At 47.4% G+C, this 69,738-nt stretch overlaps 1 protein-coding gene across 5 annotated transcripts; it reads left to right on the top strand.

Moving 5' to 3' along the window:
* The first annotated feature begins 13,264 nt into the window (after positions 1-13,264).
* Positions 13,265-57,230, top strand: KCNJ15 (potassium inwardly rectifying channel subfamily J member 15). 5 transcript variants are annotated; one of them, XM_070407193.1, is made up of 3 exons: positions 13,265-13,463; positions 47,410-47,498; positions 49,686-57,230. In XM_070407193.1, exons 2-3 carry the CDS (start codon positions 47,426-47,428, stop codon positions 50,810-50,812), a joined length of 1,200 nt encoding a protein of 399 aa, XP_070263294.1. In that variant the 5' UTR covers positions 13,265-13,463; positions 47,410-47,425; the 3' UTR covers positions 50,813-57,230. The 5 variants fall into 5 exon arrangements, with proteins under 5 accessions (XP_070263294.1, XP_070263295.1, XP_070263293.1 ...); XM_070407194.1 differs by lacking the exon at positions 13,265-13,463 and adding an exon at positions 46,506-46,609; XM_070407192.1 differs by lacking the exon at positions 13,265-13,463 and adding an exon at positions 47,027-47,048.
* The last annotated feature ends 12,508 nt before the right edge of the window (positions 57,231-69,738 follow it).

Below are 69,738 nucleotides of genomic sequence, written 5' to 3'. Positions count from 1 at the left end.
CGACGTTTGGGCATTAAAGGAGTTTTCATTTCGTTTCTATTGTTCTCTATTTGTTGCCTGAATAAAGACTTTGCTCAGCGACTCCAAAGCTTGAGTCCTCACTTCATTTTTAGATCATCGAAAGCTTGACCCACTTTGGCGTGTACTGAGACACTGCCTTTTCTTTTGTCTTCCTTTTTTAAAACATGATATCCCCTCTTCGTGACCATCTTGTTTACGTAAACTGAACCTGAGACAAAGCTTCTAGCGCTGGCTCCCTAAGCTCTTTGTGGTTAAACTAGTTTCTTACCCACTAGATCAGGAGAGAGAAAGAAAGGACCGGCCCAGATGAGGTGTGTTTGGAGGAGGGATCAATATGTAATATAAACCAGACTGTACTTCCCCAGTTCTCCCCAGGCCTAATCCCAAGTAATCCTTGGATCCGAGTTGTCTACAAGGGAGGACAAAGGGATGGACTTTGGTCCCTTAGTTGAGGGTCTAAAATTACCCAGCAAACAGAGAGGACCTCACATTTCAGGGTAGGCACAGAAACCCGACCTGCGCAGGGCCTTAGGGGAGCCTGAGTGTAGAGCCACTGTCCTTCCTCTCTTGGAGGTTACCAAACCAACCTCCGCATGGGCGTGCCTTCCGTTTACCCACGCCCTGCCTACCACCGGTGTCTGACCTGGAGGTGGCCGGAGAACGGGTGACTCCCTGGCAGGAGCCACTCATCACGCTCCGGTCTCAGTCCCAACCAGAAAGATCTCCATCACTGGTCCCGCCCCAGGCCCTGCTCACTCTGAGGTTCACTGTGATGTAGGGAAGTGGGGAAAAGGAGAACATTTTCCTTGGACTCCTGGAAAACTGTGTCTCGTCCCAGGCCCTGGGGGCAAAGCACTGCAGCTAATGAGACAGTGGGGATCCGTCTTGTGGTAATGTTTAAGGTATTTGTTCTGCAGAACTAATGGGAAGCAGTAGGTACTTGGGACTAAGAACAGCCTCTTTTCTTCTTAATAAGAGGTCATCAGAGCAGCCAGCGTTGTGAACTGTGTGTAAGTCCTGAGATCATTTGTGAGCAGACCAAAGGGCCAGCTAAGAGAATTGGACACATCCTGAGGCGGACGACCACATGGACATTGTGGGTCTAAGATGCTCCTTTTGGGGTTGGTGACTCATGGGTGATGTGCAGAGAAAGGCATGGCCCTTCTGTGACCACAGGTTCCTATTGGTGCTGTCATTACAGGGTCTGGAAACAGGAGGAGTTAAGAGGGGAGGCTCAGTGGGTAGAGGTGGGGCCTGGATACCTGGTTTGGAATCCGAGTTTCCCTCATCCTCATTACGTTCCTAACATCCTCTCTCCATGTCCACCTCTGTGATTCTCAGCCTTGCCTTCATTCCAACCATCTCGGGACATTGCTCACTGACCTATTTTGCTTGGCATGATATTCTCAAGACCCATTCATGTTGTCACACTGGCAATATTTCATCCTTTCTTGTGACTGAGTAGTATTCTATTGTGTATATTCACCCCATATTCTTTATCCATTCACCTATTAAAGAACACTTTGGTTGATTCCATGTCTTTGGCCTCCATGAATAATGCTGCAATGAATATAGGGGTACACATATCTTTGTGAATAAATGTTTTCAAGTTTTGGGAGTAAAACAAGACAAATAAGCAAAAACTCATAGACACAGACAACAGTATGGTAGTTACCAGAGGAAAAGAGGGGTTCGAGTCTGGGACAGAAGGAGATTTGACTTTGGGTGGTGGGCACACAGTGCAATATGCAGTTGATGTAGAGTTGTACACTTGAAACCTGTATAACTTAATTAACCAATGTCAGCCCAATCTACACTAATAAAAGAGAAACATGGTAATTGGCGTACGACCGCTACCCTTCCCATTGGCTAATCAGCGTATCCTTATGCAAATTAACTGTCAGCCAAGATGGCGGACGGCAGCCATGCACTGAAGCGAGCAGGGAGGCTTGCTTCCTCCAGGAACTGCAGACTCCAACGTTCCCGGCCTCACTTGCCGGACTCTCAACTGCAACTCTAAGCAACTATTACTATGTTGCAAATAAGAAGCTGAACAAAACCGGCTGTCAGTCAGCCCCGGACTGCAACATTGTATCCATGTTTTCAGCAGCGAGGCCTCAGAGCTAAAGCTGGCCCAGAATAAAAAAAAAAAAAAAGAAAACAAGGAGCTGTTGGAAGCTTTTAGTCAACTGCCAGCGGGAAAACAGCCCTCAGCCCCTCACCCAGACTGGCCAGGCACCCCAGTGGGGACCCCCACCCTGATCCAGGACACCCTTCAGGGCAAACCAGCCGGCCCCCACCCGTGCACCAGGCCTCTATCCTATATAGTAAAAGGGTAATATGCCTCCCGGCACCGGGCTCAGCAGAGCAGCGAGGCTCCCGGCACCGGGATCAGCGTGCCAGGGGGCAGCGCCCAAACCCCCTGATCAGCCCTGCTCTGTGCCTGATAGGGGGGAGCTCCCCAATCCCCCGATTGCCCTGCGGCTCTGTGTGTGACAGGGTGCAGCACACCAACCCCCTGATCGGCCCTGCTCTGTGTGTGACAGGGTGCGGCGCCCCAATTCCACCCCCCCCCCCCCCCACGGGCCCTGCTCTGTGTGTGACAGGGTAGAGCCATAACCTCCCCATTGGCCCTGCCCTGAGTGTGACAGGGTGCAGCGCCCCAACCCCCTGATCTGCCCTGCTCTGTGTGTGACAGGGGGCGGTGCCCCAACTCCCCTATCAGCCCTACTCTGTGAGTGACAGGGGGGAGCTCCTTAACCCCCTGATGGGCCCTGCTCTGTTAGTGACAGGGGGCAGCACCCCAATCCCCTGATCGGCCCTGCTCTGTGAGTGACAGGGAGCAGCGCCCCAACCCCCTGATTGGCCCTGCTCTGTGAGTGACAGGGGGCAGCGCCCCAACCCCCTGATTGGCCCTGCTCTGTGCGTGACGGGGGTGGCACCGCAACCTCCCCGTTGACCCTGCCTTGAGTGTAACAGGGGGCGGTGCCCCAACCCCCCAATCAGTCTACCCTGAGCGTGACTGAGGGTGGCATTGCAACCTCCCGATCCGCCCTGCTCTGTGCATGACGGGGCGGTGCCCCAACTCCCCAATCGGCCCTGCTCTGAGCCTGACCAGGGGCTGCACTTAGGGATTGGGCCTGCCCTCTGCCACCCGGGAGCAGGCCTAAGCCAGCAGGTCGTTATCTCCCGGGGGTCCCAGACTGTGAGAGGGCACAGGCCGGGCTGGGCGACCCCCCCCCCCCCCCCCCGAGTGCACAAATTTTTATGCACCGGGCCTCTAGTATATTTAATAAAAACAAGACAAACAAACCAAAAAACAAATTATCTCAGGACTTAAACACAGCGTTGATGTCCAAGCCTCACCCAGACAAAATACATCAGAATCACTTGATCATTTACAAAGTCTCTCTGGGTGATTCTGTGGTAGGGGTTGGGGTCCACACAGCTCTACTTTATTATTGTCACGAGGCTAAAACATCCTACTGGGAAGCAGTAAGGCTACCAGCTACCTCTGACTCCTTCACGGGGACCCTCCTCAGAAGGCTGCACCTTCTAAATAATTCCCTTCATGTTTTTAAAGACGATGAAAGGTATCTATGGTTGGAAATCCAACAGGTCTCGGTTCTGATGCATGTGGTCATTTTGGGCCATTTCAGCCTTCTTCATGGCGTAGTCCATGAAGGCTCCTCCATTAACCCTGAGATGACCCACCCGGGCTGTGATGTCATGGGTGGCTGTAACACACAGTGATTCTCTGTGTGGACTTTGAAGTGAGACCAAGAGTTGAACCTCTGTGCTTCCAATCACTCACTATTTGAACTTGGACTTCATCAAAAAGCCTAGTTTTCTCACCTATGAAGTAGCAAAAACCAGCCTTATCTCACAGGCGTTGATGTGTTAGCACCATTGTGAATTGAATGCTTCACAATCACTAAACCAGGCAGTGGGCAGAGAACACCTAAATCAAGTCCCCGGTCCACTGTGAGCCTTCAGCAAAGGGCAGCCGTTACTAATAGAACTGCAGTACTAGTAAGTGGTGTGTCTGGGCCAGAGCTCCGACTCCTTGTTGTAGGCTCAAGACAAAGAACCGAGCCCACTAATGAAGTCCTGATTTTTCTCGGAGCAGTGAGCTCACTAGTTTTCTTGTGTTGCCAAGTTCAATCAGACCCAGGAGTATTGGTTACTGCCGGCGGACGATGAAGACAGACATTTGGAGGCACCTCTCGGCAGAACCCGGGCCAACGCAAAACATTCCAGGGCTGCCTTCGATTTGTGTTGGGTTCCCAGCAGCTCCTGTGAGGGATGCGGATATTTCCATGGTCCCCGTTATCTGCTGGGGTCACCAGATGACCTCTGCTGACCCGGAGGGAGTGTTTCTGAAATCTTGGTTGAAATCAAGGTTAACCATTTAGGCAAAGTGTGAATTTCTCTGATGCTCTATTTCAATTTGTTTTTTAAGAGGGAATGTTCTACAAACAAGCAGAATTCCAACCTAATCTTAGGAGGTAAATTATGTTTGAAGTTGCCCTGCATTATGGCTACAGTACTTGCTCCCTGGCAAGCCTGCGTGTGTGTGTGTGTGTGTGTGTGTGTGTGTGTGTCTATGTTAAAGGGACATGTGTTTACCCAGTTATCTACCAGATGGCAGTACCAGGCCCGCTCTGCAAATTTACCATCTGGGATTTACTGTTCACAAGCAGTGTGTTTGAGAGCCAGACTTGAACTTAGCCCTCCTGACAGGAGACTTTTAAAGTTGGAAGTCATCCTGGGCCTGCGTTTTAAGAAAAAGGCAAAGTTACAGAATACAATCAGAAACTGAAGGATGCATGGGTGGGTGAGTGCATGGGTAGATTGATTTAATACAACACAGGCGAGAAAAGAAAATGGTTATTCCCTAGAGTCGCGTTCTTGGTGGCCAACTGCAAAGCTAGCCTTCTGGCTGAAGGCTGGTGTGGCCGTGGTCACTTTTGTCCCAGCTGGTGCTGGGTCCCATGTTTTCCCGTGTCCCTCACACACACACACGCTTCAGCATGCGTAGCTGTGGGAAGATGCTTCCCCTCACCTGCCACCCCCTCGCTGGAAGAAACCCAACACCTAACAAGCACTAGAAAGAACCTTGCTGACGCAGGCTTCCCTCTTAACTAAGATTTCATCTCTTGGGCTCAGTGAACTGACAAATGTCATCGTTTCCACGCTGGGCCCAGGTTGACACAGCCCAAATGGCTGCCACAATTCAGGGTGAGTTTTCCCTGGGTACTGTGGCCAGCGAGAGCCCGTCCCCTGGCAAAACATGGCAAACAGCACATACTCCCACCCTGTCTTTGCACTGCACACCAGCAATTGGTTATGAATGTACCTGATTCAAGGCCGGGCACTGCAAATGAAGAGCAGGAGGGTGTCTGAGCAATGTCGACTGTTTAGGTTCTGTGACCAAGATGGAGGTAGATTCTCCCGCTCGATTGCAGGGAATATGAAAGTCCCATAAAAGTCAAGAAACAAGCTCCCCTCGGTGGCGTTAACCTTGTAGCTTATCGCTGCGACCCCAGGCACTGCTCGGCTTCCCAGGAGCAATCAACTACGTTCTGTTTATTCACGGAACCTAAACTGTTTGACTACTCAAGTGGTTCGTGATAAAAGCAATAGAGGGAGACCCACAGCGGCCTAGACCTACCCTGCTGTCCTTGGGAGGAGCCGTGGGACTGCTGGTGTCTGCAAGCCATGTGGAGCATTTTAAGGCAGCTCAGGTCTCCCTACAAGAGCCAGTGTGAGCCCAGCAGACCTGGAGGGACCCAGGACCCCGCCAGCCCCTCCCACAATTCAAACGCAGAGGGAGAAGGGAGAATCTGTGTATTAGGACGGAGATCGGCACATGACCGTGACCATTCCTGGCTGTGGGTTTAGGCAAAACCAGGAAGGATCCCGTCACAGTGGGCAAGCAGGATGGGCAGGAAGAGTGTCCTGATGCTGGCCACCTGCGCTGTGGAACTCCACTCCAAATGCCCCCTTAACCTCGTGGGGCCGGCCACACCCCACACCCTCCCTCAGCCACACTGCACAGGAGCCCCGAGAGGTAGAGTTCTCCTCGTCCACCCGTGCAAACACCAGTTCAGAGAAGACAGGGATTGGCCAGGTCGTGCAGCCGGTACACGGCCACTCTCGAAGTGAAGCCAGGCCTATCTGGGATGAAACATGCACACCCCCCACCCCTTATACTGTCCCCCTCACCAGAAAGAAATAATGAAATGCTTCATTGTTTTGAGGCAAGGGTTCCCTTTCAGGTTCATACTTCCTGTGGGTCTGCACACTGTGAAGTGGGAGTTGACTCACTAAGAAAAACCATTCAGCAACTCGAGAGCAAAACAACGTTTGCCCAGGAGATCGGCATGGATCTGAACCCATCATCATGGCACTCGGTGGGGGCGCATGCTTGCCTGGTGACCACTGTTCACTACTAACTGACCAACCGCAATGCTGCCTCTTCAGAATCACGGATGCCCGAGTCCACACAGATTTCCGAAGGGAGGCGCGTGAAGGCGGTTGTCAATGACTGCCAGAAATTCCCTGGTGCAAGCAGTTTGGAGAAGAGCAAGTCCGAAGTTCACACTCACTCTGGGTCAGGGTGACTGCAATGGCAAACCAAAGCTAGTGGGACAGAGCAGGGGCCAGAGACAGAAATGTTCTCCAGCATGTGGTGGCGAAAAAATGCACATGCCCCGGGTGACATGGCCCCAGGGCTGCTCTCAAGGGGGAGAAGGAAAATCTGGTGGCTCCATTCCCAGCCTTCCAGGTGGCGTCAAGCATCAGGGCCGTCAAGGGTTGTATGACTTTGGTTGCAGGAGCCCAGACTTGCTTGCCTCCTAATCACCCTGCTTTTGTTCTTCAGGCTGGACCATCAAGGAGGAGAACAACAACAAAAAAATGTACCCTTCCGCTGGCATTCTTTACCTTTTCTTAGTTCTGCTCGAGGCCCAGCAGCCTGGACAGCTGTACTTGACAAGGTGATAGGCGATGACAGGACAAGAGTGACCGTGCATAGCTTTCCCTTTTTTAAAAACATATTTTATTGATTTTTTTACAGAGAGGAAGGGAGAGGGATAGAAAGAGAGAAACATCCATGAGAGAAAAACATTGATCAGCTGCCTCCTGCACACACCCTACTGGGGATGTGCCCGCAACCAAGGTACATGCCCTTGACTGGAATCGAACCTGAGACCCTTCAGTCTGCAGGCCGACGCTCTATCCACCGAGCCAAACCAGTTAGGGCAGCTTTCCTTCTTTTATAATAAATTTGTGTTGCTTTGGGTTCACAGATGACCACTTTTGCAACATCTCCAAGCAGGGCTGCCAATTAGCCCCTCCCCTTTGCTAAGGTATTACTAGTAAAGAGTACAGTAGATGGGTGTATAGCTGAGGTTTTGAGTGCCCAGCACCCTCTTTCTTTTTTAAAATATATATATTTTATATATTTCTTTCTTTTTTTAAAATATATTTTTAAATATATATATATACACATATATATATATTTTAAATGTATTATTGATTTCAGAGAGGACAGTAGAGGGAGAGAGAGATAGAAACATCAATGATGAGAGAGAATCATTGATCAGCTGCCTCCTGCATACCCCTACTGGGGATCGAGCCAGCAACCCAGGCATGTGCCCCTGACTGGAATCGAACCTGGGACCCTTGAGTCTGTAGGCTGACACTCTATCCACTGAGACAAACCAGCTAGGGCCCAGCACCCTCTTCCTATGGTTACACTGCGTTCAGCATGAAGGTCTTGAGAATTTATCACGACTCAGCCAAGATCTTTCCTTCACATAATTGAGCCAATTTTGAATTGCTCAGTTTTTCCACACTAACTAGGATATTTGGCAAAAGGTACAACTTTGCAATGGAAATGATCCCAAAGTAAAAAACCTAGTTGTTTACCCAGTTCTGCTAATAACAAGTCCTGAGAAGTCTCCAAGGCTCTCCTTCTGTGTAGAAATGGGGTGCTAATGCAGAATCGGGGTTTTGATGACATGTTTCTTTGTGGTTCTGAGGTAGAAATGACATGGATTCACAAAGAAGTTATTGAGATCATTACAAAGAAGGAAGTCCCAGCGTAATAATACCATTAAACACTAAAACAAATAAAGGGCAGGAAAACATACAATGTGCGTTCAATGGGTTGTGCCCAAGGCCAGGTTTTGAACTTGGGAAAAGTGGGACAGAGACAGTACCTGTGCTCAGAGACCAAACTCTCACCGCAAAAAAAGGTCAGGACAAGTGAGGCTTGTGGGGTGGGGACACTTAGAGGGAACTGGGTGATGAAGGGGGGAGCTGCACCCGCAGATAGAATCAGACATGTTGCCTGTCCATTGAGATCACCAACCCAAAAAGGAAGATGCCCCATGGACTCTGATTTTTTTAAAGCTGAAATATGTGCTTCACCACTAAGACCCAATCGCTAAAGTATGAAAACAGGGCATATTGTAGAATAATTCACTACGCTTGTCTTCCCCATAGGTCATTGGAATTATTCAGGGTGATAACAGCATTTTCCGTACTATTCCATTTCAAATATTCTAAATGTGGCTTTTGTATGATATGCAGAGAAATTGTCGAGAAAGTGAATCCTGAGAGTTCTCATCACAAACAGATGTTTTTTCTTTTCTTTTTCTTGTATCTATACAAGAAGATGGCTGATACTGTGGTAATCATCTCACAGTACATGTAAATCAACCCATCACGCTGTGCACCTTAAACTGATACAATGGTGTTTGTCAATCATTTCTCAATAAAACTGGAAACATAAAAATGATTACATATATAATATGAAGTACAAAAATAATTACATAAATAAAATAATTGCAGAGGTGCTTAAAAATAAATCAAATAAACGTGGCTTTTGGAGTTTGGACTCCAGCTCAACCTACTGTGTGTGAAATAGTGAGTTTGGCCATCTGGTGGGGACCGGGTCCCTGGCCACAGGTGTTACCCATAAAGCTCATTCAGAGTTGACAGCAGTAAGACTGAACTATTGCCACATCATTGAGATGGTTGGGCTCAGAACAGAGAGTGGGATCCTTCTGTTTGCTGTGGCCTGGCAGTGGCGCCTGTCCCCTTTAGATGCTGCTTTTCTATTCACTGTCCCAGGCTGTCATCTCCCTGTCACTGATGGGAATTTCCACAGAACAGCCCATTTAGTAAAAGTGGGTCTGCGTGTGCTTAACATACGGTGTAAGGTTGTACAAACCACCAAGTCCCACCTGAATAAGGCAGAAGACCTGAGCCATTTTGAAATTATCAACAACAATAAAAAATTTTGAAGAAGAGCTTAAGAAGCCAACTACTCTAGTCATAGGGGTAGCAGTGAACAAATAAGGCCAAGAAAAGGTCTTCCCAGAAACCTAATGGAAAAGCTGGCCTTGTGGGTGAGCTGGCTTTTCAAAGTTTCCTAGACCTTGTGACAAGTCCAGTTCCTCCTGTTTGGCTAACAGAAAGCCTCTTGTTATGGGCCCTGGCCAGGTAGCTCAGCTGGTGAGAGAATCATCCTGATATGCCCATCACCCCTTCTACTCTTAGCAAAGCTGACTGGGCCAAGGGCACGGAAGCCCAGTTCCCTTGCCCAAGATGCTGTTTTCACTCCAGAACTCCCTCCAGAGTCAGGCAGGGAATGGCCTTGGCCTACAATTGCACTCTTACTTGACTTCCTCCCTCCTCTGACTTGCTTCCCCTACTTTCCTTCCAATTCCTCCAGGAGCACTTCTTTTATTAATTGCACATGAATGTTTGTCTCAACATCTGCTTCTAGAATATCTATTCCTGGAGGAGATTTCAACTCCATGGCTTCCTAACATAAGGTTCTCTCTGGACAGGCCAGAGGCAGGCAGGTCCCCACCTCAAATGGACAACCTTCATTCTCATGGTTCACCTACCTTCCAGGGCGACATTTACACACCTCCAGGACGGGGATGGTGGGAGCAAACTGAAGGCAAATGACCAAATCCGGCCTGGCCTGTGGAGGACTCTTTGAGCTGGTGGGGATCATAGGAAGCTTTAATGACATTTTAAAAACTGACATACCCGCCCCTCCACACCCACCCAATAGTTCTATCTCTAACCCAACCTAAGTAGATCTATTCAAAGGTAAAAATGTATTTTTATTCCCTCTCATCACACTTCAAAGCTTTTCATGTCTCGACTGAAGCCAAGATGAGATTGGACGCGCTACAGCATTTTCTTTTTTGGAAATGGTTCTTGGGAAATGGCTCCCTTGAAAAAGCTAGTTCTTGTCATCTTCTCTGCCCAGTTTTTAGACATCTTTTTAGAACTTTGGGTAAAAATCCAGACTTTGGATGTATGTTCTATTTAAATTGGACACATGCAAGAACTTTGCTTGCAATTAATTGGGAGGAATGAAAGAAGGAAAGAAGGAAAGAAAGAAAGAAAGAAAGAAAGAAAGAAAGAAAGAAAGAAAGAAAGAAAGAAAGAAGAAAGAAACAAAAGGAAGGAAGAACAGGAAGGAAGAAAGGTGATTTACTGAATAGCCATTCATGTTTGTTTTTTATTTTAGGCCACAAGACCAATAACATTGACCATCTTCAGTTACAAAATGATTAACTGTGTATTTGAAGTAATATTGTGTGGTGGATCCCAGACCCTACTCCTTAGACTCAGGTTGTGAAGTAAATGAGTTCAAGATTGAGAAACACAATATTTTTTGTTAAGATTGATTATTGTCTTATTTCCCTTATTAGCCCCGAAATTTCCAGAAATACTTAGGTCATTCAATTATTAAAACATGTAAAATAAATTCTGTCTTCAGTGACTGAAATCTCATAGATGTGTAGATGCTTATTCTAGAACTTTCCCACTCACCTCTCCACATTTTAATCACACATTTATATGCCTCTCCTTTTGTGAATTCTGTCAGATTGGCAACCTCAATGTCTAATTTTTTAATATCTCCAAATGAAAAAGAATGAAAACAGGCACACATCACCAAACTGAAGAATATTGGCTTAACATTTAAATTATTTCATGGATTCATATTCCTTTGGACTCATTTTCTTCTTTCATCACTTTTAAGACTGTTATGAATGGATGCAAGCTCTACTATGCACGGTCCTGCAAGAAATAAAACTTTCCAGCATATTAGAGCATGATTATAATTCATGTCGTGTATTACTTGATACTCAAAGGAATCTACACATGCATATGTATGCCCACAATAGACTAATTTGAGAAAAATGTGGCCTAATGAAAAGTGCATGGCCTACGAGTGAGAAAAGCTGTGTGGAGCCTCCATCCACCTCTTTCCAGCTTTGTAACTTTGAGCAAATCACTTGCCCTCTCTGGTTTTCACTTTCATTCCCTTAAAATGCAGCTAATCATGCCTTCTGGGCCTGAGCATAAAATTAAAAACATTATTGAAAGAGCTTTATAGATGGAGAGAGAGTACTCAAGTGTTAGTTTACTAATTAAAGGAGGGACTGCAAATACGAATTAAAACTAAGAAGATAAGAATGAAAATTCAACCGTAATAACAAATTATACCCTCCATTTATAACCTTTTATCAATCTACTTGACAAGTATATTTTTGGGGGGACTGTGCAATGTCAGATGTCCCTTGAGGGTCACAGAGTGAGGTGCGGTGGTGCTCTGAAGTGGAACACAGAGTCAAGTTGGCACAATTTAGACAGCGCTAAGTGGCATCCAGAGTAGAGGGGAATGTTGAGACACAGAGTTGGATTGGGATGATATGAAGGGAGGACCTTAAGAATGATGTCCTGGGCGGGGGGTGGGGGGGTACCATTTGGGCTAAGACCTGAGCAGTGATAACGGACCAGGCGGATGAATGAAAACCTGAGGATATTCCAGGCAGAGGGAAGAGCCTGTGCAAATCCTCTGAGGTAGGACATGCTCAGAGTTTGAGTTCTGGGTTTTCCCTTTTCATTTTGCGTGGCTTCTTCAGTCTCTCCAGCCCTGACATTGCTGGTGGGTCACCATTTTCTCTCCGGCTGAAGAGGAAACCCTTGCTTCATGGGAAAGAGAAGAACCAAAAGGAAGGACGCTGGCTCGCGTTCCCACTGGGGAAGCGGGAAAAGGAATGACCTCGGTCAGGGCTTTGAGTCAAGGGAGAGGGGAGGAGAAATGAGGAGGCCTCACACCTTGCCCCCCAGACCCCAGAACTCAGGGGAGGAGATATCTCCTCTGATTCCAATAAAGCATGTCACTCACTGTTCTCTCCAACTTAAAGCAGCCTTGTCCACCTGGCCCAGGTGCCTGTGTAGGGGACATGTGAGCGTCCACTCGGAGTTAACCTTGCACCAGGGCAGGAATCTCGTGGCGAAAGCGCCCGCAGGAAAGTCATCCTCTTTCAGAATCTACCAGGGTCTCCACATGCTCTGGCCCTGGGAAGTGGTTGCCCACATGGGCCTGGCCTCCCTCCTTCAGCAGGAAGAAGACACACATCTGCGTCCAAGGAGGAAGCTCCCTGCCTCCGCTCCCAGAGACTGGGAGACGCCCCCTCAGCCTCCTGCTTCGAGGGTGGACTTCTGCCCATTTCTCACGAATGTGCCAGACTCTCTGCATAGATGCTGGACACGAGATTCCAACCCGGGTGCCCAAACCCAGTTTCTAAGCTCCAGAAGAACCCATCTTGGCCCACATCTATCCAACTTCTTGACACTTTCCCATCAAGGAAAACAGCCTACAGGAAAAATCAACATGGCCATGGAGGATTGCGCTAAGAAACACCGAGTTTCCCCCTGTGCCATTGTGTAGATTCATATTTGGTGTGTGTATTATCTCCATGGGTTTGTCCTGACTTTTCCTGGGGGCAGGGTTCATTGTCACTCTTCATTTGGAGTGGGGAGAGCAGGAAGGGAGAGAGAGCTTGGGGAAAAGGAGAGTTAGTTAGAAAAAATAATCTGCTTATTTACTTATAGTTTATTTAGGCAAAGGGACCTTAAAAAGGCTTTGAGAAGAGTGGCTGAAACTTCTTCAAAGAGTAACTGGCGTTCTTTAAAAGGGCAGAGTGCTCTTTTACACAGGTGTCTGCAAAGCTGAAGCAGGGTGTCCATTAGCATTCTCTCCTGGTCTGTAGATTTCCTTAAGACACACTGCTGACATCATGGTCTCTCTCTCTCTCTCTCTCTCTCTCTCTCTCCCCCTCACTTTCTTTCCTTCCCTCCCTCCCTCCCTCCTTGGCCCTCCCTCCCTCCGCCCAGTCTCTTCCAATCTCTTTCTTTCTCTCTTCAGCTCCTCCAGGTAAACCCTACTCAAGCTTGTACCAACTTGTTTTTGACTGACAGGGAGCAAGGAGAGCTGTCTTCATTCCGAGGGAACCCGAACACCTATGCTCCCAAGGCGACTTGCTGGGCTGATCCTCTCCCTGCCCAGACAGCAGCTCACCTCCCGTCAGGAGGGTGCCTTGCAGCCCTTGCAGGTAAGGGGCAGGCGGGGGTCAGACCTGGAGCCCGCAGCCTGTGGGAGCGAGCTCTGGAACACGGCTCTTCTCAAGGTAATGGAAGAGTGGGATTCTTTTCAAACTCCCTGGAATCATTCAAGACGGCCAAGCTTATCTGCGGGAATTTACAAGTGCTGTTTGCATGTGGAAAACGGGTTCTTACTTAACGATGGGGCAAAAAGAGTGCTTCATTCTTGCCTGTGAAACAGTATCCAGATGTTGTCTTGTTTTTTGCGGGTGTAAGTGAGCTAGATGAGGGGGAAGAACTGCTCAGACTTCTCTGTCCCTGTGGGTCTCTCCTGCTGTCTGTCAGGTCAGGGCGAGTGTGTTACTGATTCTCAGCGATTAGAGAGCTCTTGGGGTCGTTCCCCGGCTCTGATTTCTCCTTGGTAGGTAGAGAAATCAGTTGAGGTTGCCGTAAGGCGAGAAACCTCACTGGACTAGTTAAAAGTCTGCTACCTATCCTTACGAGAAAGAGTTATGTAAGTTTTCCGTGGTAGGTATAAGGAATGTAAACAGTTCTGACTTTGCAAACTTTCGGAGCCTTGCCCACGACCGACCCCTACATAATGCACTTTATCGTCTGGGTATGATTTCACGTGCCTCTGACCCTGCTCGGCTAATCAGTGTTACACGGGGGTGAAATTTCCACATTCCTCCCGAGAAACTAGTTTGTTTTAATCTCCTCCCTGCACTTCCGCGTTTAGCTGCCTGGAGGAAATAAGAATTTGTTGTTCAATGGATGTTTCTTGACCTCACAATTGCTTCTCAGTCCCAGGTTCAGACACTTACAACACACGCAGTATTTCACTTGGGAAAATAAAAGACCCAAGTTGGTTCTACTCCATTCAAACACTAAGATTTATTTCTTCTGATCAGAAAATACCTTAACCTTTTTTTCCCCTCTTGACCTAAAGGAAGGACTTTGAAAAACATTACAAGTGATGCTTAAAAGTTCTTTTTTTTGAAAACTGAAAATCACGCTCACACACAGAACCAGCTGCTACCCCAGGTCCTGTCCCAGGCTGTCTACTCTGGTAAATGTTTAAGCAAATATGTAATGATCAACACTAGCCTTGGGTGGAAACCTCTCTGCATTGAAAATTGTCCTGGGCATCCAAAGAAAAGAATCACATTCAACGACAATGCCTTTGCAATGTCAACCTTTCATGAAAACGAGACACCAGGAGACTTCCATGTGAACAACAGAGCACTTACCTCGCCCTCAGCTCCCCGGCTGCGCTTTCCTGGGCTTTATTTTAGCAGACTTCCTCCCTCCTAGCTGCGAATATAATAAATTACCCGAGGGAGAGGCGACCCAGAGGTCATGTGGCCCGTCTTCACCAAAGGTTAGGCGGTGGAGGAGTTTCACCAAATTGCCAGTAGCCACATCTGAGACGTGCTCATGGAATCACGGAGCTGACGTTTCTTCTCCGAGTTAAATAAACGCATACACCGTTGGGGATTTTATAGGCATAGACCCCGTTGAATTCTGTGATTCTGGTTACTTAAGGAAAACACATTTTTAAAAAGTCCTCCCACCCTCTTACCACTCCTGCCTCCCTCCAACACTTGTGGTCATCTTAGAGAAAGTGCTATTTCCCCAATTTCCTCCTTTCACACTTCTAACCAGTGTGGACAGCCCTGCTTGAGGGGGGAGGGGAGGGGGGGGCGAGCGAGACCCCAGCCTTCCCACTTCACCGTTCTGGAGAGCCAACAAAAGCAAGTCGCTGGCTGCATTGCATGGGGCTCAGCACACGCCTGTGAGGAGGAGGCTGGAAAGGCTGCACAGTCTCGTCTTGGTGCATGTGTGCATTTGTGTGTGTGTGTGTGTGTGTGTGCATGTGTGTGTGTGATTATATACCTAAATGACAACAACATGCTTGGTGCAAGGAAAACCACCAAGGTGTGGCTCTAGGCGCTGCCCAGAGGCCAGCGTTTCAGACTTAATCAGTAAATGACAAGCGGTTGACATCTCCTTTCCTGCCGCACCCCCTCCCCTCTGTTCGACCAAGCAGCTGGCTTCCTCTCACACGTGGCTTCAGAAGCCAGGGCCGTGTGTAGACTTGCCCGGTGAACCCGTCAGAGTCTCAGGACCCCGCAGAACGAGCCCCGGGCCCCGCACAGCTGTGACGGACCCTGGGAACCCTGGGTCGAGGCAGAGCAACCTCCCCAATGGCTTCCCTCAGCCGCTCATTTAGAAGTAACTCAGCTCTTGTCTTTTCTCCACAACTCGAGTACTTCCCAGCAGAGTACATTGGTGTCTCCAAATGTGTTGTTTCAATTCTTCTTTGAAGTGCTAATAACTCTGCTCTGGAGAGAGTCAGGAAGCTCTGGCAGGTTAACACTGCTGCTGCTGTGTGTGTGTGTGTGTGTGTGTGTGTGCGCGCTGGCGCGCGCGCGTGCGCGCGCGCGCGCGCGCGCGCGTGCAGAGGGTAGTGTGCTGCTTACGGAGGGAAGTGCAGGATGAGGGTCAGGCTGGGGTTCTTTGCCCCCCTCCCTCCTGCCTGCCTTTCCCCTCCAGGTGGACCAGGACCTTGGGGTGGGGCTTCTAGTGCCCTTGGAGGGTGGGCTGTGTAGCAGGGCTGGGCACCGGGACAGCAAAGGAGCACAGGAGGCCAAGGGGGGTTCACTGGGTATGTGCCCCTCAAGGATGCTGTGCTGTGGGAGGACACAGATCTGACCCAGCACCCCTGGCTCTCTGTTGCCACTCAGGCTGCTTCCTGGAGCAGGTTATCCAGACCTGGAGGGGCTTGTGGCCTGAAGGGCCAGGCTTCCCCCAAGGACAGGAGCACAGGGAAGACTGCCCCCTACTTGGAAAGGGAGAGCAGAGGGTGTAGAGGGAGAGAAGACAGCATATCATCTTTTTATAAATATGCTAGAGGCCCAGTGCACGAATTTATGCACAGGAAGGGTTGGCCGGCCCGCCCTGATAGGGGCCCATCGGGCCTGGCTGACGGGGGGGGGGGGGGGGGGGGGGGCGGGGGGGGGGGAGCACAGGCAGTTGGCCGGCCAGCCCTGCCCCCAATCGGGGTGTTGGGGGCCAGTCAGGAGCAGGGACAGCTGGGAGAAGAGGCCGAGGCCGGCCGGGGGTGGGGAGCTGATGGGGCCCAGATTAGGCTGACGCTCTATCCACTGAGCCAAACCAACCAGGGCTAGTATATAATCTTAAAAATCAGGGTCTGGGGTAGAAGTTTTATTTGCTAAGTGTTATTTGGTTGAGTTGAAAGAGAAAAAAAAGAGCAGACAGACATCCTGATAAAGACAAGGCAAGAAGCAGTTGTGGAGGAGGTGCTGTCCGCTCTGCAAAGCGCGCTTGGGCTCACCCAGATGGCAGCGTGACGCAGCCGGAGTCCACACAGAACCCCTCACCACGTCCCAGGGCTTTTTAGCCAAAACAGACTCTGCTCATTTCATGAAGAAAGCTTCGTGCTCCGGAGGACTCTGTGCCTCATCGCTTCCCCAAGCATCGTGCCTCCCCTGGGGGGTCGGGAAACCCAAGGTCGCTCCAGTCCCTCGAGCCTCTCATTTGCATGCAGCCTAGTTCCCGAATGCGGTCTGTGCTTCCAGACTTAAAAGCCTCCAGTACAAAATTCTATGGATTTTTGTCATGGGATGAGATGAACCAGGGTTGCCTGCTCATGCTCACTGCACCAGAAGGTGAGCAGGAAGAAGAGCGAGGTGCATGATTTTTTGGTGCAAAAACATGCGTGGTAGGAAGCAATGAAGAGTGAGTCTGTGCTGCCTCCGGACGGAGGGCCTAGAGCAGCCGTGGCAAACTACGGCCCGCGGGCTGGATCCGGCCCATTTGAAATGAATAAAACTAAAAAAAAAAAAAAAAAGACCGTACCCTTTTATGTAATGATGTTTACTTTGAATTTATATTAGTTCACACAAACACTCCATCCATGCTTTTGTTCCGGCCCTCCGGTCCAGTTTAAGAACCCATTGTGGCCCTCGAGTCAAAAAGTTTGCCCACCCCTGGCCTAGAGGGAACGTGGGAATGAATTAGCCACAGAGTAAGTTCTGTTCAGTTCTCCCTGCAGGTCAAACTCAGAGCAATCCACAGGTGCATGGTCCACATTGAACAGGGCCAGCAGCTCCTCCACAGAGCTGCCCTGGCCCCTCACACCCCCATCCAGGGCTCCGAGTTCAGGGAAATGACATCCTGGAACTGACCATGTCCCTGAGATGACAGATCACATTAGTCCTCAGAGTCAGACGGGGTCATCGGAGGACAAAGGAGCTGGCTTGAAGGGCACACACCACAGTCAGGATCCGATTCCCAGGGGCTGCTGAGGACCCAGGAGTGGGGTTTGGGTTGCGACCCACATCCTGTTTCAGGAGAAGTTGCCTGGGTTCCGGCTGAAATTCTCGTGTGCTTCTCCAGTGCCAACAGCACCAGAGGCTGATCAAGGTTTGATGAAGCTTGCCCTGGCTGGTTTGGCTTAGTGGATAGAGCATCGGCCTGTGGTCCAAAGAGTCCCAGGTTCAATTCTGGTCAAGGGCACCGACCTCAGTTGCAGGCTCCTTCCCAGCCCGGGCCCTGGTTGAGGCATGTGTAGGAGGCAACCGATCGATGTGTTTCTCTCACATCGATGTTCCTCTCGGCCTTTCCCTCTCTCTTCCACTCTCCCTAAAAATCAATAAAAACATAGCCTCCGGTGAGGATTTAAAAAACAACATCACACATTTGATGGAGCTTGAAGGTTATCCTGTTACAGAAAAACCGGAGAAGAACCAAGCAACGCTTAGAGCAGTGGTTCTCAACCTGTGGGTCGCGACCCCTTTGGTGGTTGAACGATCCTTTCACAAGGGGTCACCTAAGACCATCCTGCATATCAGATATTTACATGACGATTCATAACAGTAGCAACATTACAGTTATGAAGTAGCAATGAAAATAATTTTATGGTTGGGTCACAACATGAGGAACTGTATTTAAAGGGCCAGAAGGTTGAGAACCACTGGGCTTAGAGAGATGGAGTTACATTTATTATTACTCGCGGCCCAGAGGAAAATGTCTCTCAAATTCTGGGCGAAATCACACAGGAAGTTTCCCGTATTTATACCATTTTACCCTCTTTGTCTCCCAAACATGGAGTTTTTCTGGTTCCCTTTGCAAGTTCTTAAAGGGCCCTATGTGCTGGGGCTTTGAGACCTCGACCAAAGGCTTGGCCTGGTGCCAGCACTGATAACTTTGTCTGGAGAAGGTTTAATGGCCTCTCTGAAATGGGAGTAGTCTTATTTTCCTTATTATTTAAGCCAGCAAGCATTTACAGAAGCCAGAAATAGCAGTGTTAAAATTTCAAACAGCAGTTTTTATATCAGATGGATGCTTCAATCCAACTTGGGGTCCCTCTTCAAGAAAAATTGTGGCTATGAAATGAGGTACAAAGCTGTGGAGAGGGTGGGAGCAAGTGCAGCATGAGTTTCATCGACCTCATGACAAGCCCACACTGAGTCATACATCGTAAAGGCCCGTACTTGTCTCTTGAAGCGATGGTTGAACTAATGGATATAAATTTTAGCTGCTCACTGCCCTCTGAGTAACTGAGAAATGATCAGCGAAGATACCAAATAATCATGCTGCTACATATCTAGTGACCAGCGAGGCTATATGGGAAATCGATCTGGTCCCGATGGCCGCCGAGGGTGTCCTTTCCCGGAAGGAATGTTTGCTAACCTCGTGCCTGCCGTGCACATCGTGCTCTCACACAGCCATGTTTACGGCTTCAAATATTTGCCGACTGATAGCGTGCTCCCTCCACGTCCTGTTTGCCAAAGAGCACAGCCGGCTCCCGCCTCTGGCTTCTCACTTCCCCAGTTGCCCTCTGTGTCTATTCCTGCCCCTTGAGGACACATTTGAAGTTTGCCTTCTGCTTAGAAACATCATGGAATTCGGCATCATCCATTGTCTTCCTAACAACCCCATCCCCACACACCTGCTGGGAGTTAAGGAAACTTCGAGAACACCTTGCTCTTTTGTCTCGAATTCTCTAAATACCAAGGAATGAGGACCCACCCTGACTGCTTCACATTTTTAAAAGTCCAGGAAAGAATTTGTATATAAACAGACACATATTTACAAGTGCGGCATGGGTGGGTATTCAGCCAGGCTAGCCATCATGAAACCGACTGTGTGTGTGTGTGTAGCGAGAATATCTCAGTGTCAACAATGGCACAACACAATGATGCTTTATTTGTTTAATACATTTAATATTTTGTTTAATACATTTTAAATCTGCAGTTTCCACCTACGATTCATATTAAAGATTGTGTCCTCCAAAATTCTCCTCTAAACAGTGTTTTTTTAAAAAGTTCTGTCACAGTGACATTGATCTTACCATCGCTCTTTAATCAAGGAGCTGGGTGTCAGGTGACATGACTGGCTCCTGGCAATAGGAACGCTGTGATAATCTGACCGAGACACACTCAGGGTTCCAGTTCCTGGCACCACACCCTGCATGTCCCTTAGGGGCAGGAGAAAGACTGGCGTCTCCCAGGCAGGTCAAAGCTGCTTGAGGAAGAGGAGGGCAGGGGAGGGCTCCAGCCTTCATGACTCAATTTCCTGGGAAAAGGGGGGAGACCCCTTAGATGCTGGGCCTCTGCTTCCTGTCTCAGGGGCTTGGGGGCAGGAGCGGTTCCCCTGGACGGAAGGCAGGAGGGGAGTTCTGAAACACTATGACGTTGGACAGTAAGCACCGTCTATTCTTGGAGGTTCTATTGGCAAGCAGAGTCCTGAGGAGCGTGTTGTGTCATTCTGGCTCCACAAGAAAGAAGAAGGTCTGTGCTCAGATAGATTGGGGAAGCCCGTCTCGTTGTCACACTGGGTAGTTCCCTCTTGGAACTTCACAGCTGTCATTACCACATTAATGCTGCAGCAAAGGCGTCCTGAACCTTGCATGCCAAGGTGTCCAACCATGTGGGACTACAGAACTGACTCCACTGCCACCTACCTCCTTACAACTGCCAGTCACTCCTCTGATTAGCATTTCATGCAACCCCATTGGGGGCACTTCTGCAGACTGTGGTTGGTGTGGGGTGCAAGGTGTCATGTGCTCCAAGAAAGAGCAGGTCATGAACTCCATGCTCCCCTGGACTGTGAGCTGTACCTTGGGGACCCTAGCTGCCCCACAGGTGACTGGCCAGCCTTTGGGATTGCAACATGGCCATGGGCAGGTAGCTCCCCAAATTGATTTACCTTTAGTTTCGTTAAATCCATCTTATTCCAGAAAGGATTTAGGTGAGTTTACAAAGACACATCCAATACTGTCACTCATATGTAATGCGAGTTAAAAGAACTACTAGTATAAAAGGGAAAAGAAAGTCAGGGTATGCTTCAAAGAGGTAATTTGATAGAATAATGGACTTACATGATTTTTATCTATTTTTAAAGGAACTAGGAATGAAATGCATACAGAGCGCCTCTCATCTGCGACTTCAGAACTGAATGTAGGGTTTAAAGATGCTTCATGTTTGAACCTGGGGATCTTTTAGGCCCTCATTGAATCTAGTTTTACATGCACCATATTTTAGAATTCTGTTGAAAGACTATGTCTTATTGTTTTCTTTCCATTACTATGTGTATAATGCATTTGTCTATAAGTGAGATTATAAACTTTCTCCTTTGGCTTAGCCTTGTTCTAGCATCACCGCCAGAACAACATCAATGACCTGCCAGGCCTGAGCTAGGAACCTTCTCTAGCCCTCCCTCCAAATCCCGGACACCGCTGGTGCATCCCACCTGGCCCTCCTTCCTATGGCCTGTCCACTTCTCTCTCTCCCCTGTGGGTTGCAAGCTCAGTGGCAATGGAGGTTCTACCTGATTCTTCTTCCCTGTTCCCAGAGCTTGGGCCGAGTGTTTCCTCAGACAATGCCTGTTGAATCTGCATACATCAATGTGGAGGCACAATTTTTCTTATAACTCCCTCTCCCGTTGAGTCATGACCTATGTCCATCCCATCCTGCAAACACACAACATAGACCTTTTCAACTGAAGTGTTTTGAAAATTACTTAGATCTGAAAACTCCTGACCAGCACCTTTTCTCCCTTGATGAACATGACACAGGGATAGATTGGCTGCTGGAATGGCGTACACAGGATGATTAAGGAGGGAGACGCGTGCTTATGAATGACAAGAAACAGGGCACCACGTACCTATAATATAGTGCTTGTGTAAAGCCCATGGAGGGAAGATAGGAAACATGCAGAGTATTCCGGAAAGAGGGAAATTGAAATAAAACAGAAGTAAGCGCCAAGCTGGCAGGGTTCGGTGTCGAGCATGCATTCAACATTGGATCCTGGGGAAGAAAAGAAAGGAGGAATGTGCTGCAGTCCAGGGCGGGAAAGGTGATTTGATCCATGGTGTGGCCCATCCAGGAGACAAGGGAATTCACATGATTTCAGTCTCCCTTGAATGCTATGTTTAAACACGGTCTATGTTAGCATACCTGTGGCAATAAGGGTATTTGGCTCTCAATGTGTTTTAAATTGTAAGCTGAAGAGAATTTTCTAAGATTTGCCCATTTTAAAGATGAAATATTATAGGACTAACACTTACAAGAGCCACTTTTCCGTGATTACAATCGCATGCATTTCATCCCGCCTGGGAGCAGCCTGCACCAGTACGTGGGGTTTCAGAGCCGAAGGCTGCGTGAGGGTATGTATATCTAAGCATAAAACTCATAATGATGGATATTAACATGTCTAGCCCAATATCCTGGGAGTGTTCTCTAAACTGTGCTTTTGTACAGCGCTTTGCTTAGCTTTCAGTATCTGAAAAAGCAGCTTATGACTTACTTGCCCCATAGTTGGTAGAAATGTATGTTTAATGAGGTTTTTTCATCAACTCCCATCAGGATTTGGGTAGCTGCATTCTAACCCTCAGGAATTTCCAGGAGACACACATGGAGAAGGCCAGTCCTGGATCTCAGGAGCCTCCGTCTGCTGCTGGGAGGAGGGGGTGGGAATGGGGCAGGACACACAGTGAAAACTTCCCTAGCACAGGAATGGCTCTGATGCAGAAAAACACGAGGACAGTGACACGAGGGCTTCACAAAGGGCTGGGGACTGTCAAGAAGGAAAGCCCAGTCCTGGCCCGGTGGCTCAGGGGGTTGGAATGTCGTCCCATGCATCAAAAGGTTTTGGGTTCAATTCCTGGTCAGGGCACATACCCAGGTTTTGGGTTTGATCCCTGGTTGGGGCGCATACAGAGACAACTGATCAATGAAACAGATCAATGTCTCTCTCTCTCTCTCTCTCTCTCTCTCTAAAAATCACTAAAAGCATATCCTTGGGCGAGGATTTAAAAAAAATAAAATTAAAAAGAAGGAAAGACCAGATCCATTCGGGACAGTCGAGAAGGGCATAGGGCATTTGCGAGTGTCTTGAAAAGTGAGCAGGACTGCACAGTCACCCTGGGGCGGAGAAGCTGTCAGAGGCCTGGGGAACGCAGGCACAGGGTGCACCAGAGGACACACACAGGGAGGCCCATGTGTGCCGAGGGCTGTCTGCTGCAGGGATGGAGAGGGAGAGAGATGGCAATGATCATGATGATACTGATGGCCACACTGCTGAGTGCTCACTAAAGGCTGCATTGTTCTAGGTACGCCTTGATCCACACAGTAACCACCCATCCTGTAGGCATTCCTATTGGCCTTGGCTTAGAGATGAGGGAAGCAGGGAACAGAGGCAAAGTAACTTGCTTGGGTCACGGACTTCAGGAGGGGTGAAGCTGGACTTTGAAGCGAAGTCATTGGCCACTAAGTGCCACACCCTTGTGTGTTATGCCTTGGGATGTGGGACTCAAGGGCAGGCTGCCTGGGAAGGACTTTTGGGGTTCATCGAAGGTTGCAGGTGTCCGGGGTTCTGAGCTGCACAGTAGACTATCAGTCTGGCTGTGGTGGCCAAGGGACTGGGGGAAGGACACTTTGAGAGGCTGGGTCAAAGAACTGGAGCCCTGGAGCAGAGCAGAGGCCGTGGGAAGAGGAGGGAGACACCATGCAAGCAGCATGGAGAAGGCAAACCTCGGGGCTGGCACTGGATCAGGCAGGAGAGCAGGGTAAAGGTAGGCAGGTGGGACCTGCAGGAGGCCAGCATTTGGAACCAAAACTTCGGAGAAGCGACTGGACTTAGGGAGAACAGTACGAGCCCCATTTGGACAAGTCACTTCTGGGCAGTTTTCCAGGAGAGGCGTCCCAGAGGGTGTCGGAGACACAGATTGGATCTCAGAGCAGGTGCTCCTGGTGAGCTACCATGAAGTGATGGGCTAGGCATGGGCAAGAGGGTCAGGTGGGGTGTAGGATGCTGAGAGAGCACGAAGAGAACTAGGAGGAAGAGCAAAGACTTTGGGGAACATAACTGCGAGGGGCAGGAAGGAGGAAGAGGAAACATCCACCAAGCAGAGAGAAAACGAACCATCAGGGAAGCAGATAGGAGACTGAAGAGTCTTCTGACCCAGTCGCAGCCGAGAGTGGGCATTTTCTGAGTAAAACCTGGTTACCACGAGTACCACCTTGTCTCGTGAGTCGGAGAAGGGGAGAAGCACACTTGGGATGTGAAGGAACGTAGCCGTGGAGAGTCTGAAAGTGCCAACAGGGAAGATGGTAGCCCCCTCCCAACTCCCTCTCCCAAGGGAAAGTCAGAGGGATTGAGAGATTATTGTTTGGCTGGTAGACCAGAGTCCCCGGATGTCTGGGGGAAGGCTCGTTCTACGCCTGGTAGTGGTGAATGTCTTTTCCTCTATTTCCTGTTCTAAGTGTGGCTAGTACATTCCTTCCCTCCTTGAAGGCAATCAAGTTATTCAATAGATGAACATTTATCATGATTTTGAAAGTGTGTGCTTAGCATGGAGGGACAGTTACATGTGTTCCTGAAGGAAGATTCCAGCAACTTAGAACTGGGAAAGAAAACTCCTGGATTTGACAAATTACGTGCTTGGGTGTTCTGAGTCGCTCTGGATTAACTACAAACCCATTCTTGAACGTGTTTCCAATAAAAGGGGGAAGATAATGCAGTGTCCAAATTTGCTAATTACTGTGATGATTAAAGCAAGACTTTCAAGTGCAGCCTTTCATAAACTTGGCGACCTTTTGAACACAAACAGGATCTGACAAAGGTAGTCATACCGTGGCGCACAAATGAGGGAACGATGCCAGTTCCCTTGGGACAGTGCATGGCTGCTGGCCTTGTCCCCCCAGGGTGGGGGGAGGGGGGGGAGGTGTGCTGTGCTGAGACTTTTTTCTGGTTTCCCAGTGCCGTCCTGGAACTAAGTTAAATTTCAGCAAAGCTAAAGTGCTATGGTCTAGGTCAGGGGTGGGCAAACTTTTTGACTCGAGGGCCACAATGGATTCTTAAACTGGACCGGAGGGCCAGAACAAAAGCATGGATGGAGTGTTTGTGTGAACTAATATAAATTCAAAGTAAACATCATTACATAAAAGGGTACGGTCTTTTTTTTTTTTTAGTTTTATTCATTTCAAACGGGCCGGATCCGGTCCGTGGGCCGTAGCTTGCCCACGGATGGTCTAGTCATTTGGAAAACCCTGGAGGTGGGTTAAAAGATTTGCAGCCTTCATTCTCTTACCAAAACGTCAAATAATTAATATTTTGAAAACTTCTGGAGAGGAGACTATAAATACCCGATAAGAGTTCTTGAAGTCCTACAGAAAAAAGAAAAGAAAAGAAAAAGATGCCCGAGCTGGTTTGGCTCAGTGGATAGAGCGTCGGCCTGTGGACTGAAGGGTCCCGGGTTTGATTCCAATCAATGGCACATCCCTGGGTTGTGGGCTCGGTCCGTAGTGTGGGGTGTGCAGAAGGCAGCAGGTCAATGATTCTCATCATTGATATTTCTATCTATCTTTCCCTCTCCCTTCCTCTCTGAAATCAATAAAATATATTTTTAAATAAAAAGATGAGAAGGCAGTGAGCAAAAGCCCTGACGTTCCTGGGGGTGAAGTCCAGGTGTGTGAACTCCTGGCCGTAGCACCCTTGGGTGGGGAGCTGAGCCTCAGGGCCGTAGCGCTCTGCAGGGCAGGTGGGGAAAGATCAGCAGCGGTCGGCTCCTTCTTTCCCACTGCAGGCCTCCACCCTCCCACACTGAGTCCTCACCATTTCCCCCCACCCCAGCTCAACACAGGCTTTCCTCAACGCAGCTGGTGAAAAACTAAAATAGAAAAGCTACACTTAGAAGTGAAAGCCCTGGCTTGTGATACTCCCCCAGGTCACCTAACTTCTCAGTTTCTCTTCTGTAAACTTGGAGCAACTCCACCCCCGGGGACAACAGCGGAGTCAAATGAGATGATTTCGGGGAAAGTGTTGGGAAGCTACTTCTGTCTTCTATGAATCAACAGGCAACAAGAATTCTCAAAATCACCCCAAATGATCCTACTTTCCCTTGTACAGTTTCGTGTGTGTGGTTGTGTTTTTGTTGTTGTTGTTGTTGTTTTAATTTTACTATAAAGAAACTCAGGATTCAGAATCTAAGTCACCACCCTTACAAAAACCTTAAAGCATTGTTTTAATTCTTTTTAACTTATAAAAGGGATCATGCCCCGATAGCTACTCAAACTTTCATGAACAAAAGTTGAGATTTGGACGAACTCATTCTCTGACTTTGCCTCTAGACATGACTGCCGTTCTCCACGGAAACTGAAGCAGAAACCACCCTTGTAATTATCTTTTTGAGGTCCATTCTCTTCTGTTAAAAACCTGTAGCAGCATTACAATGGTAACTTTCTCCTCAGCTTTATAAGGAGAGGAGAGTGACCGAGAGAAAGACTAGGAACTTGGCATACAAGTGAACCATGCTCTGGAATTCGGGTGGGTCTAGGAAAAAGTACAGACTCCAGTGGAAAACATATATGGGTGTGTGAGAAATCCCTGTAAACTAGAAATTGAGTGCATACTGTGCAGGCTGGTATGGAAAGAAACCACACACTCTCTGAAATCAGAGAGTAAGTTTGGCACCAAGAGAGCACCAGGTGTCCTGGGACTTGGGGACGTTTGCAATTAGTAGCAGGCTTCTCTGGGTCTGAGGACCCTCGGTAGTATGTGCATCCACCAGGTCTCCTGGAGCTCTGTGTTAGATCTGCGGACCGCCAAGGTTCTCCATCACTTGACCTCGATTCCCCACCTCCGTCCTCTCTTCCCTATCAGCCCCCCCCCCCCCCCCCCCCCCCGGTCACTTGGTCTGGATTCGTCCCCACCTTGTTGCCTTTGCCTGTGTGGTCTCATTCCTGGAAGCCATCATTTCTTTCCTTTCCCTCTCAGAGTCTCATTCTCCCCTTAAGACCCTTTCAGGCCCGTTAAGCTTGGCTTTCCCTTCCCCACGGAGCCAGACCACATCCTCCCTGACTTTCATCTCTCTAGGCTGAACCAAACCCAGCCCCTGTCTGTGCCATGAAGTACGTATCTATCATGTCCCGATGTGAGCAGTGCGGGCCCCACCGCTTTCCCCAATCAGGTTACAGGGCCCTGGACAGCCGAGGGCACAGGGCACGGGGCTGAGCAAGAACCAGCCACCCCTCGCTGAGTCCTGCCTTGCACCTTGAGTTGGGGGCACGGCTCACTGTTTGTAACCTCAGTCTAACGCCAGGCGAGCTTTTCCCAAAGGAGGAAACTGAAAATCAGGGCGATGAAATCACCTGTCCAAAGTCACCGGCCCAGTTCCCTGCGTCGGCCTGGCCACAGCGCTCTGACGTTAAGTACCTTGCCCCACTGTTGCAACCAGAAGACCAGAGAATTGAACCCAAGTCTGCGTATCTGGCTCCAACCTCTATTTCCACTATATCGCGTTGCTTCCCTATCAACAATATGCTCAGGACGAAGTTGAGCATGGGGCAATATTAGATGAATATGTGATGATTCGTCCCATGTTGTCAGAACCAAGGGAATAGGACAACAAGCTGCAAATCTGACCAGAGCCACACATAGTCTTAATATATATAAAAATCCTAGATATGCATATGCATTACTTCTCAATACTTTATTTTCAGAGCAATTTTGGGTTTACAACTAAATTAATAGGAAGATACAGGGATTTCCATATCCCCCCGCCCCACACAGGCACTGCCTCCCCCATTATCACCATCACTCACCAGAGTGGTACCTTTCTGACCAAGGGTGAACCTTCATGGACACATTGTCATCACCAAGAGTCCGTGGTTGACAATCGGGATCACTCTTGCTGGTGTACATTCTATGGGTATAATGACGCGCATCCACCAATATGGTATCACATAGGGTGGTTTCCCTGCCCTAAAATCCTCTGGGCTTCCCTTACTCATCCCTTCCTCCCTCAATTCCTGGCAACCACTAGTGTTTTCCTATCACCCCAGTTTTGTCTTTCCCACGGTGTCACATGGCTGGAGTCATGCAGTAGGCCTCTCAGATCGGCTTGTTTTACTTACTGATCGGCATTGATGCTTCCTTCATGTCTTTCCACGCCCGTGGCTCGCTCTCCCCGGGTAGTTATGATGGGACCAAGGCAACACTTGACCTTTCCTCTTCTTTGATTTATAGTAACAGGCTCTAAAGATTTATAAGCACGTTCATGTTATTGTCACCTGGGTCACATATAATTCCATACATGCCTCATAAAAATTTTAAGTGTAGTAGGTATGTTTACAGCTCCATTTCTCCAATAGTCAAGGACATTTCTGAGGGACAGCCCTGCTCTCATCCATGGAGCCGCCTCCATATGGGCACCAGAAAACCCTCAAAGCAGTGGGGTCTGAGCTGAATGAGCTCTTACCTTTCCATCTCCTCTTAGTGGCAAAACCAGCCGGGGCAATGCCCAGGAAAGGTGTTTTTATAAAACTTCCCTACCTGCTTCCATGAGCTCAAGTTTGGAGTCCAGTCTCTCTGAGCTTTTACTTGAAATTTTACTTTATAGAAAGTTAAAGCTTAAGGGCTTTCTGAGAACTGCTAACATGTGAGGCTCGACGCCCTCCTTCCCACCAGAGAGAATGGGGGGTGGGAGGGGGAGAGAATTCCTCATGTCCCCAGGAACCTCTGAAAAGGGACAGAACACTGCTTCCTTCAGGCCTGGGTGGTGGCTCTGCTAGCAGGTTTAGTTGTCAAATAACTTTACAAAAAACTGGAGTTATATCGGATATAAACACCTTTCGATGCAAGAGAGCTGCCTTTCACCCATTAAGACCAAAGGCCGTGCTGGGAGCCCGGTGCCCAGGACCTCTGCCCTGGAGGTGGGTGAGGCTGCTCACTGCCCGGCTCCCGCCTCCTGGGGTGGAGGGGTGTTCCACCCACTCCCTCAGCTGTCACCTAAGCAGTAGCCCATAGGTCTGGTTTGCACACAGGTCCTCCCAACTTCCTCCCTAGAGAGCCAGGCCCTTCCTCACTTCCCCAGGTCTCTGGGATCTTCAGCTGAGCTGGACCCCAACACCTGGACTCAAGGTAAGACCCCTTGAGTGGAGCGCTGCCCACTTATCAACTAGGAAAGGGAAAATAAAGCACTCAAACCTCAGAAGAATGGGCTTTCTGGAAGGTTCGACCAAAGTGAGGCATCTTGACCTCAGGCGTAACATTTTTCCTACTCTCCACTCTTTAATTTCAACCAGTGTCTATCTTACAGATTTGAAGCTGCGACTTGTGAAACTGCTAAAAAAAAAAAAAAAAAAAATGATCAAGCAGTACCACATGAGATTGCCAATATGGCATTAACTGTGTAAGGAAAACAAGTGATTAACACTGTACCATAAACAAAGCCTTTGGGTGTGAAGCTAATAATAAAGACTCAAACACACTTCTAAAAGTAGCAATTAGCTATTCGTTCAGATTACATTTACAAATAAGTAACTGGCAGAGTGAGTGCAGAGCTTTTGGTCTTAAAGACCCGGATTCCAATGAGAAGATGTCTAACAAGTCTAGCTGTCTGAAAAGGCACAGCTACTTAGGTGTATTTCTCTCAAGATTTTGTGTTATTCACGAGTCTCATTGCATGTGAGAAGTGACACCATTCTTAAATTGTTAAACAATAGCAGCTGGCCAGTTACCTCTACACTCTGTCCAGTCCACCACATTTTACCTTAGGTTTTCAGGATCTACCCAAGGCCTGGTTAGCTCTTATTCACAATTGTTGAGAGTGATAAGAGAGATTCCACTTATATTACTCTAAATTAATCCCAGCTCTGTGAGGTGAGTCACATTTGTATAACTTTCTTCAATATCCCTAATATTTGAAAAGCTCCTTTTCGCCTTTCTTCTCCCCGCCCCTCCTCCTCCTTCTCCTCCTCCTTCTTCAATATCCTTTAACCAATATCTCTCCCTTTCTCCCAATATTCACAAAGCAACTTCCCCAGCTTGCAAATATAAGAACCTATTCATCTCTAATCACTTTAGCCAATCTGTTTTAATGTTGTATCCACTATCTTATTCAATTACCCATAGCACTAGAGATTTCTGCCACCAAAATTTAGGTTGTGTATTTTCACAGGGCAATTCATTTGAAATCCAGGATGGCTCATAGAACAAAGGGCTTTGTATGCACTAACCTCACAGAGCAGCATTACCTCTGCAGCTGAATGCTGGACACTGATAGTTAAGCATTCGATGAGAATGTTAAACAAGTAAATTAACTCTCAGACTCTCACGTGCGCTCAAATATTCGCCATGGGCCATCCTGGAAGAGAAATTTGAGGTCATTCTGCCCAACCCTCTCATTTTACAGATGAGGAAAACAGGACTAATGGATACCTAGCGATACTAAATTATAGCTCTTCTAAAACTAGATAGCAGAGCTAGTAGGCTTCTTAATGTGCTCAATCACTATACGGACTCCATGAGCTGATGAGTGTGCTGCGACCTTGAGCATTTACATTCTGTGGTTTTTCAAATGTTTATGTTTCTAATGTGGTATTTGTAAGCCCCAGTCCCGGTAACCTATTACCACAGAGGCCTTGCCAATCCTCAGCTCTGGGCAGCCCACCTCTTCCATACCCCAGCAGTGTTCCCAGGCTGCCCAGCCATGGCAAGGACACCATAGGTGTAACCGAAGATACCAGTTCCTGCCTGGGAGCTGTTAGGGGCCCTTGCAGTTGGCTGAATTCCTTTCTTCATCTCTTATTACCATCCCTACATGGTACTCCCGAGTTAACCCACCTTTGTTTCCCATCCTTCAGCCTGTTCCTCTTACACCAAGGACCATCATTCCCTGGACTAAGAGCTCAGTTCCTCCATTTTCATCCTCTACTGCTCATTTTTTCTGTACCTTTTCTTCTCCTTCTCCACAATTGGAACCTAAGCTGCATGAGAGCAAGAATCTTGATTGTACTGTTGTATGCCCAGTGTCTAGAACAGTCTGTGTTCAATACACACATTTGCAATTGTGTTCAATATACACATGTGTTCAATACATACCTATGCAATGGACATATCACTTCTATTTCCCTCCTGTCTTGGGGAAATAGGTGTCCCTTTCCTTTCTAAGATTTACCCCACCCCTGGAAAACCAGTGCCTCCTTGTCCACTCTCAAATCTTGGACCTCTAGGTCACGTCCCCTTTTTTAAATATTGCCTCCCTAGTTGCCTCTCTGAGGCACTGACATAGCTGTTCAGCCACTGGCTGCTCTTTCTCCAGCTTCTTTGCTGGGAAGTCCTCTCTCCTCTTCAATCCAGGCAGTCTACAAGAATCTGCTCTCAGCTGCCTTCTGCTCTTCATATTTTTCTTTTTTGCAAATCTCATTGACTCTTATTTGGTCAACTTCTACTTCTTGGGCAATGACTCCCAAATCTTCACTACTAGCCCCAGATTTACTTCCTAGAGACGGGCACCTCAATGCAAGCAAGCTCAGAATCAACGTCATCATGATGCCTTCAATACCCTCTCCTTATCATTCAAGGTTTCCTCTTCATCCAGGCACCAAACCCCATAGTTCTCCCAGCTCCAGTTCCCCCATCACCACTTCACATCTCATAGGGGCACAAATTCCACCTGGTGATAACCCAAAGCAGTGATGCTCCCAAGTTCATGCATTGTTTGGTTGAATGCAGAAGACTCCTAAGTCATCTCTTTATAGCTACTGTCTCAACCTACCTGGCTAGCTGGACCTGGCTGCTTCTGACCTGTTGGAAGATCAAACTTTTCAGTTTAACCTCCATGGTCTTTTAAAATCTATCACCAGTGTAGCTTCCAATCTGGCCTCATACTAACTTTCTTGAGGTACCACAGTGATTTTCAACCATGGATACACATTAGAAAAAAATGGGGAGCTTTAAAAAGTAGAAAACTCAGGCTCCTACTCATATATCCTTCTCCTTGCCTCCACAAGAGATTCTGATTCAATTGACCTATGGTGGAGCCATAGTATTTGGGCATTTGAAAATCTCCCTAGGTGTTTCTATTATGTAGCCACTAGAGGCCCAGTGCACGAAATTCGTGCACTCAGGGCGGGGGAGGGGGGGTGTCCCCCAGCCTGGCCTGTGCCCTCTCACAGGGCGGGAGCTCTATGATTGATTGCCCCAAAGAGGTAGGCCCCGCCCACCCATCCGGGGCTCCTCGATAGATTAACCCAAAGAGGTAGTTTGGAGCCAGGGGTCCCGCCTCCATGCCACACGGAGCAGAGGGCCCCCAGGCCTTGCCGCTTGGAGCAGTGGGACCCACCTCTGCACTGCATATGCAGCGTCAAGCCCCCACCCACCCGTGCGCTCATGCAGCCCTGCCCACCCACGCGCGCCCGCTGTGCACGCAGCCTCCTGGTGACTGCTCGTTGCGGTGTGAGGGCGTCACAGCATGAGGGCGTCATGACCACATAGGCTTTTATTTCAGTGGTTCTCAACCTTCCTAATGCCAAGACCCTTTAATACAGTTCCTCATGTTGTGGTGACCCCCAACCATAAAATTATTTTCATTGCTACTTCATAACTGTAATTTTGCTACTGTTATGAATTGTCATGTAAATATCTGATATGCAGGATGTATTTTCATTATTACAAATGGAACATAATTAAAGCATAGTGATTAATCACAAAAACAATATGTAATTATATATTTGTTTTCCGAAGGTCTTAGGCGACCCCTGTGAAAGGGTCGTTTGACCCCCAAAGGGGTCTCGACCCACAGGTTGAGAATCACTGGTATAGATGGCTGAGAATCATTGGTGTACTCCATGACTGCATCAAATGAGTACTCAGGAAAGTACTTTACCACCACCCCATACATCTTTGTGGGAAATTCCCCATGCAATCAATCCTCCTCCCCCTATTTCTTCTTCCCAACAGAATGCTTGAAAACTTCTGCGATTCTTTCAGTTGGAAAGAATACCCCCTTCTCCTGGAAATCCTTAGTATGTTTCTATATATCTCATTCATGCATGTGAGTCGAGAAGACTGTTATATACAGCAATATAGAATAGAATGAGACAAGGTCCCTGCCTTAGTACTCCTATAGTATTTAGAATGAGAGAAAAATATGAACCAATGAATAATGTAAGTTTTATGGTAGAAGTATAGAAGTGTTCATGAGACAGGGCTTAGACATGAAGGATTCTATTCTGCTTGGTGTAATAACAATTTATGTATATGTCATCTCTTCTATTGGATGGTATATTTTTGAGGGCCAGAACCATGCATCATTCACTCACTTTTATGTATTTCAAAGACCATATCTTTCATATAATAGTATTACATGTTTGCTGAATAATTGAGTCAGTGAATGGTATGTTGGAGATTAGTGGTCATTGGAGAAGAGTGGCACCTCCAAGAAAATAGTGTCATAGTCCAGTGCCTGGCCAGGGCAGAGGGGTATCCTTGCATTGAGGTGCCCGTCTCTAGGAAGTTCAAAGACCCATGTCATCATTTACAGTTCTAAGCTGTGTGTGTGTTTTAAAATTACCCTCTAACATTGTTCCATTTTTTTTAATGGTGATAAGAATAGCATATTAGAAACTACGTCCACTTCCTCCTGATGGAGAAGGTGGTAAATAAACTTAGCCCTTTGATTTTAATAAACAAATCCTAGAGATCAATGGGCTGGTTTGCTGTCTAATGGGAAGAACTAGGGGGCTGGAAGGAGGATAAGTAGAAACATCTGTACACCCAACAGATCCATGGCTTCCCTCTTTCCTTCATGAGTGTGCCATGATCTTCAAATTAAGCCCTTGGGCCTCTTAAAGATGTGGTCAAGAAAGCTGCTAAAGTGGCACCCAAATGAATGGATATCAACAGGACCAAGGAGCCAGTGTACCTGTGAAAGTATCTGTGCTTCTCCATTGGAAACCTTCAATCCTCCCCGCAACTCCAGGTCTGATTCATCACCCCATAAGAAATACACTGTCCTCGGTGGGGGAAAGCCAGATCTGGACATGCACTCTGGGAGGACACTCGTGAACCACAGCAGACGCCATTGACTGAGTGACAGGGTTAGTCCAGCTTCTGGGAGTGCCTGCATCAGGACAGATGAAAGAAGTGTTTCTTAGCCCAGGGGTTTTCAACACTATGGAAACTCCTTTCCCACAGAGATAGAACAATGTGTAAATATTATAAATCACTCCAAAGAAGCAATTTAGAAAACTTCACATGTAATGATAAATGTGTTGAAACCACTCACATATTTTAATTTATGGATTGATTACTAGTCCATTTTTTATTATCCTGTTGACTTAGAGTGATGAGTATGAGTCATTACAACTTTTTTGGGGGGGTACCTATTGAATGCCAGGAACAGTGTTACTGTGGGTACAGAGATGAACATGGCCCCAACCCTGCCCTCAAAGGACTTGCCACGTGGAGGGAAAAGCAGGTACATTGAGAGAAAATCATGATGCTGCTCTAAGGGTGGTGATGCTACATTTTAGTGGTAAAGGAGAGTTGGGGAGGGGGGTCTTAAAAGAACCTGCAGTGGGAAGAGATTGCTATGGGAAGAAACACAGACTTTTGAAAGGTTATATTTGCATTTAGAGATATTGGCTTTAAAAGGGAGTCAGTTGGGAAGGAGGTCAAGAAAAAGCCGGAGATGAGCAGGGTGAAGCTATGAAAGGGCAGGGGAGCAGGGGGCGGAAATGAGAATTCTCTAGGTGATAAGATTGAAGACCATGTGGCTGTGGTCAAGGGTTGCAAGCGGTGTGGCACAATGCTGACTCCCTGTCAGGGAACACTGACTTCGCACCTGGGGAACAGAATCAATGGTTGTGGATAAGACCTTTAAGGAGGAAAGAAACGCCACTTTCCTCCATTTCCTCATTGGCTGTGTGATGACTCTTCAGCCCACAGGAGTATGTCTTCACACATTCCACCAGAATCACTAGCAGCTCAGCCGGTGGGCACACTGTATTCCTCATTTTATTCAACACTTCATAGTATTTCATACTATTGCTATGGTCTCCTCGTGATGACTTTTCTGGCTCCTTCTCAGCACCATTTCAGACACTTCTTCTTCTTCTTCTAGTCCTTTACATGGCACTTTTCCAAATCCCTATGTTCCAAACTATTCTCCTCACTAGACACACTCCTTCCCCACTCCCACAGCTTGAGATGCCACCTTCAGGAAGCCTAGACTCTGGGTCCCCAACCTCTCCATTGTGTGTGTTAAACAGGAATGTGTGGTCTTGCTTGGATGTCAAGTTGGTTAGAGACCAAGTCCTGCTTGGCTGCATTATGTGTGTGTGGTTGTGGACCCAGATTCAGGGGACGCATCTTTATAATTCTGTCATATGTCACTATTCACTGACAACAGTTACACAGCATAGATGATGTAGATATTTGAAAATGCATTTGCAACCACTATTGCATAGCACATACTGGCTCCGAAATTAGGCTGAGGCATATGGTTCCACCTAGACCAGCCGTGGGCAAATTATGGCCCGCGGGCCGGATCTGGCCCATTTGAAATGAATAAAACTAAAAAAACAGAAAAAGACCGTACCCTTTTATGTAATGATGTTTACTTTGAATTTATATTAGTTCACACAAACACTCCATCCATGCTTTTGTTCTGGCCCTCCGGTCCAGTTTAAGAACCCATTGCGGCCCTCGAGTCAAAAAGTTTGCCCACCCCTGACCTAGACCAAGGTAGTCTTTGGGAAGTTGTACTAGGACACAAACTTGACTCAGTGGGTAGACTTTGTGAATTAAGAGAATTTTATTTGTCAATAATGAGTGTATGTGTGTATGTGTGTGTTCACTCACATTTATTGAGGACTATGTGTATGTGTGTTTCATTTTTCTCCTCTTCTTTGGTCAAGGAGCATTTGAAAACCATTGACTCCCAACCTCAGTGGCCCATCAGGGTGAGAGTGTGTGGAGGTAGCTCTTATTAGTCAGAAACTCCAGATTTAGCCCCCTTCCCCCTAACATTAGCATCACAGGACCTTTGACAATCGGGAGTGGCCAAGACCTTGGTTTCCAGCTATGCTTCTCATAAAGGAACTTTCCAGATAGAAGCCAAACACTGGAAAAGAACTGCTGACTACGGGACTGTTTGTAATACTGTACGGTGATTTATAAATAGTCCTTTAAAAACCATCATAAATTCCGCTAGTGACCTTGAACTTTCTCCCATAGTTAAAGCCGTATGCCCAGCAAGCTTCTGAGAGGCCCCTTCTCGGCCAAGTTCTATGAGAGAAACCAGCCTTCCTGGCCTCCACCTGAATGAGGTGCCTTCTCCCAGCATCTGCAGTGGTGTTTTTCCATGGCCACTGTGGGAGAGATGAGGACCGTCACGGACCCTGTCTTCTGTGTTCTGTCTATAGTTCAGATGAGCATCCCTGGTTGCAAAAAGCTGATGCCACTCATAGAGCAGCCTCCTCCAGCCTCAGCCTCCCATCACCTGGGAGCCTGTTGGAAGTGACATTCTCAGAACTCAGCCCAGACCCTCTGAATCCGAATTTTCATTCTAATAGGATCCCCATGGAATCTGCACATTAAAGTTTAATAACCACTAGCCTAAAGCAATGGCTTCGAAATTTCACAATCCCCCTACACACACACACACACACACACACACACACACACACACGGAGACATACATGAACGATACATACATTTTTTGTGCTGTCCTAACATAGGATGTACATTTTTAAATATGCACAAAATATAAACATTTAAAAGGATGCAGTAGAGTCTACATTTGAACGATTCTATTGCTATTACCTCCTTGCTGCCCGCTCTTGGATCCCCGTGGCTCAACACATCAGAGATGCCTGCTCTAAGAAAGCAAATAGAAGCAAGGGGCACCTGAGGCGCATGCTGGTCAGCGTGTGGAAGGCCACGTGGGATAGGAAACACACATGGAGAGTGAAGTGTTGGACCAAATGGGATATATGACACCCCAAGTGCTTATGAACTTGGTCAGCTTGAGAAATGTAAAACCCACTTTCTCTTCAAGGCAGAACGTTGAAGGATAGTCTGTGTGCTCTAGATCCAAATCGAGTCTAAGTCTGTATTTCTAGCTTGGTCATTCAAGTCAGTGACATATATGTGCCCTTCCCCCACCCCACCCCCCAACCCTACTTAGTTTTGAACTGGTTCCCCTCTGACCCAGAACATCATATCCCATATCTTCATATGAGCCCCGCCAGTTACTAAACCTGGACAGCTCTGAGTTCGCTGGGATGGCCTCTCTGCCCGTACTTCTCCCTCCAACAATAAGTCCCTACCATTCAGCAGGCCTCGTGCTGGCATTAGGGTTGAAAGACAAATTAAATACCCACCAGAGCTTCATTTAAAGAGAAAGAAGTTTCTAAACAGATCATTACATCAACACCTTGAGTTTGGTCATGAGGTGTGGACCGTTTGCAAAAGGCAGAGGAGAGGAACAAGAGGAACTCTCTCCCTGGGACTGGGAGGAGGGGACATTTGAATGGGGCCTTCAGGGGTGAATAGGAGTTTTCCAGACCCAGAGCACAGAGCAGGAATTTAGGGTGAAGGGACCTGTCTGAGCAAAGGCCCTGGGCAGGAAGCTGCTTTGTCAGCGTTCCTCTTCGGTGAAGCGCAAACTCTTCTAACCGAGTCAGTGAGAAGGAGCCTTGTGTTAACAGGAACAGTCGCCCCTCACTCACTGGACACCCAGTCCCTGGATCTGCACAGTCGCAGTGTGTCTGAGAGTCACTTCTTCCTTATGGTTTGGCCACGACAGCGGGTGGGAAGCTTCTCGGGAGGAGCACAGTCAGTGCTGCCCATTGACCATATGATCCGGGACATTTGGGGATGGTCTGTGCTAGGGAAATTGACTTTTCAGATTAACTTCATAAAACTGGAAAATCTGATTGAAAACCTTCCTAATTTTGCTTTCCTTTGAAGAGATAACCGCGGTGAACATTTAGAGGCATTGCTTTTTAATTCCGCCTAGAGAGACCATGAGAGCGATCGCACCGTGCACTCAGCTTTACCTACGCCTTCCTCTAACTTCACCTGTCTAGCTTTGCCATGATTTTTAAAGACTACCTAATATTTCAGTGTATCAATATTTATAAATGTAAAATCCATCTTGTATTATGGGCGACCCAGGTGGGCTTGAATATTTTAATAGTATAACTAATGCAGAGAACATGCTTACATATAATCCTGATATTTCTTATTCATTCTTAGACATACACTTACTGGGTCAAAGAGTAGAAATCGTTGTGAACTTTGAGTATGCCTTGTCAAATCGCAGCCAGAAAAAGCGACGCCAAATCACTCTATTGGAAGCCATGTACAGAGCCATTCATCTCCATAGGCTTGTCCGTGAGGAATGCTGACATGGTTTTTAAAACCTGTGATCAGTGACTAGCTGTGTTTCTTGGACTCGTGGCCCTGCTCCGCCAGCCCCGGAGCTGCCCGGCTCAGTGGACTGCTTCTCCCACACTCTCTGTCTAGGAGAATTCACCTGTTTACACACCTCAAACTCCATTTGTAGACTTAGACACGAAAGGCAGTCCTCCTGGCCGGCCCTTCCTTGAACATCAGACACATAGGCTCCAGTCTCATCTCTGCTTAGGTGTCCCAGGCAACCCCGTGCGTCCCCTCAAACCTCACCCCAGGCTGATCCTCCTGTAGTGACATTAAGTACTGAGTGAGACCCGGCTGGTGTGGCTGAGTGGTTGAGCATTGACCTATGAACCAGGAGGTCACAGTTCAATTCCAGTCAGAGCACATGCCTGGGTTGCGGGCTCCATCCCCAGTGTGGGGAGTGCAGGAGGCAGCCGACGATGGTTCTCTCTCATCACTGATGGTTCTTTCTCTCTCCCTCTCCCTTCCTCTCTGAAATCAATAAAAATATTTTTTTTAAAAAGTAAGTACCGAGTGAGCTCCAATCCCATAGGATAGCAAACCATTGGGACGACCGGCTACCTGATAACATAGGAATGCTTTTTGAATTACAGAGGAAGGTCTAGCATCATTGGAGCCAGTAAACTCCCACCATCCCGGTCACCTCATTTCCATGCAAGGATTTCAGGACTCAGCTTTGGGACCTGGTCTGCCTGTCCACCCTCACCCCAACCCCCACCTGTTAGAGTTGCCCTTTGAGTCCACCTGGAATGGGGTCCTCACTTCTCTCGATCTGCTGGCACTGCCCTTGTCCAGGCAGCAGCATTTTAGGCTTGGGTTCCTGAAAGCACCAGTTCACCAGACTCTCAGCATCCATGCTTGTGTCTTTCCACTCCCCATGCTGGGTCAAAGTGATGACTTTAAAAAGCAAGTCTGGCTTGGCCGGTGTGGCCCAGTGGATAGCACTGGCCTATGGACTGATGGGTCTTGGGTTTGATTCCAATCAAGGGCATATACCTTGGTTGCAGGCTCAATCCCCAACCCTGGTTGGGGTGCATGCAGGAGGCAACCAATCGATGTGTCTCTTTCATATCAATGTTTCTCTCTGTCTTTCCGTCTCCCTTCCACTCTTTAAAAATCAATGGAAAATACCCTCAGGTGAGGATGAACAAAACAAACAATAAAAGCAAGTCTGAGCCTCTCTCTTCTGTGACTGAAACCCTGAGATGCTTCTTTTCCTAGGATCAATGGTCCTCAGGGAGCCCACTGAGCCTTTCCCGGCATGGCTCTGGCCTAAGCTCCTTTGCACTGTATCTAGAGAGAACCTATAGATGGATTTCAGACAGACAATGCATAATGTTTAGTATACGTTTATACCCCATATTGCACAGGGCTTACTGGTACTAAACAATTAGTTGTTGTCCATCTGAAATTTAGTTTTAACTGGACATCTTGTATTTTACCTGATGACCCTAAAAACACCAAAATTGAACCAACAGTACTCAAGCTGATTAACCACCGATGGTTAGAACATGTTTTCTCACACTATTAACTGATGGGTATTGCTTTACTCGGAGGGCTCAGGCTCTGATGGAATGTGAAGGGAAGTATGTTGACATGTGAAATTTCCTTATTATCATTCACTGCTTACAGCGTCTATGTTTTCAACTTTGGGACAAGCAGATGATTCGGAAATACTGCCAGTTCCTAAAGTAAATGGACCACAATCCAAGAATGTTGGTGTTAGCTGTGTTCCCGGGAGACCCTGTGCTATCCAGTTTCCATATCAGAGCAATGCGGTCAAAGATTAGACTGACAGTGAGTGAATTTCAGAACCTTCAAAACACTCCTCCCTTTGTTAAGTAACTCGGTTCCAAATCAAGCAAAAGTCACACTTGCCTTTTTCCCGGACGAGATTCCAATCACGATAATAATGAGCATAGAAATCACCAAGGAGAAGAATTCCACCCTCGTAGGCAGGTGAGTCACATCCACGTCCATTAATCATCCGTCAGAGACCAGCAGTTCCAAAGTCATGTTAAACAGAAGGAAAAGCGGTCAGAATGAAGCCAGTAAACCAAGCCGGCCTGAAGCCAGTGTGTGCATTCGTAATGTGATTCTCTTTCTATATCTCCATGCCTTCATGTCGTGAAAATATTATAAATGCGAGACAGAGACAGACCTGAGTGGCTAAAGGTGGTGCATTCACTGCCGTAGTGAGTGAGAGGCTCATTTAGGGGAAAATCACCTTGAGACACTGCAAGTTCTACAATGACGCCTCATAAATGCTCCGGAATCTGTCCTGAGCCACTTCCCAGGACAACCATGAGGGTGAGAGGAAGTGGCACCCGTGCCTGCTCCCCGTTCTTTTCTCCCTTTTCTCATGCTCCCACTGAGACCAGTTTGAGGTTTCCTGAAGTGGAATACACTGAGTGAAATCCTTCTCTACCAGGCCCGGCCGGTGTGACTCAGTGGTTGAGCGTCGACCTATGAACCAGGAGGTCATGGTTCCATTCCCAGTCGGGGCACATGCCTAGGTTGTGGGCTCCATCCCCAGTGTGGAGCGTGCAGCAGACAGCCAATCCATGATTCTCTCTCATCATTGATGTTTCTCTCTCTCCCTCTCCCTTCCTCTCTGAAATCAATAAAAATATATTTTTAAAAAAATATTTTCCACCAGTACTGACTGACAAAGCAGATGCCTTCCACTCTCACTTACTTCAGGTCGCACCAGAAGGACTCCAACACTCTGCGTAACGCTCAATGTACTCCTCATGGGAACATGGGAATGGGGCTGTCTTGTCTGTGCTGCCTTTGAACTAATTCGGACAAGATCCCAGGAGCCTCTTCTCTGCCAGGAAGATGGGGCAGCGGCTCCGGAAGGCTAACGCCGTCGGTCTGCCTTGGGCTTCCTTCCCCGCCCCCTCAGACATAGGTTTCCCTGTTTCCCCAGTCATCTCACAACAATGCACATCCAAGCCCTGCTGTGATTACAGGGAGACTGTGCTGATTACCAAGCTCTTCACATGTCAGAGCATGGCGAGGCCAGGGTGGTAGACCAAAGGAAATTTCCATTCTCCCTTCAGCTGCTGCGCAGGCTTGCTCTATATAGGAAAGTTAGCTGCTATTAAGTAATAACGTGCAGCTGAAGTTGGTCACTCGTAACAGCAGACAGATGGATAATGTTTTATTTGGGTTAGCCAGCTCTCTTGCAAATAAAGGGCCTGAAATTAAACTGTCTTTACAAACACATTCGGCAAATGATACCTCTGACTTATTCCGGTGCTCGGATTCTTTGCCATGGAAAATGGAAAATGCGTCTCCCGTTGAACCCAGTATCTGTTGAAACTTGTCTTTGCCGAGTGGAGAAAGGTTGATGTTCTATGGAATGAAAAAAAAAAAAAAAACTAAAAAAAGACTCTGCGTTGAGGAGGAAAGGGTATAACTATGCAAACCGCATTTAGAGATGGAAAGGGACTTTTTAGGACTTATGGAATTCAAAACAATAATAATGGAATGGAAACACAGGGAAAAGGCTAAATATTTGACCACAGAGGCAAATTGGATCATTAGACGCTCCCATGCAATGCAAAATGTGGGGTTTGTTTTGAAAGGCGCACTTGTTGATTTTCCAGTGGATAATAGGACAAAAGAAAGAGCTGGCCAAGTCACAGGCCATCATCACAGGCGAACCAGCCACGGGAGCCTCTGGGGGGCGGGGGGGGCGGGTGCTGTGTTCCTTGTAAGACATGTTCCTGGGCAGCACTGAGAGATTGTGATTCATAAGGTCAAGTGTGGGCTGAGAACTGGCATTTATAATGAACCCCAAGTGATGCCATGCTGCCCTTGGGTGTCCCCCTACTCTATGCTGACCTACCTTCAGTGTCCAGTGAGATGGACCACTCATCTTAGGCAGTGGTCGGCAAACTCATTAGTCAACAGAGCCAAATATCAACAGCACAACGATTGAAATTTCTTTCGAGAGCCAAATTTTTTAAACTTAAACTATATAGGTAGGTACATTGTTATTACCTTAATTAGGGTACTCCTAAGGCTTAGGAAGAGCCACACTCAAGGGGCCAAAAGGCCGGATGTGGCTCTCGAGCCGAAGTTTGCTGACCACGGATCTTAGGATATTCCATGACAACCAAGAGAGGTGTCTGCCTATAGAATGGATTAGCCTTGCCATTGGCTCAGTGACCTTGAACAAATCACTCTCTTTTTTATTCTCTCCCCTCCCCCCCAGACATAAAGTACAGTTTAGACCAGATTGGAACTCTTTAAAGTCCTGGAAATGTCAGATAAACGCCAGTTAGGCAGGTGTCTTTGCTGTAGGACTTCTCAGAGCCTGTACTGTACAAACACGTGGTATGACTCTCCAATGGGTGCAGACAGTGTTGTGTTTAGAGGTTTGCTAGGTAAAGCGTCCGGGTCATCTGATCACCTCACTTTCTTTGGGAACACCTGTAATCACCACGCACAGGAGGAGGCTGAGCAGGAGGCCGGCTAAGGTCCTTCTGGCTGCAGCTCTCATGGCCCCAGAATCCAGGCTCCCTCCTCAGGCCTCCCATGTTCTCTGGGATGGTACCCACCGTCCTAGAATAAGCCAGTGTGCCTGAACTTCTGTCCCCTGGGACACTTTTCCTGGCTCCCCAGGGACTCCGCCCGGCAGTTACCATATTTGTTTATTTCACCCCATGGACTTTCTGTTTCTGCTCTTTTGTTTCAAGGTAGTGAGTCTGAACTTGCAGACAACCCAGTGTATGTGCTTGTGAATTTCCCATGCTGTCTACATAATTCATTGAGTGGCGAACAGTGTAGCGCCTACTCTCACAGTGCAGTCTCAGAACTGGGGAGCTCCAGGGATTTATTAGAAATGCAGATCCCAGGCCCCTCTCTAGACCTGCTGGGTCACAAACTCATGGTGGTGCCCGGCCAAGTATGAGTCAAGACCTCCAGGTCATCCAAATGCTTCTGAACTTGGAGAACCAGGGGTGCAGAGGTGAGGAGCATGGACTCAGGCCCAGACCCTGTGCTCTACACCAGTTGCCTCACCTGGAATACAGGAATGGTTACAGTCTGTCTTTCAGAAGTGACGTGAGAACTCAATTACTACATGGCGTCTCTGTAAAAACGGGCACAGGATGAGCCACTAGTCAATCACAGCTCTTTATCTAGAACAGATACTAACTCGGAATGAGCAGGAACAAAGGTACACGGTGTTGCAGTGCATGTGCGAAGAGGTGCCCTATTCGAGTGAATCTGAGGACAGTGGGTAGATGGGAGCACAGCTGTGGAGACAGACAGATCTGGTTTGCCAACATGGCCCTCCATGGATTAACTTTATGAACCAGTGCGAATTATTTAATTTCTCTAAGCTTAGCATCCTCATTTAGAACATTGAGAAAATACTTTGTTTCCAGGTAGAGAGTAGGGTTAGCTAGAACACTGTCTGAAGCTGCTTTGAGAAGTGTCTGGTGCCCTCTTCTCAGCAAAAGCCAGCAGCGACCTAATGATGATGGCCCCGCACTGCCCAGTGTGTCTGTCCTCACAGACCGCCAGGCCACCACGTCCCCAACCAAGGGCTTCCTGCTCCACAGAACATTTGAGTCATGGTATCTAAGGCCCTATTCCTTGCCCTGAAAAGTTGTCTGGTCAAGATACAGATACATTTAAATATTGATTGAGAAGTATTTAATGAGAAAAGGTATTCAACTTTTCACTCCTTTCCTCCATTCTCCTTCTTCCAGTTGGAATCTTGTTCATTTGGATTTTTTCTATTCCATGTTTTGTCACAGACCGAGATTTAGAGTTCACATTAAGGATAGCCAGTGGCTTTACATGTTTCTTTAAGCACAGCACCTTGTAGGTCAAGCCCATCACCCTTCAGCACAAAATCTGTAGAAAGGGTGTCTGTGGTCAGGCATTCACTGGGTTTTGTCTTGGTGACAATTCCAAGAATTCAATGGCTTGTGGCAACAGAAGTTTTTCTCACCATCTTATGAGTCAGCTTTGGTTCAGCTATAGCTTGGCTCCAAGTGTCCCCTCCTCCTGGTCCCCATAGAAGGTACAGCCCAACCCGAGCCTCATCCAAGATCGTGCTACTTCCCTCTGTCCAGTCACCCCGCCTCACACTCCATTGGCCAAAACCGTCACATGACCACATGGGACACATGGGTGAAAACATACTCCCCTGCAGTGACAAGCCCAGGGAGGGATTCTATGGACAAATGCTGGTGGCCAATAACTGGCAGCAACAAACAAAGAGCAATGACAGCAATGACCGCAGCTCTGCGGGTTAGATCCCAGTTCATATCTTTAAGACCAAGGTCATTAGGACAGAGGAAATGGGGTCGTGAATGTACCATAATCTCAGCTAGTTCTTCCCCCAATGGCAGTGTGATTCTCTGAGGAACCATGGCCAATTCCCCAGCTTCCCAGGAGCTGCCACCCTTCCAGCCGGCCATCCTCAGTCCTCCAGGCCCGAGGGAGGGAATGGGGCTCCAGGAGGAAAGAGCCATTTCCCTGCAGACAAGGACCAGAGGCCGCCCTTGGGAATCCGCTGAGAGTCAACTTGGGCCACCTCATCCTTTTTTACTGAGTATGTTCATTTCCAAGGCCACCTGAGCACAGCCATCCGTGTCCTCGGCGGAGATGGGCGGAATCAAGAAGTAGACTGAGAACAGTCAGACCAGCCACTGAAGCACGTCGTGGTAGGCGGGGAGGAACAGGGGACCATGGCAGGAGGCCAGTGCCAGAGGTCCTGTGTGCCGTGCGGCCATGGTCCCAGGATCCAAAGGGAGGATAGCTAAGCCTCACTGATTTTATTGTCAATTACTTTTAAACCTCCTGAGTCCAGAGAACCCCTTGTCAAGCATTTCTTTGCCTACTTAATATTTAAGCCTGTGTGCCTTTAAAGCGAAATTTAATCCAGGTATTTTGGATTCATAGCCAAAAAAAAAAAAAAAAAGGAAAAAGAAAGAGATCACCAAAAAATTGTTTTGTCAATAATATTCAACATCCAAGAAAGTTTTTTGAGTTTTGGAGCAACTTTTCTTACAAACAGGAAGCTGTTTTGCTAAAGCTTTAAAGTCAAATTCCCATCAAATTTTGATTAAAGCCAAAGTTACAGTTCGAGCTGGGTTCACCCCTCCATACCCACCACCTCACTGAAGGGACAGAGAAGGACTCCCTGAGGTGGGAGAAAGTCCAGATTTGGGAACCTGCTGCCTCCCCAACTTTCATTTGGTCATGTTTCTGCAGGATCAAAGGCCTTGTTGCCCCCCCCCCCCCCCGCCCCCCGGAACATGGAAAGAAGTTACCCAACACGGGCAAATGGAAAACTTCCAAACTTGGACTCAACAGGGCTCTAGGTTTTTAGAAGGTCTCAGTATTGCACTAACTAGGAAAAAAAAAACACACATTAATACTCTAAAAAGTTAATACCTAGCACTGGTCCACTGAGTAGCTGGCATTTACCTAGAAAGATGGTATAGATTGGACATTCTGGAAACTAATCAACAGGTGTGTGCCTTGCCTGCGTGCGATAGTCTTATCCGAGAATGCTAAGAGGTGGTGGGGGTGGGGGGAGCGGAGGGTAGCACTTACCTGTATGTCACGGCCTGGTGGTTCTCCACCTGTGTTCCCGGAGCCACGAGTCAGACATGCAAATTCTTGGGCTCCACCCAGACCTACTGAATCAGAAACTCCGAGCCTTGCAGGCGGTTCTGAGGCCGCGAAGCTTGAGCACCTGTGTCAGGTGGTGGCCAGCATGGGCGCAGGTGCCTCCGAGGGGCTGCTGTCGCCTGCCAGCTGCGGAGAATTTGGGTGATTCACTTAGCCTGCCTGTGCCTCAGTTCCCTCCTCCTGAGAAGGAATAAAATACAGTGGGGCCTTGACTTACGAGTTTAATTCGTTCAGAGACCGAGCTCGTTAAGGAGCTCGTTAAGGAGCTCATTAACTCAAATTACTCTATCAACTCAATGCAAAAATTTGGCCGAGAGACCGCTGGTATCTCAAAAAACTCATTAGTTGGGACACTTGTAAGTCAAGGCCCCACTGTACTGTAAATTAAGAGCATATGATGCCCAGCTGGCATGGCTCAGTGGTTGAGTGTTGACCTTTGAACCAGGAGGTCACGGCTCGATCCCCATCAGGACACATGCCTGGGTTGCAGGCTCGATTCCCAGCAGGGGGCATGCAGGAGGCAGCTGTTTCTATCTCTCCCTCTTCTTTTCTCTCTGAAATCAATAAAAATCTATTTTTCTTTAAAAAAAAAAGCATCTGATAAAGTGTAAGTGATAAAGCAGGCATGCGAGTGAGGTTGCTGCTGGACTCCCACAGAGGGATGACGGAGAAAGAGGTCATTTGCCAAACTCACAAACACCCGGGAGAGCTGCGGGTAGAAGGGGCTACACAGGTTGGTAGCTGGGACCTCTTAATGATAAAAGAGTAACTATTGCAATTATTTACAATAATTGGTGGATTAGAAAGGAAGCATGAAGTGTATGTACCCTTCTTTGTGTAAGACGGATAAGAAGTGTGTGCGAGTGTGTGTGTGTGCGAGTGTGTGTGTGTGTGTGTGTGTGTGTGGCTCAGGAAGAGGCATTTCAGAAAAGCAGGAGGTAACAGAACCTGTTGAATTGAAACCGATCACATTCAATGCTGGCGGCTGAGGCTTAAGAACTCTGGCCTCATTCTTCCTGCCGTGAACCGTCTGTGTGAGGAAGGCGGGTGTGTGCCACCTCCCAGGTCTCAGCCACCTCGCTTGCAAAATGGGTGTCAGATGCCTAGGTTTTGACAGTCCTTTCAACTCTGATGGCCTGTGACTCAACAATAAGAATGCGTTTCCACAGGCGGTAAAAATATTCTAGACTCTTCCCTTCAGTCCGCAGTGTTTACTTCCTCCGCACTTCCCCTTCCTGCCTCCTGCCCGCGGGCCAGTGGACAGTGGGCCTCAATGGGGGCCAGTTCACCCTCTTTCCAGGGGGCTTTACGGTGGAACTCCCTCCGGAGGGTGAGAATTCCCTCCTGAGGGCTGGGCTTGGGGCTGCACTTTAATCCTTAAACACTCCTGAGCCTGTGCCCTGGCACCATGCCAGACGGCCAGGGGTTGGAGATGAATGCTAGGCCCCAGCCCTTGGGGAGGGGGGAGGGAGGTATTAAGGGTCAGTTTCTTTGTAAACACCTGTGAACCCCATGTGTCCCTCTCTCTTCCAGGCAGGAGCAGCACCCCATGGTAGCCAGGTGGGCGAAGGGGAGCCAGGACGGTGCGCCCGCCTTGAAGAAGACGGCTTCTGACCTGCTGAGTAAGTGACCAGGCAGCAAGCAGCGCTGGGGGCATGGGGTGCAGCGAGGGAGGCAGAAGGCGCCTCCCTTTGAGTGCTGTCCACCAGCTGCTCTTTTCCATGGAGAGATGCTAAAGCCAAGACCCAGAGGCTCCGGGTCTTCCTCCCCAGGCCACGCTCCCCGGCTCTGCTAGGAGGCGCTGCTGGGGTCATTAGCGCTGACCCAGGCCTGCAGGAACAGGGCTGAGGAAGCGGATGCGGCTCTTCCCAGACTGGCCCGCTGCCCCTGTGGGAGAGGTTAAGGCAGGAGCTCTGCGGCACAGCCTTCACACACCCAGCCAAGTTTTCCAGCAGCTGCTTGTGCCCGCAGGACCCTGTGTATCACTCACGCTCCAAAACTGCAGCCTCCGTTTTGATTGCAGTGGCTGGGATGGCATGCACTTTCCTGGGCAGGTTTTTTTTTGTTTTGTTTTTTTTAAGTGCATGCAGTTACTTGTCTCTGCGAAGCGGGAGTTCTGAGCTTGTGCGCTTGGGCACGCCAGCACAGCCTCACTTCCAAACGTTCCCCCTGGTCCCGTTCCCGGTGGCCACAGAGACGTGAAGCTGGCAGGCCCCCTAGACCCAGGCTCACCCATTAGACCTTGTGCGTTTCTTTTAGATGGATCCCCAGTAAGTGGAATAGGCTTCGGTGGGTAAAATAACTTCTGAATAGCTCCTGGCCCTTCTTTGCAATGGAAAAAAGAGAAAATGACTTTCCTTTCCAAGAAAAAAGTAAGATCATTCCAGGGGACATTCAGTAAATGACACCCTCTCGCTAAAGGAACAGGAACATTAAGAGCCCGCAGTCCCCTGCATCCCCACGTGTCCGCCCGGGATGGATACAGTTTCACTTTCCTTGGAGGGATTTGCTGAGGATTATTTTCAAACCCCCTATCGAGGCCCTGCTGCTCTAAAGCGAGATCATTGCCTGAATCACAGACCGCTGCATACCAGTTCCTTTTCATCACGGGGATTTTTAGAATTTTTTTAAAGATGCCATTTGGGGTGGGAAAAATAAACATGCCGACCAGGTAGAGTTCCCCCTAATCGCTCCCATTATCTTTTCAAGGAATGTAGGGGTGACTCATCTCAGTCACCAGGCAGGTACTATAAGACGCTGGGTGGCCTCACACCCAGTGTGTCCCTGTCTGTGAACCAGCAAGCAGCGTGGGAGCCCAGCTTTCTTCCCGGTAGGTCTGCTGGCCCCGCTGTTCCACCCTGCGCGTGTTTACTTGTTCTTTAACTCTTCAAAGTGCGTCCCTGCGCTGGCTCTGCTGAGTTCTGAAGAAGTAGGGCAGAATGTGCGTGCCACACCGGAATGCCGTACCTGCTATGGGGTATTGATAGCACTGCTAAGATTAACCAGCATATCGATTAAGCTATTCGTCAAGCTTAATTATTCACTACGTGTTTGTTTGGGGTTGGTGATAACTTAGTCTTTTCCGATGTAATCAAGACTAGGGGAGGTCATGGATTCTAAAGCATTCATTAGATTGGGGAGGGGGGAATAAATAGCTATTATAGGGAATATCATGCAAAAGGGTAAGTTTTAAATATTTTTATTACAAGTTTTAAAAACGTGTATTCGTATTCTCCATCGCTTATCAAGAACTACCTGTGGATGGTAAATTTTAGTTATATCTATACTGATCCTATGCTTAGTCAACTTATTTTTAAATTCTCTACAATTGGATATTATGGCAGCTGGATATACATACACATTCCTAACACTCTGTGGGGTAGATGCATGTAAGTATGGTATTGCAAAGGGAAAATTAGCATCATATTTTAAACGGGTGGGAGGGGGGCTCGGTTTTGGTTCTTTATAGCACTATCTCATTTAACCATCACAAAACCTTAAAGACTAGGCTTTATTCTCATTTTACAGATCAGAGAGCTGAGGTCCAGAGAGGTTAGTAGCTTGTCCCGGCTCACACAGCGGATAACTGGGAGAGTCCGCATTTAACCCAGGTTTGCTTGTCTCCAGGGCTCCTCACCTCACCCCACTGCCTTCCTCAAGTCCAAGTGGGTTAGCCTTGCCTGCAGAAGTCTCCTTTCTTCTGCCCATCCACATGCTTTCATACTCACGTCACATGTTTACCCTGGTTCTATCTTCTAGGCAGTCTGCCACTGTGACAGTGATAAAATATCTCTTTGTCGCTTCCTCAGGTGGTCCCAAGAGGCTGAGCATGGACCCAGTGCACCTCAGCATGTCCAGCGCGCCCTTGGTGAGGCACTCGGACAGGCCCCGCGTCATGTCCAAGAGCGGGCACAGCAACGTGAGAATCGACAAGGTGGATGGCATATACTTACTCTACCTTCAAGACCTGTGGACGACCGTGATCGACATGAAGTGGAGATACAAACTCACCCTGTTCGCGGCCACGTTCGTCATGACCTGGTTCCTTTTTGGGGTGATCTACTACGCCATCGCGTTCATTCATGGGGACCTAGAACCCGGCGAGCCCATTTCTAACCACACCCCCTGCATCATGAAGGTGGACTCCCTCACGGGGGCGTTTCTCTTCTCCCTGGAGTCCCAGACCACCATCGGCTACGGCGTCCGCTCCATCACGGAGGAGTGCCCTCACGCCATCTTCCTGCTGGTCGCTCAGCTGGTCATCACCACCTTGATCGAGATCTTCATCACGGGCACCTTCCTGGCCAAAATCGCCAGGCCCAAGAAGCGGGCGGAGACCATCAAGTTCAGCCACTGCGCGGTCATCACCAAGCAGAACGGGAAGCTGTGCCTGGTGATCCAGGTGGCCAACATGCGCAAGAGCCTCCTGATCCAGTGCCAGCTCTCCGGCAAGCTCCTGCAGACCCACGTCACCAAGGAGGGCGAGAGGATCCTCCTCAACCAGGCCTCCGTCAAATTCCACGTGGACTCCTCTTCCGAGAGCCCCTTCCTCATTTTGCCCTTGACCTTCTACCACGTGCTGGATGAGACCAGCCCCCTGAGAGATCTCACACCCCAGAACCTGAAGGAGAAGGACTTTGAGCTCGTGGTGCTCCTCAATGCCACCGTGGAGTCCACCAGCGCCGTCTGCCAGAGCCGCACGTCTTACATCCCAGAAGAGATCTACTGGGGCTTTGAGTTCGTGCCCGTGGTTTCTCTCTCCAAGAACGGGAAGTACGTGGCTGACTTCAGTCAGTTCGAGCAGATCCGGAAGAGCTCCGATAGCACGTTTTACTGTGCGGATTCCGAGAAGCAGAAACTGGAGGAGAAGTACAGGCAGGAGGACCAGCGGGAGAGAGAACTTCGGACTCTCCTGTTACAACAGAGCAATGTTTGATGGCGGTGCCCTGGCCTCAGTTGCCTCTGCGGCCATTTCCACATCCAAGCTCCTTCGAACAAAAATGTGTGGATGCATTTCTAAAAACACTGCACAGATGTGCTAAATCCATCTTCTCCTTTGATCTGGTGGCTCAACAAGAATCTCCACCTTCGAGAGGGTTCCTTGTTTAAATGCTTTGTCTGAAGCGAATTCCCAAAGTTCAGATTTTCTAAGATGGGGCTACATTTGGCAGGACTTGGTGTAGGGCGATTGCAAACATGTCCTGCAGGATGGACAGACAGTCAGCATGCTGAGAGTGAAGGGAAGGCATTTCTCTAGAAGGCTATCAGCTGTAATATAAGGTATTTATGCAATCCGATATCAAAGGCATGTGGCCTTGAAATGTGGTTCAGTGTTCACTCACATCATGGTTTAAACTCTTTTCGAGCAGAGAAAATGGTATATGTTCTGGAGGCTATCTGTTAATACAACAAATGGAGCAGGGGGAGTCTGTATTCACAAAATATAATAATTCCATTTCTGCCTTTTCCCAGTGGATTTAATTGTGCAGCATGAAATTGGTCCCTCAGGAATTAACAGTTGTGAAACATGTACAAATGGAATTGAGGCTGTTGTCCGCACTAATTTTTGCTGGAATGTACTAGCCCCTTCTTGTTCAACATGTGGCTCCCAGGCCAGCAGCATCAGCCCCTTGAGAACTTATTAGCCACATAGAGGCCCAGGCCCTGCCCCACTTAGAGAACCAGAGTCTGTATGGTCCCCACACCCCCATGGGACTCACACACACTTGAGTTTGAAAAGCTCCTCTCTGGGCAGTGCATTCAGAGTGACCTTGGAAGCTGCGGGCCAGTGAGGGTCCCCTGTCCACGTGGCCTCCAGATCTGTCCTTCCTTCGGTTCTTCATTGTGCACCAAGCTTCCTTTCAGCCACTTCTTTCCTGATCTAGTAAAACACCTTGTCCACAGGGGAAGGGTCACTGACAGTCCAAGAGCAAAATCAAACTCTTGCAGGTAATGGTCGCCTCATTCACGCTCAGTACCTGGTTGTCAATGGTGGTTAGAACCAGAGGAAAATTAAGCTGTGCCATGGTCAGAACTTTGCTCAGATGTTGAAATCTAGTGGGTCAGATGGAGCCATGGGGAAGGAGAGTGGCTGAGGATAAATAATTCATACACAGGCCACTCCTTGAAGCATGAACAACATCTGATAATTTGATAACATGTCAAGAATGTCCTCAGCATTTAAACAAAGCTTGTGCAACTCAGTGTTACAGAGGTAACATTTGCCTTTGGCAGAATTTAGGGACCAGGCGCCCTGCATTTCTTTGGGGTAGAGAAAATATGGGCTACGATTGGCTAAATGTGTGCAAGGTGAATTCTCACTTCATTCGAAATGCGGTGGATTTGCATATTCCCTCAAGAAAAATGTCACTATAAGTGTGTAGGTGGACCTACATGTAAGCCACATATGTATACACACATGCATACATAGGCACAGGCATGCAAACAACACAGACACAGGCACACACATGCACGAGATACACCACACACACACACACACACACACACACACACACGGACGCACACCCTAGCTCTTGAAGCATGATGGTGGAAATTATCAATGAAAGACATTTGCAGTTAAAATTTTGTTCTCTAAGATGGGGAACACTGGGACTTGGAGGAAATGGGGAAAGTGGTGGGATTCAGATGGTCGGTGAAATGGTGATGTGGACCACAGCAAGTGTGGTCGTCTCTTGATGTGACCAGATTTCAAATGTCCTTTAATAGAAAGTGTGGCTAACGCCACTGACCTGGAGCAGCCCATCGAATGCAGGGCCAGAATAATGGGGGTAAAGTCGTAAAGGTTCAAAGAACAATCTCAATGCACAAGAGCTTTTGTCTTATTATTCAGGAAGTTTTCTTCTATTTCTGTTATAATTTTATGGCAGATTGTCTTAGATCTTAAAAACATTACATGTAGTCAGATAACCCCTTTTAGTTGTGATGTGTGATTTTTTATTGTATATTGTGGTCTAATTGGCAGAAGAATAATGTCAGGGGCATGTTTACAGATTTTCCGTCGCACAAGTAAATTCTTCTCACAGTATTGCCATCAATGTCACTTGGAATGTGATCAAGGTTAGGAATCTTACCTGCTTATATTGTATATGGTACAATGATGTAGCACAAGATTGAAAAATCTCTTTTATGTTCACTTAGCAATCTACTTCAGCCAAATGTGGAAGACTTGATCATCTGATCTTTCGCACTATATGCAAAATAAATATGCAGTGTCTTAAAAGCCAATACTCGTGGAAGTCAATAAGTGATATTACAGTGTAGTTTTTCATACGTAGGTCTAAAGTCATGGCTGGTTTGAAACTTAGCATTTTCCAGTAATATTATTACTTTCTACGAAACACTCTAATGTTGACATGCTAACAAAAAAGGATTCGGATGGCAAACTGATTCTATGTGAACAGTCTTCTGACTGAAAGAGATTCACGCTTGACCCTCCAATTAAGAAGAAGTCAAACTAATGGAGTGTTTTTGATCCAAAAAGTCTTTTGCATTTTGAAGGATTTCCAATGCACCAGGCCTTCTCAGTGAGACCATTCAAAAATGCCGTGTTCCATCAGAGAAACCACGAATCCATGTCTTATTTCAGAAATAAGATGTGTTATACTTACATGGTACCCAGCAGCCAGTGGTCCCAGAAGCATAGCAAAGTGTCATTCATTGGCCCTCACAGTGGGTCGCCGTTGGGATGGGGGTGGAGGCACCCAGGGGTGCCCTTCCCCACTCATGGGGATGTTACAGCTCAGAGAGGAGACCAGAAATTGAAATAGCTGGTCCAAAGGGGGGAGTTGCCATCAGTGAGTGGACCAGATGTTTAGTTGCATTTACACAACCCATTGAATTAAATTTTCAATTTTTAATTGACTGTGATTTTGCTATCACTGAAATGTAAAGTAAGGTGTAGAGACATGTGACGCTTCTATTACAGGATGATCCTTTCTCCCTTGCTTAGATCCTCAGTCCTCTTATATCACCTGGAGGAAGGAGGAAATAGAAAAGCAAGGCAAAGAAGGCGCAGGGCCTTTGCACTGGTAGCTCAGTAAAGATCATCTCATCCTTGGCCTTCATTCACTACCTTGTCACCAAGGTCTAAGCGTCAGACATTTTGATCACGTGACATAAGGGAGACTTCCAGTCTCTCAATCTCTGCTCTTCTTTGAAACAACTAGTTTTGAATCCAGGTTATCTCATCATAGCTCCGTGGGACAGGACTCTTTAGTGAGAGGCATCAATATTCACAGTCTTGGTTTCCAAGCTCTCAGTGAGCACTGACTTCCCGCACTTGACCCTGGGTAGGTCCAAGGCCCAATTGATGTTCTTCCCCTGGGAAGATGTACACTTGAAGGTCCAAAGCTTAACATTTCACTTCTAGTGGATTAACTGCACACATGTTGCCCTTTGTGAGTTTCAGTTTATTTTTAATCAGAATGACCTGCCAATCAACCAAACCTCTGGCCTGTGGGCTGCAGTGAGCGGTGGGTGTTGTTTCTCAGCCTGAAGGGCCTCAGAGCAGAGCTGAGAGTCTGCACAGTTAGAATGTCCAATGAAATGATATGTGAGAACCTAATTGAGATTTTAAAGAACAAAAGAGTTAACTTCTTGAGGCATTGGTATTTGTCAGTAAACTGTTTTTCTTGTTGTTATGTTGTTCTCATTTTTTTAAAAAAGAATCTAAAACAAAATCTTCGCCTTTCCAGTAAGGAAGGCACTGAGAAAAGTATAAAAACTGAAAGCTAGGGGTTGACTGAGCACCTCTCACGTAAGCCCTTCTCCCAGCGGACAAGAACTTCTTTGCAGGCAAAGCTAGGCCACTCATCTTACATTACAACTGACTGTCATTATATCTTCTGGCTTCCCAGGAGGACCAGTTTTCCCAGTCTTTCAGAAACACTGACGGATTAAGTCCAATTTCCCCCCCAAAGTTTTTCCACTAAATGCTGACTGACAATAAAACATGAGGCAGAAATAAGGCTTCAGCACTTTCCTTTCGTTCTCGTCCTCTGTCCGTCTCCTGGGGGACTTGGTGTCCCCTCAGCTTGATCTGTGGGGGTTGGCTGTTCCATCCTGGCTGTCCATTCCGTCAAGTCAGATAATCCTGTGGGTTCAAAATAATCAATCCCAAATCATAATCCTTGGATGTTTACGGTAGATGCCCAAAAATTGGGGACAGGAATTTTCTTTCCAATTGCTATGTTGCTGGTGTATAAACACAGAAGACCAAGAAAAAGCTCTTGATTAGAAGTGATGGGTAATTCCTAATAAAATTACAGGAATTAATTGTGTAAGATTAGGACGTCATTTTTTAAAATATATTTTTATTGATTTCAGAGAGGAAGTGGGAGGGATGGAGAGATAGAAACATCAAGGATAAGAGAGAATCATTGATCAGCTGCCTCCTGCAAGCCCCACACTAGGGCTTGAGCCCACAAACTGGGCCTGTGCCCTGACTGGGAATCGAACTGTGATCTTCTGGTTCATAGGTCGATGCTCAACCATTGAGCCACGCCGGCTGCGCAGGACATCATTCTGGATACATGCTTCTAGAAGCCAAAGGTGTCATATATGTATGTAAATGCCATATCACTCTGACTATAACCCCAGAATCAGGAATGCCTGTGTATGCAGGGCATGTCCTGTACTGCATTCTGATGGACTTTATGGAGATGTTCCAAATGTCCTATCTTCGTTTTTATCAATAAATTACAAAATTGCATAGGCAGTTAGAAAATAAACCTTCACATGGAACTGGATGTCTTGTATACTTATTTGCTAATGCTGCCGACTTTACAGAAAGTATTCACAGAATCCCAAACTATGCCCTTCTCTAGAAGACCAAAGAAGAAATGTCCCTTCCTTTAGAAGCTACGGCTTTCATACAGCTGGTAGTAGAGAAAGGGGGTATTCCAAAAAAAATTTTTCTTGGCTTGCTCAATTAGTAAAATAAATGTCAACCAATCACTGGGGGCCTTTGATACAGTCTGTGCAGCATAGAGCAGGCCGCTATTTGAGCCTGTCCATCAAGGAGAAGCCTCTAGTGTTGGGCTCAGAGCCCTCATTCCCAACCCCCTGTTGGAGAATCAGGCCAAGGGTTTTGTGGCCCTGACCAGCAGTGGATGGGCAAAGCCAAAGATGAAGGAGTCACCCTGAAAGTCCATCACCAAGGTTGTTGCTTAGCAACTCTCATTTCATGATGGAGTGCTTCACTGTGATCTTTATCTGAGGTCAAATCTTATCTAGTATCAAGCCTTCCCACTCCCTTAAGATATCCAAAAATACTCAAATTAAGGGTAGAAGCCCCTCAAAATTAGACTCCAATGGAGCTATTACAATTGATTATAGAGTACCTATTTCCTAAAAAAAAGTCACAAGTTGTTGACTCTGAGCTAAGAAATGTGATCTCTTTGGCTTATTGTAACTACTATTGCCACTATTGCAAATGTCCTTCATATTGTTTACAAAGTAAAGAGCTTCCAAGAAGGTGTTTGGAGAGGAGTTCAAAGAAATGCTTTTGTTTTTCATTCACTGTAATTTAACTATATTTTTCATCTGCAATCAAATCTTAAGAGTAAGGATGTCGCATTAAAACAAATCACTGCAGGAAGTATGACTGTACCAGGGACTTTTTACAAAAACAAACTTCCAGATCACAAGAGGAAGCTGTGTTTGTGCACCGCCAGAGTGTAAAATAGCAGCCAGGAGAGGAAGGCAGGGTAACAGCCAACTTGGATCTATTTTTGAAGAATTATTTCTGTAGGGTGTCATGGAATTGTAAGTTATGAAAAAAGAACGCTTTGGTAAACAGACTGCTGGATTCCAAAAGGACCCACTCCAAAATACCACTTAATGGAATTCAAGGGACTGTTATGAAGATTAAAATCCCAAGTCACATGCGGATTTTGCAAGCAAACAGTCCCACTCCTGGCAAAGCCTGGCGGTGTGCTCTAACCAGCGTCTGGATCGTGCCTCGGTCTCCTGCCACATATCGCTCTATGTCTGATCGCTATACCGTGACACGCAAGTGTCCTTGCTTTCCTCTGATTTTAACATGGTCTTAAACTTGGATTTGCCTTTAGTAGAACAGTGACTCATGTTCCTCACGGTTGAGCTGCTATAGGGTGCGTGTTGGAAATCTCACACTAACTGATATGTACAACCTGTCACTGCTGAGCCGAAGCATCCCGTATCAGTTTTAATGATGCTCTCGTGGTCTACAAATCCATACCTCTATTTGTCAAACCATTTCTTGTTTGCATATGATCTCCATCACTTTTCTTTGTTAATATGTGGAATCACTCTAATCTGTGAAACAATAGGAAATACAAATGTAGTAAAGCCAATTCCATAGTCTCGAGTCTGTTTATTTCATCCGGGTGGTGATGGTGCTGTTGTGGTGCCCTGTGGAGACAAAGCTAATATTTCCTGAGAGGGCTCAGAGGTAAACTCACTCAAAATAGCTGTTTCCAATGGTTGTAACGACCGTCATTTGGGGATGGCTCCCTCCTAAGAACTTACAATGTTAGTTCCCATCAGTGCCTAAAGGACTGCATTTTGCTTCCTTTCTCATCAAAGAAAAAAACTGAAACCCCTGCCTCACCTCTCTTTTTTTTAAATTTTGGCCTTGACGCTCTATTGATCATTTCATTCTAGCGACAATTAAAGATCAAGTCATTATTTCACAGCAACCTTTCAGCACCTTACTGCCTACCAAAGTCCCTTACATTCCATAGCTCGTTTACTTTGATGGATTAAAAGAAAGAAAACATAATTATATAAGCCTTAAAGACACCAGTGTGGGTGACATTGTAAAGCAACACAGCCATTCAACATCCACATGGCAGAGATAAGCACCCAGGGACAGCTGTCGTCCTGGAAGCACTTGCCTGGGGAAGCACACGCAGACACGTGGCTGCCACAGGAGCACAGACAGGCACGTGGCTGCCACAGGAGCACAGACGGGCACGTGGCTGCCACAGGAGCACATGTAGGCACATGGCTGCCACAGGAGCATATGCAGACATGTGGCTACCACAAGAGCACAGACAGACACGTGGCTGCCACAGGAGCACATGCAGACATGTGGCTACCACAAGAGCACAGACAGACACGTGGCTGCCACAGGAGCACACGCAGACATGTGGCTGCCACAAGAGCACAGACAGACACGTGGCTGCCAAAGGAGCACATGCAGACACATGGCTGCCACAGGAGCACATGCAGACATGTGGCTGCCACAGGAGCACACGCAGGCACATGGCTGCCACAGGAGTACATGAAGACATGTGGCTGCCATAGGAGCACAGAAAGACATGTGGCTGCCACAGGAGCACACCGTTCTCAGTGGTGGCAAGACTGTTCTTTGAGTGAGAATGTGACAGCTAGAAATAAGGAAGGCTGGTCATAGAGCAGGAAGTCAACTTTGTGGATGCTGTTTGGGAAAAAAAACAACATTAAATAGCTTTCCAGAAAGTGTGTAGTAACCTGGAATACAGCGATGAAGTGCATCTGCAGGACACGCTTTATTCATTTTAATCTGCACGGAATTTCCCAGACACGTGTTATTTTCTACTCTTGCCTCAAGCATCTGCTTGCCTTATGGGGTGACTTTGGCTGAGAACTGACCCTCCATGTCCAAGACATAAGACAACTTTGCTTTCACCACACTATGGCGATGGGGCCGTGACTATGGGAATTGTCACAGTAGCATTGGGTTCTGGGCTGGGAACACGGCATCCTGGCAGCCATGGCCCTCTTCTCAGAAGTCCTTGACTTTGTTCACCTGTCATAAAAAATGTCAAACAAACAAGCTTAATGGTTAAATTTTCATGCAGAAGTCCCTCTTCTTCCCCAAAACTGAATATTTTTCAAGTTTTCTACTCCTTTATTTGAATGTAACACGTCCATGATACTGCTCAGCACGTGGGATAGTTGAATGTCCCAAATGTGTTTTCCAGCCCCAAGGACCACCCTCTCTGTCATTCTTGGTCTGCCTCTGTTGAGTTTGTGAGATACCCCTGCTCTCAACAGTCCACCCTCCTGTGCACTGTGTGCATGTGTGGAAAGATCTGCCACATCTGCTAAAACAAGACTCACTGCCTCACATCCACACAGAACATGATGTGCTTTCCCTTGCCCCGCCCCCATCATGAACCTGCTACCTCTGAAGTGTGTTGCCTCTTCTGCTCAAACAAGCCACACACACACACACACACACACACACACACACACACATCTCATGACTTCAGGTCACTTCTTGGATTTGCAGGGAGCAATCAATACTCATTCTGAATGCCTCACACAACTTCTAATATTTAATAGTCCGTTTTAGACCCGATGAAGGAGGTAGGACATGTCCAGCTACCACACTTTACAGGAGACCCGAACACTCACCGAGGTTCAATGCTTCGCCCAGTGTGACCCGGCGAGCCAGTGCAGGGAGCTAGGTCTTTCCCTTCTGGCCGCGTGTTCTATCCCCGGAACTTACAACATGGGACTCCCATTGTACAGCTGAATCTGGTGTGAGACGGGTCAAGACTAGGGCCACAGAGAGGCAGAATGAGCTGCCCAGGGAGCATGAGCTGGGGATGGAAGGATTACTAATATATGAAGGCCTAGCGAGCCCAGGGCTCTGTTATTCAGGAGCTGAACCCATGGAATATAAAGCTGAGTGCTTCATATCATGTCTACCTTCTGAAATCAATAAAAATATATATTTTTTAAAAGAGCCACAGGCCTGCTGTAGGCTTGTAAGGTCAAACAATTGGCCAAAGAATAGACATGGAGTGGACAGGATTAAGAAATCTCAGAAAAAGGTTGTGATGACCAAGTAACTGTACTTAGTTTGGTTCAAGTTTCCTTACATTCATTATGACTGTGTCAATGTAAGAAACATCCAAACCTGAGGAGAATTTTTACAAGAGTTTATTTGAGCCAAACTGACAACATTTGCTGAGGAGCAAGATCTCAAATGCTCCATAAAGTCAGTTTTCAGCTGTTTTTATGCATTTGAAATGAAGGCGGGATGTAAGAAAGATTACAGGAGGGTGGGAAAGCAAGGTGGGAACGAGCTTACAGGATAGCTAGCAGGATCATGTGCTCTCTTGAGGGTGGTTATGCTTATTTCAAACGTGTGTTAACCTAGATGCACAGAAACAAGGCGCAGGGCTTGCTTAAGGCAAAGATGAGCCTTTTACTACAAAGTTCTATGATTGGTGTGTGACTTTTCTCCAGGACTTGCTCAGTTAGGAATTCAGGATCAGGTGGCTCTGTGAGGCTACTTTCCATAGAACCATTTTTTGTCCACAATTGCATCATATCTCCTTAAAACAGGTGGGCATTGTTAGGATTCCCATTTTAGACATGATAAAACTGAGGCTCCGAGAAGTTAAGCAATTTGTCCAAAGTGACAAAGCTAGCAAGTGACAGAGCCAGGCGTAGAACCCAGGACTGACCGGAGTGACAGCCTTTCTTCTTCCCCAAGCTCTCTCCTGCCTCCCGGTTGGGCCACCACACAGGGCACCCAAAGGAGCTGGGAGACCGTTGGTACTTGATGTTCTTGGAGCAAATAAGCCTTTGTGTGGCCCTCAAGTGTTTTTGTCAAGAGAAGTCGAACCCGCAGTTGAGTAGCTGTGTGGCCACACACCTGACTCACGGAAGCTGAATTGAGGCTAAAGCGCAGCAGTGCAAGTCGTGGGGATTTTGCTGGCGTGGATGGAGTGGGGAGTTTCCAACTGGATGTTTGGCCGAGCTCGGGAACCTGATTTGCAAGGATTTATACTGGGCTCTGCAGTGGACTCTAAGCTAGGTCATCATTTTAAGGTCTTGGCCGATTGAGTCGAGAGACAGAGAGAGCTTTGTAGAGATGAGCAAACACTACGGATCAGCAGAGCTCGCTGGAATCCTATACTGAGCGGCAGGGGCCTGCTGGGCCTGGGAGTGGGCCCCGCACACACAGTTGTGCTGTGACAATGACCAGGGCTAGAGCAGGAATGGTCAGGACCCAGACACCAAGCAAAGCTCCAAGCGCAGGGCAAGGGCACAAGGGAGTCCTTGGGAGCTGACTGTGGCGGGAGGTTCTGAGGATGGGTCTGAGGCTCGGAAAGACTCTGCAAACCTGTCCATTTCAGGGGCAGATGGGCAAAGGGAGGGCCCGTGGGCAGAAGTGCATCAGAGAGCACAGCAAAGGGTGAGGCCGAGGGAGTACAGTTCAGAAACCGGACCCAGACCCAGGACCCACGTCAGAGGCAGGACCTGCTCCTGGGAGGGGTCAGCGAAGAGGAGAAGCCAGACAAAACCTAAGGCTGGACCCTGGAGCACAAGGACACTGGCCAAGACGGGAATGGAACTGGGTAAAACACTAGGGCTTCCTCACTGGAAAGTGGGGTTCCAGGAGAGCAGGACCAGGGCAAGGCAGACTCGGTGAGGATCCAGTGTCTTCACTTCCCCTGAGTGGGAAGCCACAGTTTGGGCACCAGTCAGTGCTCCCCAAGGCCAAGGGTGGAGGCCAGGAGGCATACACACCCCCATAGCCATAGGTGTGCGTTTCACTGTCGGATAGAGTGGTTCCTTGTTCATTTAATATCTACTCAATCAAACTAGGCTCTTTAACAATGACCTGATCACCAAGCCAGCCCCCCTTAGAGCGTGTGGTCTCCACATTAATATTGATTTGGCAACATTCATTGTGCTAAGAAGATAAAAGCAGATTCCTGAAGGAGTCACGTGATTTGTCTCTTTTCCTAGCACTGCCATGACAAATTACCACACACTGGGTGGTTAGAAGAACAGACATTCATTATCTCACAGTTTTGCAGGTGTGAAGTCTGAAACCAGGTGTTGACAGGGTCACAGTCCCCCTGAAACCTGTAGGGGCGGACCCTTCCGGTTTCTTCCAGATTCTGGTGGCCCAGACATTCCTTGACTTGGCAGCATAATTCTACTCTCTGCCTCCATCTTCCCATGGCTTCTCTCTGCCTCTTCCCATCATCTTCCTCAATGTCTGGTCCATGTCCAAATTCCCCCTTTATATAAGGACACCAGTCATATTGATTAATTTGATTACCTTTGGGTTTTTTTGTTTTTTTTTATTTTTAATATATTTCTATTGATTTCAGAGAGGAAAGGAGAGGGAGAAACATCAATGATGACAGGGAATCATTGATAGGTTGCCTCCTGCATGCCCCCTACTGGGGATCGAGCCTTGACCGGAATCAAACCATGCCTCCTGGTTGGTAGGTTGACGCTCAACTACTGAGCCATGCCAGCCGGGCTTGATTACCTTTGTAAATCCTTATTTTCCAATAAGGTCACATCCTAAGCTGCTGGGAGTTAGAAATTCCACATATCTTCTTGAGGGGACACAATAGCTGATAACACTATGATTCCCTATCCATGTCATCACAGATTGTCTACACTCAACCCTCCTCCTGTTCTTCCCCTTGGAAGAGATAAGGACTCCCTTCAGTCATTGTCATTGCCATGGACTTCCCAGTCCTGCAAAAGGGCACGCAAAGCTAGCCTTCAGCAGATGCCCTTCCTGGTTTGATCATAGCTGCACAGAAGCTGGCCAGTTGACACACATAGGCACTCCTGAGAGGGTTCCTGGTTCTTAGGGCAGAGAGCAAGAGTTTGCTCCCTTGGAAATGGTCTCCGCTGGTTTGTACACAGGAAGACGTTGTAACCCTAGTTTCCAAATGGTCAGAGGCTAGCGGTAACCTCACAAGTTAATCATGTACTGGCTTCACCTCCCAAGTGCTGAAGAGCTTGCTGATTTCCCAACACTTGAAAGTACTTGACTGTTAGAGATGCATTTCATAATTCTGTGTCTGTCATTTTTTGGCACTTGTTTCTCCTACTATAAAGGTTGGGAGGGACCCTCCCTTCAATGAAGGCAGGCTTCTTCAAGGTGTCTCTGCAGCCGTCACCAGTCCACAAGCTGACGTATGCCTGGTCCTCTCACTTACACCATTTTGTCGCATCAGGTAGTCCCATGTTGTTCCAGGAACAATGCTCTTATACACTGTCTTCCTCCCCAAACCATCTCCGCCTCCAGCGCTGGGAACCAGAGACCCACCTGGTCGTCCCCCACTTCCTCACTACCAGTGTCTAACCCATCACTCTGTCCATATCACCCCTGAAATGGCTCTCAAGCCCGTTTCTTCTCTTCCATTCGAACTGCTGCTCCCATCATCAACCATCATCATCTCTCATTGGTTTTTGTTGTTGTTGTGTTTTGACCAGGGCTAGTGCAGGAATGCTGGGAGCTGACTGTGGAGGATGACTGCACTCCCTGCATCATCATCTCTCATCAGTTGTTGTTGTTGTGTTTTGTGGTGTTTTTTTTTTTTAGAAGTTTTAAAGTGGCTACACTGCCTCTAACGTTTCTCCCTTCCAACTCATCCACCCCACTGTACACAGAGTGGTCATCCTAAAATGGGTCATACTAAAATCTAATCATTCTACTCCCTATTCCAAAGCTGATTCTTCATACACATGTCCTAACATGGGGTAAATGGCTCCTCTCAATCTGGCTCCTGAATACCTTCTCCTGTGTCATCTCTTGCCTTCGTGTTATATCTTCAAACAGCCTGAACTATTAGCAATTCCCTGTATGCTGCATCCTTTCCAGTTTCGGGCCTTTGTTATGCTTCTCCCTCTGTCTGAGAAGTCCCTGGCCAACTCCCGCTGGCTCTGCTGGCTACCTTGTGTGATGGGCTTTCCTGACCATGCCTATGGGTCCCTGATAAACTCCTGGGCACTTTATGGACTCCCTGTGATGCATAGCACCTACCTCTCAGAAGGCTTTCCTGAGAGTGTGACTGAGCTTACCAAGCCTCTGGATAACATCCCACAATGGCTCAGCTGTATCTCTAGAGCCAGACCTTGCCACGGGCTGTTCCCAGGCCCTCGCTAACTCAGGTCAGAGGCTGACCACTGGTTCTTGCGATAAGACTAGAATAAAGTGAGGTGAGATAATGAGACATTTGCCTCAAGTGCAAAATGTAAGGGGTGCTAACAAACTAAGTAGTAAAGACAATATTTTGAAGCAATTTTTTAAATCAAAATTAATGCCAAAAATTCACGGCAGACAAATTGTCAACATTTTAAATAAAGATAGGATCAGTGAGAGTGCTCAAAGGAAAAGTTATGCTTTCAGGTGTTTATTTTAGAGAAAAAGAAAGGTCTAAAATTAGTGATTTAAGCTCCAGCCTCAAAAAGTTAGAAAAATAAAAGCAAATTGAAACCAAAATAAATGGAAGGAAGGAAATACTAAAACAAGACAGAAATCAATGGAATCAAAACTACACTAACAATAATTCTGCTTGTGGTAACAAACTTACCCTGCCTCAGAGAACAGGTATCTATACAGGAAAAAATACATAAAATCAACTACCCAATGACTCCGTAGAGTGAACGGAAGCAAGTAACCTTCTGAGGTGAGCTGAAACTCATAGGAAGCCACAGGCATGGGGGAAGTTCCCATCTTTCAGCCTTGCCTTCAGGAAAATTGCAGCTGTGGTGTGTCAAATGTCAACTAAAACCCAATGATCCTTACATAAGTTGTTGATTTTTTCATCCATCCAGTTTATGAACTGTATGACCCTTATTCTGAATTCTTTTTCTGACATATTGCATGCCTCTGTTTCACGCACCTTCTTGGGGGTGGGGGGGGGAGGCAATGGGAGGATAAGGACACATATGTAATACCATAATCAATAAAGAAATTAAGTTAAAAAATAAAATAAAACCCAATGAAAGGCCACCATTTTTCTGGTTTAGAAAAAAAGGGAAGGTGCCCAGGGCAATCAGAGCTACTGTAGGGTGGGGGAGATTCAAGAAAGGAGAGAGCATGGGATGGAAATCCCTAATTCTATGCATACATAAACTCTAGAAAAGTTTGTGGGTGACCACTGACCGAGACGCAAACAGGGTTGACTGCAAAGTCCAACTTAGTCAGTCATCACCAACCACAGATCAAGTTTGAAGTTTAATCTGACCATGTTGATTGCTACTAACAGAAAAACATCAGCCACTTCATTAATAGAACTCAGAGTCTCTACAACATGGCTCTAACAATGCTCAGGATTCAAGTCAAAATCAAACGGCATATGAAGAACCAGGAATAAGGGATCTACTCTCAAGGGAAAAGACAGTTAACAGAGGTCAGCCCTGAGGTGACAATTGTTAAAACTATGCTCAATAAGGTAGAGAATATATAATGAAAATAAATGAAAAACAATTTTAAACCTCAACAGAGATATAGAATATATAAATAAGAACAAAGTTGAAATGTTGGAACTGAAAAGAAATATATCTGGAATAAAAAATTTACCAGATGGGTTGAATAGCAGAATAGACGTGAAAGAAGAAAGTATAGTTAAATTTGAATATAAGTCAGTAGAATTATCTAAATTAAAGAAGAGGGAGAAAAAGAAAAAAATTTTAAAAACCGCAGAGGCCAGGGGATAATGCCAAATGTCTAATCCAGAGAAAAAGGTTTATTATGGTTCATTACCCCCATTTTTTTAAAATATATTTTATTGATTTTTTACAGAGAGGAAGGGAGAGAGACAGAGAGTTAGAAACATCGATGAGAGAGAAACATCAATCAGCTGCCTCCTGCACATCTCCTACTGGGGATGTGCCCGCAACCCAGGTACATGCCCTTGACCGGAATCGAACCTGGGACCTTTCAGTCCGCAGGCCGACGCTCTATCCACTGAGCCAAACCAGTTTCGGTGACCCCCAGTTTTCATCTGTAGGCGGGTGTACAAAGAGCAAGCAGATTGCATATCTCTTTAAGACCATATTGATTCTGGATTTAAAATGAGAAGACCCAAGTAGGGTCACCTGGCAGTGACAATGGCAGTTGTCAATATTACTTGGACGCTCCCTCCCTTCCCCTTCCCATGTCCCAGTCTCATTTGCAGCTAGGTTGGGAACATGTGGTTAGTTCTGGCCAACAAAGTGTGAGCATAAATAATGTGTGTCCTGGCTGAGGAATGAACATTTCAGAAACATTCCCTAGAAGAGCCTAGATCAGGGGTGGGCAAACTTTTTGACTTGAGGGCCACAATGGGTTCTTAAACTGGACCGGAGAACCGGAACAAAAGCATGGATGGAGTGTTTGTGTGAACTAATATAAATTCAAAGTAAACATCATTACATAAAAGGGTACAGTCTTTTTTTTTTTTTTTAGTTTTATTCATTTCAAATGGGCCGGATCCGGCCCATGGGCCGTAGTTTTCCCACGGCTGGCCTAGACTAATGCTACGAGCTAAACACACTGACCAAACTCACTGAAAAATGACACTGTCATCTTCCTCCAAACTAGTCATTACAACAGCGAGAGCTCACACTGGTGTCTCAGTGTCTCAGGATGCCACACATGGTCCTGACAGCCTCTTATTCACCCAGATGGCGAGGGAGGGATGCCTGCCCTAGGTTCTGACCAAACACACGCATTCGACTCTGGACAGATGAAAGCAAGCTAGGACCACCAGGGCAGGCTTCATAGGAACCAACGGGCAGCATGAGCCTGGGTCTGTGGGCACCAGGATGAGCTTGGCTCGCTTGAGTAACTCTGGCTGGGAAATGATGCCCAGCTCTCAGGGATAAGCGAGCTCGGCACTTGGTCCTTTTCAGAGGGAGCAGAATGGGGAGAGAATCTATGTTAGGCGCTTGAACACATGTCAGGGACTCATAATACTTCAGCGTAATTTTAGGCTTCACACCATACACATAGCAAGTTACTTCATCCTCAGAAACTCTTAGGAAATGTCATTGCACCAGTTTAAGACCATTGGCAGTGGTGGGAGAGGTCGTTCTAAAAGTGCTTCTCATATAACTGCCCAGGAAACAACCAGGGTCTTAGAGAGGGTCTTTCCATAAGGACACACTTATCCTAAGAAGCGAGTAGATCTGAGCCATGCACGAAGCAATGACTGTAATGACACTCTCTTCATCCGCTTGGGCAGCTATAACAGGATTCCACAGATTGGGTGGTGTATGAACGACAGAGATTAATGTCTCAGAGTTCTGGAGGCTGGAAGTCCAAGATCAGAGTGCCAGCAAGTCAGGTTCAGGCAACGATCCTCTTCCGGGTTACAGACGGCTACCGACTCTTCATTGTATAGCCACGTGGTAGAAAGCGGGCCCTAGCGCTCTCTGGAGTGCCTTTTATGAGGGTACCAATCCCTTTCACAAAAGCTTCACCCTCATGACCTCCCAAAGGTCCTTCCTCCTAATACGTAGGGTTAGGATTTCAATGCAGGGATTTCAGCAGGACACAAGCATTCCTTGCATAGCAGATGCTCTCGTCTCCACCCAGATGCTCCTAGGAGCAGACGTACTCACTTCAGAGGATGGGAGCAGTGACTGCTGATGGCTCTCAGCTGCACCCCTCAATGGAAAGTGGCATCAGCCACAGCGACCTGCCTTGCCCAATCTTAGACCTCCTCCCAGGGGATGACTGTCACCCACGACTGGCTTCTGCAGGGACACATACACTTATCTTCTTTCCCCCATTTGAGACAACTCTGAAGGATCACTCTGGCTGTTGAGCTCCCGTAGATATACTGAGGCACCAATTATAGCTGCATTTTGGGTTAGTTTCTCCCTCTGCTCAGTTCTAGCATCCTCACTCCCTTAGATGGATATCTCCCAAGGACACTCCCCAGTAAACTTCCCCAGCCTGCTCTCTGAGTCTGTCTCAAAGGGCCTATACAAAGACAGCACCCTTTCCTGAAATTGACCTGTGTGAGAGTGAGCCTGCTTTCAGGATAGTCCTTTACCCACCTCAACCATCACTGTGTCTCACTGCTCTTGGCTGAAACACATCAATGGCACAGAGATACTATTTCTCTGACTCAACAAGGCCCAGGACCCACAGGACTTCCTGGCCTCCCCATCCGATAGACGTTTCTGTTCGTGGTTAAGCTTGGCATTGGAAGTAGTGTGGCAGGTGTGTAGTGGGATATTCTGAATACAGAATAACCAGGGCAGTTTCGGTGACTATTCTTATCAATGCAAACAAAATGCTTTGTAGGTCTATCGGATTCTTCAAGGTGCATTGCATGAAGTCTGGAGATGAAAATTTTATGAGATTCCTTTCAGAGCTGGTGTGTTCTAGTCAATAAAATACTTAAAGCCTATTTTACAGAGTCATATAACATTCATGCTGTCATAAATCATCATCTTATACCATCTTATACAATAATATAGTTTGTCTTATTTACTACCAAGGAATAGACTTTTTCAATCTTCTGATGAAAATATTTAAATTTTAACTTACAAATACCCGCAGGGGTAGATAGATTTTTCATCATTCTTTAAGGTGTATGTGAACTGCATGGCATATAAATATCAATGGAAAAAATACCACTCATACCTGCCCATGTTTTCAAGAAATTATTAAATAAGAAAAAAGAGTAAGGCAGATAGAAGACTGAAGCATGTACTATCCCTCCACCGGGGATGAGGAAGAAGTGCCACCTCCACATGACAGCCACACATTCTGGATTTTCTGAGTAGACTCTATCCTCCAATATGTTGATCTGTTATCCTTAGAATGGCATGTAAGACTGTCAGATAACTTGTCCTCTTTGGGGGTGGGGGGAGGGACATGGAGCACAGAGCCCCCATAACTATACACACACCTTCCTGCCCAGACAACAGAGGTTCCCTGAAGCCCAGGGGTGAAGTGTCCCTGGCTTCCTGACCAGGTGCCCTGGCTGGCCCTTCCCCTGCACTTCCCAGCAGACCTGGTTCCTGGCAGCTATGACGCCGTTGCTTTCCTTCCAGGTCTATTTTTACCCCAAGATGCAGATTCCCCACCACAGGTCCCTGTTTTTTCTCCTCCAGGACCCTTCTCTGTTTTCATAAAGGAGGGTTTCCCTTACCCACCTCTGGTGACCCTGAGTCACAGCCAGCTTCCTAGCCGTGGGCCAGCAGCCCCCTCTGCTAGCTAATCAACCAACCTTGTGTTTGCCTTTGAGGAAAAGAGCCTCATGTGATCATCGGAACTTGAGCCAGAGGACACACGTGGGTAGAGTCTCCAAGTGCCATAGGCAACAAGCCCCATGTAAGTCATTGCTGCTCCAAACACACCCTTGGTAGAGCCTGAGGTGCCCCTGGAGTGATGGAGGTTCCCATCCCCTTGTAGCAAAGTTAAGAGTCTCAGCCGTGGAGAGGGCAGGAGGCTTAAATGGACATTTCCAGGGTGGTCTTCACCCTGAGATCTTGACCCTTGAGGTTACACAGATAATTAAGCTTGCGGAGTCTCATACGCAGATCTCACATGTTCTCCACCAAAAGGTTTGACGCCTGATAGGGTTCCAGAAAAACGCATACAGTTGTCTGTGGTAGCCATGTCTGTAACCAGCTAGTCACACAGCAATGCTTTAGCTGTGAGGCTGTTTCATCCATAATGCCTAGATCTGACACCTGATAAGTACTAAACAAGTGCTGATAGAATGAATAATCACTCGGATTTGAAAGGATGTTTATTGAGCTCTTTACTCCAGCAAACACAGGAAACCACTGTTTATTAGCCCTTTCACTCTAATTTTTCAGAGTTTGCAGAGGTTTCTTTGCAGGGCCTCATCACCATGCCAACCAGATATAAAGATGGCCCTCATAAATTCACCTGTACTACCTTTGATCCCATGCACCCCTGTTCTCCAATGTTTCTAATAGAAGATACACTTCTAATCATAGTCAGGTAGACCAGAAGGAGTGGAAAATTCCACCTCTGCTAGAACCTGTGTCTACTAGGATCATGAAAGGATAGAGTCGTGTCCATCCTAAGTTTCCCTCCCTGGCTCACTCCTCCCTTCCTCATAGGCCAGC

The sequence above is a fragment of the Myotis yumanensis genome, unplaced genomic scaffold, assembly GCF_028538775.1.
Source record: "Myotis yumanensis isolate MYYU_CA2020_CCGP unplaced genomic scaffold, mMyoYum1.0.hap1 SCAF_2, whole genome shotgun sequence".
NCBI classification, from domain to species: domain Eukaryota; kingdom Metazoa; phylum Chordata; class Mammalia; order Chiroptera; family Vespertilionidae; genus Myotis; species Myotis yumanensis.
Note: the sequence above shows the minus strand (reverse complement) of the source record. Positions and strands in the feature narration are given on the sequence as shown.

Excerpts from the sequence above, each read along its gene's own strand:
- KCNJ15 (XM_070407192.1), top strand. Across the intron at positions 47,499-49,685 it reads GACGGCTTCTGACCTGCTGA|GTGGTCCCAAGAGGCTGAGC; the intron begins GTAAGTGACCAG and ends TCGCTTCCTCAG.